At 54.2% G+C, this 69,835-nt stretch overlaps 1 protein-coding gene across 6 annotated transcripts; it reads left to right on the forward strand.

The window, feature by feature from the left end:
• The first annotated feature begins 10,858 nt into the window (after positions 1–10,858).
• On the forward strand, positions 10,859–60,287 carry VWA5B1 (von Willebrand factor A domain containing 5B1). Of its 6 annotated transcripts, none has more exons than XM_054691394.1 (23): positions 12,914–13,043; positions 13,482–14,048; positions 20,650–20,814; positions 22,516–22,668; positions 23,871–24,141; positions 26,093–26,238; positions 27,111–27,242; positions 27,781–27,905; positions 32,209–32,385; positions 36,920–37,030; positions 38,700–38,902; positions 39,289–39,403; positions 40,823–41,008; positions 42,217–42,406; positions 43,169–43,359; positions 45,610–45,811; positions 46,209–46,520; positions 48,520–48,657; positions 50,927–51,058; positions 52,473–52,535; positions 53,123–53,192; positions 53,721–53,838; positions 60,079–60,287. In XM_054691394.1, the coding sequence occupies exons 3-23, from the start codon at positions 20,676–20,678 to the stop codon at positions 60,133–60,135; spliced, it is 3,231 nt and encodes a 1,076-aa protein (XP_054547369.1). In that variant the 5' UTR covers positions 12,914–13,043; positions 13,482–14,048; positions 20,650–20,675; the 3' UTR covers positions 60,136–60,287. The 6 variants fall into 6 exon arrangements, with proteins under 6 accessions (XP_037356349.1, XP_054547369.1, XP_054547366.1 ...); XM_054691391.1 differs by lacking the exon at positions 60,079–60,287 and adding an exon at positions 55,327–55,843; XM_054691393.1 differs by lacking the exon at positions 60,079–60,287 and adding an exon at positions 55,327–55,843 and having other exon boundaries at positions 23,922–24,141.
• The last annotated feature ends 9,548 nt before the right edge of the window (positions 60,288–69,835 follow it).

The following is a 69,835-nucleotide window of genomic DNA, read 5'->3' on the forward strand; positions in this document are numbered from 1 at the left end:
TTCTCCCACTAAACTAGAAGCGCCATGAAGGTGTCCTCACACGCCCCTGAATGCCCACTTGTGTGCTCAGTTACGTGGGCCAAAGGCGTGAGTGACTAATCGTGTACTCAGCAGCAGACACAGAGGGAGACATCACAGGCAGGATCCTGAGGAGTGGGGGGCCAGCCCCGGGTACAGGGGGCGGCGTCCTCCCAAACCCCTGCCCCTGCCTCCTCCTGTCTCCTCTCCGGTACTCACAGCACCAGAGCATCTTGGAGGCCGGCGTCCCCCTGGCAACGCGGCCGCCAGCCTGGCGTGATCTGATGCTCATCTGGACTGAGCAGGCTGGGCCCAGACTCTGGAAGCTCAGGTGGAACCATGGCAACAGCCAAGCTCCTGGGAGGCCCCACATGCTCCTGGGGATGCCAAATCAGGTTTTTGCATTCTGTGGGGGCCCGATCTGGGTCCATCCCCTGAGGGACTGTCCACATATCTGCAGTGACTGTCACGGGGGGTAGGGGAGAGGTGAGGAGAAGAGGCTGAAGTTGCTCAGGGGGAGGGGGAGTCACAATTAAGCAAGCATGGAAAACTGCAGGGTGGAGGCAGCAGGTGCTGAGGAGAAAGGTAGGGGCCCCGAGTTCAGTTCAGGCTCTGCCTCCTCATCCCTCTACCCCTCTGCGTCCCAGCATTCCTCGCTGACATGGGTCGTAACAAGACTTTGCCTGGCAGAGCTGCAGTGAGCACTAGAGCTGTTCACAGGTGCGAATTCCCAGGAGTGGGGAAAGCGCACACCCACCTGTTCTCATCAGCGTCAACCTGGATGATGCTAAGATGCAGGGTGTCCTCTCCGACATGGGCACCTGGTCCACTGGGTGGGCAGCTTGCTGAGCGTGACCTGTCCATGCCAGGCGCTGGCCGAGCCTTTGGCCTACGTGCCCTCACAACAACCTTCAAGGACTTTCCAAGCCCAGATTGCTCACGGACTGGCCCTTGGTCTGCCGGGATGAGATTCCCTGTCTTCTGGGCCAGGCTGAGGAGCAGCAGCTGCCAACCCCGTGCTGGTGCCACCCGGGTCTTCTCCGGCCTGCAGCCCTGAGCCCCCGCCTCCCCAGTCCGTTCCCACCCAAACAGAAATGGTCCTGGTTAGGACGGTCACCTGAGTGCATCTGCCCAACCGTGGTCCTGGCTGGACTCTGAGCACCTCTGCCCGAGGATGCTTTTCCCTCTGATTTGCTGTGATGTGTTGATAGAAACTGGGGCGGACGAGCCCCCGTCTTGGGGTGTCTGGGCATCGGGAGTTAAGCAGATGAGTAGGCATCCTTGTTTCTTCAGCACCCTCCCCTCTTCCACCTTGAAAGAGGAGGTTCAGCACAGTCCAGACACTTCCTTCTAGAAGCCAGTTTAAGGTTATGCTTTTTCCCACGTTACCCTTCTATGTAATATCTGCAAAGGGAGGAGCAGAGGACAGGCTGGAGAGGTGACTACTCACGCACTTCCCAGAGCTGAGTCCTGTGGCTTCGCTTGGCCTCTGCCTTCTCAACACCGGGAAGCTGCTGGGGTCTGCCTGCCTGCGGACCCTGGAGGGAACTCAGGGTCCTACTAAATCCAAACCCACTTTTATTTTCCACTCACTGAGCAAAGGGCCTGATGCAGGAGAGCGAGCATCAGCAAGTGTCCTTAGCATCCACACACACAAGCCACCGGCGTGGAGCTCCCACAGACTGGGTAGGACCCCAGGACTCCATCACGCCCCTTTGTCTCTGGAAGTCCGGGGGAAGGGGCTGTCCTATACATTCCTGCAAACCTGTGCTAGGCAGCCTCGTGGCTGGCTGTGGAGGGCTGAGTGCATTGTTGGTGGGTGTTCATGTGACTGCCTAGGCTGGGGCGCTGTAATCTGGTGCTCCCCAAGGTGAAGTCTCAAGATGCCCAAATAGCTCATTCCTCTCTTTCATCCTCATTCTCTGTGTCGGAGCCGCGCCAGGGTCCATGCAGGAGGGGAGAATTGCTCGTGTTCCTCAGGCCTCTCCTGTGTGACAGGCACTCTGCTGGATCCTGGCTTCCCTGGAGAACATGTGGGACCTGGCACTTGTTCTTTGAGGAGTTGTGGTCTAGTGGGCAGAAGAGATGAAAAGCACATGAACGGAAATTTAAGGTGGTGAGAAGAGCTGCTAAGGAAATGAACAAGATGATGTTTGTTTACACAAACTGATAAGGAGAGTGTGCTTTGGCATAAGGAAATCAGGGAGGGCTTCCCCGAGGAGGTGCGGTGTATGCAGAGACCTAAGTGTCATCCTGCCAAAAGTGAAGGACGGAGCATTCCAAGGGGAAGAGAACAGTGCAGGGGCAGGAGGGCTTGAAAGACTAAGAAGGGGGCGAGGAACTGGTCAGGGGTTGTGGAGAGAGATGAGAGGTATAGCTGGAAGAGAAGCTGGGCCGAGTCATTCAAGATCAAGGTGAGGAGCTTGAATTTTGAGTGTGATGTCATTCCCCAAGTGTTTTAATCAGGGCAGGGATGTGATTTAATTTATGTTTGTAAAATGTCACTCTGTGGGGTGAAGCAAGAAGGGAAGCAGAGGGAGCAGTGGGGAGGGAGGCTGCTGTAGCCTGCGGGTGGGCAGGCAAGGGTGGGGTGTGAGAGGCGAGGCGGTGGATCTGAGAGGTGTCACAGGAAGAATTAACCTGCTGGATGATGGACAGGCGGGGGACATCTTGATTAGTTTTTATATAATAACAACGCCCACTCTTGGTTTCTATGCCTTTCTCCACCAGGCGCTTTATAGAATTTCCACCTTGGCTCCAGGTGTTGCCACCCAAAGCTTTCTGAACACAGTTCTCCCTCAAGCCGAGACTGACCTCAGTGGCCTTCATCAGCTTCAGCTCAGCCAGGCCAGGAGCACCAGGTCACCAAGTGACCATACCAGCTCATCCATGATACACATGGCAAGATCCCTGGCACAGTGGACCATGCCCAGGCTCTGCGTAGGAGAATCTGAAGCCCAGAGGGGTTGTGAGATTTACTCCAGCTCACACAGGGACCATGTGGTGCATATTTACAATCCCAAAGGTAGTCTTATTGCTATTGGACCCTATATGGTAGTTCTGAGAAACATTACCTAACAGAGATCTCCAGAGAATTCAATAAATAGCTAAGAATTCCTTCAACAAGCCACCAAGCTTACATTACCTGGTACGGGCATCTGGCATCATTATCTGTCACATGTCCAGCACCCAGCCATGCTCTGGAGTCAAGATAAATCAGACAAATTCCCCTGATCTCACAAGGATGGTAGTTTTGTGGATGGAGGGGGTGTATGAGGGGAGGATTGTATGGACGCCCCCAAGGTAAAAGGCTGCAGTGCAAGGTGACAAGTGTGGCGGCCCAGGCGATGCCATGCCTGCAGGGAGGCAGAGCCCGAATGCAAGCCCCCTCTGCGTGCCTGTGCCGGTGGGAGCACCACTCGGTAGTTCCCAAGGGCTGGGAGGGCTCAAGCCCCCTCACGGAGCCTGTTCATCAAGCCCACCCACCAGGGTGGATTCTGAGGCTCGGCAAAGTCAGCGCTGGCTCATCTGAACGGCCCCGGATTCCGTCTTTGAAACTGATTCCTTCTAGGCAACTTCACATAACATAAGCTGGGATCTAGCAGTTTCGTGCTGTTTGCTAGATGAGGTGCCGGGGGCATCTTGCAAACAAAAGGCTGGGTCTCTGCTCTCATGGAATGAATAACTGACTCACAACCAGCTCTTGATTCCCAGAGGGTCCTCTGGCTTACTAGTTACATCCTTGCTGTCTTCACTTCAGGGCCATCTGAGCTCCATATAGCCAACCACTGATTTTCCATAAATGTATTATACCAAAACCAGAGTTTTAGATTCCCCCCAATGCCATCACCTGCCTGTCCAGCCCCCAACCTTTCTACCTCTGTGAATGGCACCATCGCCCATGTAACTGCACAAACCCTAACCTACACATGCCCGGATCCTTCCCTTTCCCTCCAGCCCTTCCGCTTCACCACCACCACCGTCACCACCGCCGCCATCTGCTGTGTCTGTCACCACAACGGCTTCTCCCCGAACCTGCTCCCGGCCACCTCTCCCCTGACCCATCTGCCCACGGGGCGGTGATCTCACAACATGTAAACGAAAGCTCTCTTCGCCTTTGCTTACAGAGCCTTTCAGACACTGTCCGTCGCCCTCAGAGTAAAAGCCCGTCTCCATGGTGACCTGCACCAGACCCATCGCCCTCCCACCCCTCCCCTCTGCCCCGGGCTCTGCCCCTGCTGCAGCCAGTCTCTGCCCACTTCTCTTCCTTCTCTCCCCTGGTCACGGCTCCCGTTCCAGACTTTGCTGCTCTCTTGGCTTCTGAATGATCCTCCCTCGCTCCATTCTTTGAACAACTGGATTCTCCCCCATCCTCCATGCTTCCTATCAGATGCCTGCTCCTCAGAGAAGCCTCCCCTGACTTTTCCACCCAGTGTACCACCTTCGGCCCCAGTCAATGTGTCATTTCACTCAAGTCCCCCCTTTGGTAGCCTTTATCAGATCATAATGGCCTTGAGGCTGTAGAATGTAGGGCCCTTGATGGTAGGGCTGGTGTCCATCTCTGCGTGGCTGACAGCAGAGACACTCAGATAGTTATTGAAACAAAACAACTGCGGAAGCTTCCCAGGCTGTGATGGGGGTGGCATGCAGCAGTGTGTGCGAAAGCTCCCGGCACAGCGCCCACTTCCCGGGGGTCCTCCACACGCTCACAGCATCCCAGGCCGCCTGGAGGTCCAGGGACTAGAAGTGCATCATCCTTTCTCCAGGGAAGAGAGCGTGCGAGACCAGACGGCAAGAAACCTGTAGATGTGCCCCTGACCGCACTTGAAAGACTATGCAGGTTTCTTTGTTTTCTTCCTTCCCTCTCTATTCTTTGCAGGTGGCTCTTTTTAAATAGCTGGCAGGTACCAGATGGAGAGCCGCAGAGCTTCAGCCTGCCTTTGCCCCCAAGTAGCTCTCCCTGCCTCCTCCCAGCCCGTGTTTCTAAGATCCGCATCTGCCCTGGTCCCCACCTCTCCCTGAGCTGCGTGGTGCCCCCTCCCCCGCGTCTCCCCTCCCTACCCGGCCAGGTGAGCTGTGTTCCTGCCCCCAGGATGGCTTTGAATCCAGGAGCTGTCACTGTTTGTTTGCACCAAAGCTCCATGGATGGTAACAGATCATGAGGGAGAAGCAGGCACCTGGTGGCAGAGCAGCTGTCTCCGCCAGGCTTGACCCCTGCCAGCAGCCATCTGCAGACTCCAGGCAGCCCGCCTCCTGGGGGAGGCGGGGCAGTGGGGTACAGAGGGCAAGCGCTGGAGCTGGAGGCAGAACGTGAGCTCAGCAAGTAGGGGTCAAGTTCCCTAGTGAGCCAGCAACTAGGGCTCCAGCCTGGCCCTGCCACTAAGCAGGAGACTTGGGTAAGTTCTTTCATCTCTGACCATCAGTGTCTTCATCTGGGCTTGGACTGAGGACCCAGAATTTGCTGAGGATGGGCTGGTCAGCCTGGAGACTGTCCGGGTCACCTTTGGCAGCACAGTGGCAGCCTTGAGGACCTGTGTTCACTCAGCCACTCAAGCAACCCTCTAGTTAAGATGGTGAGGCTGATCCCTGGGGGATCCAGTCTCAGAGTGCAGTGATCAGCTATGGCCCTGAGCCATTGGCTGCTGATTGTGGGGTCTCTTCCTCCTTTCTGGGGTTTGATTCTCTCCTCTCAGCTATGAGTGGCCATTCCCAGCTCATTCTTGTGTCCATCCCTCTGTGAGAACAGCCACCTGGACATTCTCTCCATCATGGAGGCCACCCTGGTTACCAGACTGCCCCCTGCACCCCATGGTACGGCCGTAATAGCCTCCTCACCCTGTTTCTCCTCAGGACCCTTTAGTTCGTTCTCTACGTAGCAGCCACTGTGGAGCCTGCAAGATGTCACACCCAGTCTCACGACATCCTGACTAAGCCAGCAAACACTTCCCATGAGGACAGAGGCAGGGGAGAATGAGTTCAATGAGGCAGCTACTGTACAGACTTTTGGGATGTCGTGGCCACCAACAGGGCTGAGGTCATGGGGCTGACCCCAAGGCGAAGAGGCAGGAGCTCATCCCTTTCTTGAGGACAAACAGCCACGGGACCTGGCCCAGGGCTCGCGTGAAGGGACGAAGGGAGACTTGGGGCCATTCATGAAATTTCCTGCTCCGGGTGCGGGCTCGGAAGGAGAAGGTAAGAAAAGAGCAGGGAGTTCGCGCATTAGGTAGTTTTTGCCACGAATGTCTGTCCATCCAGCTGCCTCCAGAGCCCGGCCCTGTTCCCCTCCACCCCACAGCCATACTCGCTGCGTCCAGCCCTTCGGAAATTAAGCCTGAGCCAGGAGTGACCTCAGAGGCCATGTCTGTGCAGCCTGGTCATCCTGCTCAGGCTGTTCTGGGAAAAGAACCACCCCAGTCCGGTGGCCACGCAGGCCTTCCCTGACTCTGCCGGCCCTGCCCTGGGCCCCCAGCCTGCGCCCCGGAGGACTGGCCTCCCCCAATTCCGGCTGTGCTGACTGCGCGTTTCCAAACTTGTTTTCCCCTGTGTGGGCAGAAGCTGTTGCACAAAGGCTTCCAATCCTACAAACAGAGGGGCGGGTGGGAAAAGAAGTGGGGGAACAGGAGGAACCCAATGCTTCCATCCTGTGGGGATCCCCTCTTCCCTCTGCAAACACCTCCTCTCTTGCCTCCCCTCCAGATCATCGTCCTGATCCCTCCACCTAGAGAATTAATGGGAAGAAGATTTAATCTCCCCCTGGGGCAGCCCCAGAGGAAGGAAGCAGAGCAGCCTCGACCCTGGCTGCACAAATGGTGACCTGTCCTCACCCCGTTTCTGGATCTCAGTTTTCATCCCTATAAAGCAGCAGTGTGGGTCTAGGGGACAGTCAATGTTTATTTTAACAAATGCTCATGAGGCACAGTATGGGCCATGCTGTATTAACTGCTATGCAAACACTGATTAATTATCATAACACATCATCCCCATTCTACAGCAGGGAGGCAGAGGCACAGAGTGGTTAAGTAATTTCCCCAAGGGCACACAGCCAGGCAATGACAGAGTTGGGACTTGAACCCAGGCAGTCCAGCACTGGAGTCCACATTTATTCACCATAATATGCTGTCACTGACTTTCTTCTCCTCACTGAATTTCTATTTTTTTTTTAAAGATGTATTTATTTATGCAAGCACTGGGTACAGTCAGAAGCGCGGGAGGGTGAGAGGATTCACTAGAGACAGAGCGGGGAGCAGAACAGGCAGAAGGACCGAAGTACACTGCTGAGGGGAGCAGCGGGCGGCAGGAGAGGTCTGCGCGCCATGTGGGTCCCTCGCTGGTGGCCGGGAATCGAATCGGTGCTGCAGAGGCTGCGGGCAGCTTCGCAGCCCAGCGCTCAACCACTGCACCACCGGGGAGGCCCTACTGAATTTCTAGAAGTTCAAAGGATTGACCTCTTGGACTCATGTCCATGGATCTGTCCTTCCAGATAAGTTCTGGTGTTGAATTGTATCCCCCCAAAAAGTCCCACCCCTTGGTATATGAATGTGACCTTTGGAAATAAGGTCTTTGCAGATGTAATCAGGTTAAGATGAGGTCAGATTGATTAGACTGGCCCCTCGTCAGTGTCTTGGTAAGGGAAAGGAGAGGGGGATTTGGAGGCAGACACACCAAGACGCAGAGACACAAAGACATCTGAGCAAAATAGGAGGCGGAGACTGAATGAGGCAGCCACAAGCCAAGGATGGGGGCAACCAGCAGCGGCCGGAAGAGGGGAGGCCAGGAAAGAGTCCTCCCTAGGGCTTCAGAGGGAGCACGCCCTGGTAACACCTCGCTTGTGGACTTCCAGCCTCCAGCACTTGGAGATCATCAATGCCTGTTCTTTAAAGCCACCCAGGTTGTGGTCACCTGTCACGGCAGCCCTGGGAAGCTAATCGGTGGGGAAAGGAATCTCAACGGCCTCACGCAAAAGCAGCTTTGGAAAAGGCCTCCATTCCAGAACCTTCCCTTCCCACACAGGTTGTATCTCAGACCCAGTCGCCTGCCTCGCTCATGTCTCCTCCAGGACCTTGATTCCCAGCGAATGTTCATCCTGAAATACGAACCCTGGGCTTGGCATGCTGAGTAGAAATGGCGAGCAGTGGCCATGGCCCTGTATAAGGGGCTCACGAGGAGCAGAGACCTTGAACTTCATGGGGGCCGAGAATGGGCTTGGGAGCCTGGGAGAGGCTTGGGCTTCTCCGTACTCACGCCCCTCGAGCCCCAGTCCTCTCCCTGTGGGGAACCGGGCACCTGGAGCTGAAAGTGGCTCAAAGCCACCCCAGGTGCCCATCACTCTGGCTCTCAGCCTCATTCTCCCCCCTCCTCCAGAGCAGAGCTGCCTGCCCGCTGCACCAGGCGAGCATGAGGACCCGGTAAGGCTCTACCTGGAGAAGCTTTGGGAACCGATGCGTGGACCCCGAGCTGGTGCGTGCCTCCTTCTGCTTGGTCAAGCTTCTGGAATCTGTGTCTGGCTTATCATTTTCTGCAAGCCCTGCACCCAAAGCCGGGCTCATTGAGGGCAACTATAAGTACTGAACAGAAGTGAACTTGGCCTTGAACCTTGGTTAATCGCCATCGTGCAGCATTTCATTCCCCCAGAACATTTTCTATTCAATCTCTAGCTGATCCTGCGCTACAATAAGCCACCAGAGACGAGCCCAGCTGAACAACCAAAGCAGAGCATTTCTTTCACCCGCGGCCTCCCCCTCCCTGGCCCACAGCCCCCCACGTCCCTCCCTCAAGATTTTTCCAGAATCATCCTGCTGCATCTTCCCTCTCAGCTCTCACCTGCCGAGATGGGAAAGACCCAGGGTTGCAGGGAGATAATTAATGAAGGTCTCAGGGGACCGAAAACTCTTTGGAAACTGCATCTGAGACTCAGTGATGGTAGAAACATCAATTTGCTTAGACTCCTGGCTTAGATCACTGTCCTCAGTGACACTGGCAGGGAGGCCCTGGGCACCACCCCCCACCCCATATCATGTTTCCTTCACACCCTTCTTAGCCCACTGCATCCACCGCTGCCCCCATTCCATCCTCAGAACTCCAGGGAAGAGTCAGGTCACCTGTCCTGCTATAGCATCAGGAGCTGAGAGAGGCAGGAGGAGGGAGGACGTTGGACAGACCCGGACTCAAACTCTGTCTCGTCCACTTGCTGGGTGGCCCTGAGCAAGTTGTGTCACCTCTCTGAGCTCATTTTTGAAATGAAGAGCATGGCACCTGCGTCCTGGGTTTGGTGCAGAGCAGGTGAGCACGCACCTGTCCAGGCCTTGCAGGCAGCTTTCCAGGCCCCTGGGTATAATAGAAACTTCCCCAGATCTGATCCCTGTTCTGACACCTGAAACCTCGTTGTGTGACCCAGGCAAGTCACTCCACCCCTCTGAGCCAGTGTCAAAACCGGGATAGGGTCCCATTCCTAGGGGCATGTATAAGGGGTAAGTGAGGCTGTAGGCACGTGGCTATTGACTCTACCCGATGCTTCTGGGGCCTCTCTTTCAGCTTTAGACCCTTTAATTCTGGACTCCAAATTCAGCTTTCACAGTCACAGCTGGCACACCTCTCAGCTTATAGATCTACTTGTCTTTGGTCATAATAAGCCTCTAACAATCTGGGCTGTCCAGCCTTGTACCCCAGAGACCAGTCCTCCAGTCTGATGCCTCCTAGACATGTACCTAAAAACCTAGAAGTTTCCCTTGTGGCTCCGGCATGACCAGGGGCAGGAAGTGATTGCAGGGACTCTAGGGTTGGGTCTGCCCATGACCAGAGCCATCATGACCTGGGGGGGAGGTGGGGGAGCAGGGAGAGTGGGTCACCAACTTCATTACTTGACTCCAAAATGGACTGGGAGGTGGGGGGAAGTAGAGGCCGAGCTCCAGTCCCAAGGAGCTTGGCCCCAGAGCCAGAAGAACCTTGTTGAGAGCTGAGCTCCCCCAGGGGGGCTGCCTTAAGGCCTTTTACCACTGGCCTGGCCTTTTCCTGCAGCCTCCACAGGAATTAGCGGCAGCTGCTAAGTGGCCTCCTGCTTTCTCCTGTGCTTGGAGAGGGGGAGGGGCGGGGTGAGGGGGGCCAGCACCAGCGGTGTGCTGCGCATGGGGTGATTGTCATGGTTACGCTCTGACAAAACAAATGGCTCTGCTTCCTGCAGGCCACCTAAACAGCCTTCGCAATGTGGGCATCCATCAAGCCGGCTGCCGGGGCAGCGGGCACTGGGCTTGGGCACAGGGCTCGGGCACTGGAGCCTGGCCCCGGGCGCCCCTCCAGCAGCTCTCGGCGCAGGGAGGTGGCCAAGGGGCCCGTGGACAGAGGGAGTGTTTACTCAGACACGTGTTGCTTTCGGGGCAAGGTAAGGGCTGGTACAGCCTGGCTGTCCAGAGGGTGTGCATGCGCACGGAGAAGCTGTGCGCTCCTGTGCCCTGTGTGTGTGTGTGTGTGTGTGTGTGTGCGTGTGCACACTGAGTGCTCGTACTAGTGGGGAGGGGCGCTGGCCGGAGAGGGCTGGGATGCTCCAGCATGAGAAGTGGGAGACAGCACCACATGTTGCTGCTCACCAGCTCTCCACTCCTCTTCCCCCCTTTCTGAAGGCTCCCCCCTTTCACCCTTGTGCCATCCCCTCTGCCTCTCCTCCCCGTGCCTCTCTCCTCTCTGTCTCTGTCCCTCTCCTTCCCCCTCTGCCTCCCCCCATTCCTGCCACCTGTATCCCTTCCACCCCAGTCCCCCAGCAGCACCCGCAGGTCCCCCAGGGCCCAGGCAGCCCGGAGCTCTGCAGCGTCCACCCCTGGCTGCTGGAGTCTGGCCGCTGCCCCCGGGTGCCGGGCGTGCCGTCCACCGGCAGAGCGCGCGTGCCCTTCTCCGTACCCTGACCTCACTCCTGCCAGGTAAGCCAGGGCAGAGGGGTCCTGGGCGGTGGAGCTGGGGGGCGGGGAGCTCGGCACCTGTCTGTAGCAGGGGCGTCTGCTTCCATGCCAAGCCCCCACTGGGAGTCCTGTCATAACATCTCCTGCGGCAGCCCCAACAGTTCCTGCTGCGCTTCCTCTGCTCCCGCCGCACCAGCCTGCAGAGGGGAGGGGGGCGGGGTGGGGGAGCTAGACCTTCCCCCACCTCCTCCGCGAAGAGCAACAGGCATCTTCCTATCCTGATCCCGGGCCCTTCTTTTCTCTTGCTTGCTTCCCTTCTCTCTCTCTCTCTCTCTCTCTCTCTCTCTCTCTCTCTCTCTCTCTCTCTCTCTCTCTCCCCTCCCTCCCTCCCTCCTTCCTTCCCAGAAGCTTAAGAGCTGGTCATGGCTCTTCCTTTTCTGCTCTGCTGCCCTGAATGCCTGCTGTCCAGGCGCACCTCCCTGAACCCCGCCAGGTCCCAGGAACTGGGCTCTTCGGGGCCCTGGGTGAGCTCCCACCTCCGGCTCAGGCCTGGCAGGTGGAGGGCGTGGAGGTTCTATTGGTTACGTGGGACACATGGTGGGGGGCGCGCTGGAAAGGTGTGTGGGGCGTGTGTAGGGGCGTGTCCCCCCCAGGAGAGCCGTGTATGGAGCTGGCCCATGTGAAAATGTGCTTACATGTTTGCGGGACTGCCTGGGGTGCCCTGGGTCTCTGGTGTGCAGGGATTAAAGAGCGGGGGTGTGCTTATGTGGGGGTGATGTGCGCACCACACGTGCGCACACGGGGACTGAGCCCGACAGGTCGCCGGAGCATCGCCAAGGTCTCAGGTGGCGGCCTGCAGCGCCTTCATCATCCAGCCCTGGCTAACGTCTCTTGAGGGTGACCCAGGGCCTGTTGGGGTGCTGGGGAATATTGCAAGGAACAAAATAGCTTCAGTTTCCCCGGGGATGGGTCCCTCCAGGGGTGTTGGGCAAAGACAGACGCCAAGCCAGAAGCCCACCCGTCATGCCCCACCCACCAGCACAGCGGGGTCCTTTCTGAGTGACTCTCAGGGAGCTGAGCCTGCAAGACTGGAGCTCACTAGGCCCACGGCCCTGCACCAGCCCCCCAACTTCGCAGGCACCAGACCACCCCTGCTTCACATCACACCACAGTGACCCTTCACAAACCCCCACTTATCTGCCCCTTTCCAACTTGGGGAAGCTCCTTTTCCCTCCTGCAACAGCAGGTCCAGGCGCAGCCTCTTGCCTAGAAGCCCCAGCGGCCGCAGGAGACTGGGTCTCTGCCATATCTGGGCCGTCCTTGCTGGACATCGGGACAGGCCATGTGTCAGGGCACCCAGGCAGCGCGGGCACACCCAGCCTGGAACCCACATTTCTGATCATCCGCCCCACACCCCGCCAAAAGGAGACGGCAGCTCTCACAGGCATGGAATCTTACGGACTTTGGGCTAAAATAGAGGGAGTCCCCCTTTTTTGATTCTTTAAATAAACCTATTGCCAAGGCCTATTCCTGTCCCCTTCACATCCGTACTATTCATTCAGCCAACACGCAGAGCGCGCGCCAGCCAGCCCAGCTCGGCTCAGTGTCAGCGTTGGGTCTGACTCCAGGAGGAGACAGAGTTCTTGTTCAAGTTCTAGGAGCTGACAGACTCCTGGGTGGGGTGGTTGGGGACCTCAGGGCAGGGTCCTTGTCCCTCTTGTTCACTTCCTTGGCCCAGGCCTAAGCACTGTGGCACAGAGTAGGTACGCTACTGCATTTGCTGAGTGGACACACACCACGTGGCTAATGAGAGAGGTGCCTACTATGCTAGTGGGGGTTAAGCTTATCCAGCAAAGAATTCCAAGAAGGCTTCCTGGAGGCAGTGGCAGTGAAGTAAACCCAAGACAAGGAGGTTTAGAGGAAGACCAGAATGTGAGAACTCCAGAATTCTAGAAGCTTAGAACAATCAGACCAGATCCAGATGATTTATAATTCTGCCCTCACTTTGATAAGAATGTTGGTGTCAATCTGTAGGAGGGCGATAGTCTATAGGAGGGGGACTGGCTCCCAATGGGGGCAGGAGAGCATGGACTTCCTAGAGGGGGTGAGGGGGAAAAGGATGAGGACCCCCAGCCCAAGGTAAGTGGGCAGGGTGGCAAGCCTAGGCTTGCTTGGCGGGCTCACAGCCTGCGTCTGATCTAGGCTGAGCTGAGCCCGTTTGGCTGGAGCCCCCAACTCTGCACACTCTCTGGGGAAACCTGACCAGGGAGAGGTTCGAGGCCTCTGGGATGGCTTTCCAGGAGGAGGGAGGAGGCCTGCCGCGCTGTCTCCGGGACAAGTACGAGCTGGGGGTGAAAGAGATGGGGCAGGCTTCACCTCCAAGGTAGAATCAGAGACTGACTGAGACGGGCGCTTGGCAGAGACCCCAGGATCTCGGCAGCCCGCGTGGGGGCTCAACCAGGCCAGGAAACAGCCCTTTCGGGGAGGTCCTGGGGGAGAAGGCAGAGCAGAGAAGCCCCACGCCACCAGGCCCCACCTGTGTCCTGCCACTCACCTACCAGGCATTCTCTCCTTCAGGCTCCCAGCTTCCTAGGAGGCGGGCACGGCCACAGGCCCACTTTCCAGACGCAGAAGCTGAGGCATGAAAACGTTGAGTAAATGCCCAACACACACAGCGTGTAAATGGCGGCGCCCAGCTGAGGAATGCGCTGAGATCACCCAAGAAGTGGCCCCATTGGCGGGCCCCTGAGCCAGGCAGGCCCCTGGACACCGGGACCTGGCCACTCCCCTCAAGCCAGTTCCCCCTTTGCACACTCTCTCTGAAAAGCAAATAGCCCCCGGCCAGAGAGGCATGAGGACCCTCTCCTTGACCGCTGGACCCCTGGGGCAGGCTCCCCACCCTTGCCCGAGGACTGGAGACAAGCAGGGCCCCAGCACTCCTCTTACCCCGTCCCCTGCATGCCCTTCTCATGTGGCATCTAAATCAAGTCACGCTGTGCCTGACCTGTCTGTCGGCCAGTCTCTGTCTTCAGCCAAGAACACTGCACCCCAGGATGTTCCAGGACAAACCGGGGCCCAGCCAGGAGGCCTCTTCAGAGGCCTCTCTGGGGCTGAGGGCAGGCAGGACCTGGCTGAGCTCACAAGGTGAGGGGGAGGCTGTGTTCCAAAGGCCACAGCCCCAGTGCACCAGCCTCCTGGCCCTCCCTCTGGCCCTCCCTTGTCACACTTCTGGGCTCAGCATGGGCAGGGAAGGTGCTGGAGACAAGAAAGGACAGGCTCTGAAAGAACAGTTGCTTCCTACCCCATCCAGCCTGGCCCCTCACTAGCTGTGTGATGCTGGGCGCCAGACTTCCTCCTCTATGCCTCAGTTTCTCTGCCTGTAAAGTAAGGATGGGCATTAGCAACAACTACAAAGCTCTAGAACCTAGTATATATACCCCCAACTTGAATTTCTCATGTGCCCTGAGCCCTAGGCAGGAAGCTAGGACCCAACCAGAGAAGGGGGGAAGCCCCACAGAAGGTGTTCCTGCACAATTCACAGCCCTGATGGAAGCAAGCTGTGTAGACAAGCTTTGTGGTGTGGAGTGGGACAGACAGTACCCAAAGGCTATGGGATCTGATGCACTGGGTGTCAGGGAGGCTTCCTGGAGGAGGTGACTGGAAACGGGTCTTGAATGGTGAACAGGTTTTGGAAGGCAGAGAAGAGAGGAAAAGTGGGAACAAACCTGATCTGTTCAGAGCAGGTGAGCAGCTCAGTGTGTTTGGAGCAAAGTGAACATACAGGACATGGCCGGAACGACACTGGGCAGAGATGGGGGTTGGATGGGGAGGGCCTTGTAAGCCAGGCGAGGGATTTAACCTGCCTCGTTGGGCAAAAAAAGCAAGAAGCACTAGAAAGGAGGCAGCGTGGAGGTTGAAGAACCAGGTAGAAGATGGTGGAGATGGCCCAGAATAAGCACCTGCATGGGTTGGAGAGGAGTTTCTCAGCAGCTCTTCATGCAGGGGGCAGTGCAGTCACATGGCTAAGCAGACAGATTCAGTGGTCTTTCGCCCTGGGTTCAACTCCCAGCCCTACTACCCACTGGCTGTGGGCCTTAGACAAGTTTCCGCACCTCTCTGAGTTTTGATGTTGTCATCCATAAAACAGAGATCATAGGAGTGTTACCAGCTTGGGTATGTAAAGCACTGGAAATGATGTTTCATCCATTCGATATTTATTGAGAATCTACTATCCCCTGGCATTATTCTGTGGGTAATGAACATAGTGGTGAGCAAACTAACACAAAATCCTTGTCCTCACTGCAGGTGCGCTCTAGGGATCTGGGAGGATGATTTCAAAAGGATAGAAAAGCAGACTATATGTACGTCTGAGGGTGATACATGCTAAAGAATTAGCAAGCAAGAGCGCAGGAAGGAGCAGGAGGCCGTGAGGTTAAAGCGTGACCTCATGTGCCTAAGGGGGGAGTTTGGGAGAAGGCCCGAAGACGTGGGCATTTCAAGGTCAAGGCATGCGAGTGGAACTGGGATGCTGAGTTGGGGGAAACAAAGGTCATTGAGGTGGGGGTCAAAGGGAAGACAAGATGATTCCCATGGATGCTGGAGTTGCGGGAGAGGCAGGGCTGGGTTGCAGAGGAAGCCAGGATCCAGGCACGGAGCACCTGCCCAACAGAGAGTGTGATCAGGACCTTGGAGTTGGCAAGTGGTGGGGGCAGGGCGCTCAGCCAATAGGCACCAGACCCCCAGGAGAAGGGCTCTTGGGGGAGGACAGAAGGGTGATGCCCTTGGAGAGGTTTTGATGCCCACAGGGAGCTCACCTTTGGACTCTGAGACAGGAGCAAGCAGCCAATCCTGGGGATGAAGCCCCTCCTGCAGTGGGCATAGGTCACAGCAAAGACGCGGGGCACCATGGGAGAGGAAGGCACCGAGTGAAGTTTGTGTTGATGGGAGAAGCCAGGGGCTGGCTCGGGGGGCAGAATAACAGAACACCCCCTAGGCACAGATGGTCTATCAGAGATGGGTGAAACCGAAGCACTGGCAGGGAGGGCAGAGGGGGTATATTTGGGGCCCTGACTGATAAACACCAGGATGAGTGCCTAAGCCATGGATTTAGCGTCAACATCTCTGAGGAGCTGCCCTGTGCCTGGTGTCCAGAGGGCCTCTCTCCCTCTGCTGGACCAAAGAGAAATCCAGAAATGGCAACTCTGCATTGTGCTTACATATTGGTTGATTCATTCACCAAATATTTACTCACCACCTATGCTAATAGCACAAGCACAATTCAAGGCTCTGGGGACATGTCCCTGAGAAAAACAGTCTCCAAATCCTTGCCCCGCCGAGGGGAGGCACAAGATAAGCTTCAGCATCATAAATGTTTCATGCAGATGTCACGTCAATGGTGCATGCTTCGGGGAAGCAGAGCAGCGGGAGGGATGGCGGTGAAGACGTGGAACAACTTGCAAGTTTTTATTCGGTGTCAGGGGGGCCTCCATGAGAAGGTGCCATTTGAGCAAAGACCTGCAGGAGGAAAGCGCGAGCCTTGTGACTCCCTAAGGGAAAAGCATCCCTGGAGCTGGAACAGCCCGAGCAAAAGATCTAAGGCAGAAGAAGGGTTGGAATAGAGTCACCACAGGAAAGACCAGAGAGGAAGCAGGCACGGGCCCAAGTCAGGGAGGTCTTTGAGGAATGTGGGGAACCATTGAGGGTTTTGAGCCTCAGAGTCACGTGACTGGAGCTGCCTCTACAAAGGATGGCTCTGGCCCCACTGCGAGAGGGGGCAGCAGTGGAGGCAACAAGAAGGGGTCAGAATTGAATCTCTAGGTATGCAGTCTCATTTGATACCTGCCTCTTCCATTCGTTTATACTCACCTGCACCTGGGTGAGCACTAAAGGTGAGTGTCCTTGGCAAGTGGCTGACATTCATTCATTTCACTAGATGAGTCCTTTTTTTTTTTTTTTGAAGATTTATTTATTTATACAAGCACTGGGTACAGTCAGAAGCGAGGGAGGGTGAGAGAATTCACCAGAGCCAGAGCAGGGAACAGAACAGGCAGACTGACGCAGTACACTGCTGAGGGGAGCAGCGGGCGAGGCAGGAGAGGTCTGCGCGCCATGTGGGACCCTCGCCAGTGGCCGGGGATCAAACCGGCACTGCAGAGGCTGCAGGCAGCTTCGCAGCCCAGCTCAACCGCTGTGCCACCAGGGGAGGCCCTTGATGAGTCCTTTTTGAGCACCATGTGTGCCAGTCACTGTACTGGGCACTTTTATATATTACAGCCCCCTACAGTCAACCACGAGGCCTACGACAGTTTCATCCATACTGAGCAAGGACAGACTTCTTTTTCATGTCACCATTTCCCACTCAGTACAGGGTAACTGCTCGTTTCACAGCTTTTACACTCTATTCGGTGTGGTAAGTGACTAGAGAGGGTGTGACGTAGAGAGGGGGTGTGTACAGGTTATACTCAAATAAGGTGCCATTTTCTACAAGAGACTTGGGCATCCTGGATTTTGGTACGTGAAGGGTGCTGGAGCCAAGGATACCAAGAGGTGACTGTATCAATTTATCCTTCAAGCACCAGCAAGGAGCTACCATAGGTCTGTGCGCTCGGCCAGCTTCATATATGAGGGAACTAGCATTTGAGGATCAAGTGACTCACTTGGGGAGGGGAGTGAAGCCATAAGTTACCCAGTGGGATTCAAACCTAGATTATCTGGCTCCGAAGAAGACAGCAATCAGTTGGGACTTACAATTTCTAGATCAGCAAGAAACTGTCATGTCAGAACCTCCTAGAACCTGAGACTTGTCAGGGTTCAAGCTCAGCATGACATACTATTCCAACAAACAGCCTGACACCCCACACAACTCCCAGTTTGTTCGCGCCTCTGAAAGACTATCTAAGGGGACCCAGCGTGTAACTCAGGATACCCCCCTTTGTAAGATGCGCCCCCCCACCTCGAAATTCTCCCCGTGGTATCTTTAAGTTCTCTGTACAATCCTCACCCTGCTCCCAGCCCCAGACCATTCAATCCCCTTTCTGTTTTCCCCCACCATCCCAGCCCATTTTCCAGATTCAGCATCCCAAAAGTCAAGCAAAGACTGGGCAAAGACTGACAGATCAGGGAAGGAGGTGGGGAAGGGACATGCATTGTAGGTGGTGACCCCGGCATCCTAAATCAGCCTGAAAACTGCTGAGCCCTGCACCCTGATCCTGAGGCTGATCCCAGGAGCTCACCCTGTCCTGGAGCACTGTCAGGTCTCCTGGTGGCCCCCACCACCTGCTGCCTACCATGGCCCCATCTGGTGGGGGCACTCGGCATATCTTGCTCTGGCCCCATCTCTCCCAGGCCCCTCCCAGGAGAAAATCCTACACAAGTCCCCATTGTGTGTCCTTTGGGCACCCTAAACTCACCTGCAAAACATGTCTCTTGAGGCTTCATTGTCCTCACCTAATGCACCCCTGAAGGTTGCACTGAGGAGTAAATGGAATGACCTATGTGCCTGGCACAAGTTCAATGTCCCATAAGCCCCAGTGTGTCACTCTGATCTCCCACCGCCCACAGCCTTCTCTCTGCTAGATGGTAGGCTGGTGAGAATGGCCCTGGTAAGGATCACACCTACTGTGTGATAAGCACAGTAGGTGCTTATAAGTGCTGGGTAAATGGATGAAAAATATACATTCATTAGGGTCCCACAGAATTATTGAGTCTTCCTCAAAGGCTGACATTGTTCATGTTCTCAGTCACCTGTATATCAATATTGCTTGTCCAAGTCCATTCCCTGGGCAAAGGGCTTCTCCAAGAAGCCTGGGGTGGGCACCAGGGCCCGAGTGGAAGACTGGATTGGATGAGATGCCCTTGGCAAAGTTCCACCCCCAGATGGACTGGAGCTGAAGTTCAAGGTCACCACCAGTCCGGATGTGAGTCCTCTGAGGTTGCATTCTCCATCAGCGTTCTGTCTGGAGGGATGAGAAGGGGAGGCGGGAGGACCGTGGGTGGCAGGAGAAGTTCCGTCAGGAAATGAACGCCGCCATCTTGCTTTACTCCGCCTATCACCAGGGGCCTGGCTATGCTGGGGCCGCCAGGGCAGACTCCCCAGTGGAGGCAGCTGGGGTACAACATCTCCCTCCTGGCTCCTTATCTGCCTCCTGCTGTCAATCAGCCACCGAGATAAGCCTGGGATGATTGCTATCTGGGCCTGAGCCACAGGGAGAACCTAATTAAAAAGGCACTGCTGGCCGCCAGAGAGGTGGGCGCACCTGTCAGAACAGCCTGGCAAATAAATGGCCACAGGAGAAGCCCAGGGCAAATGGACCTCAATTTGCATGCCACACCCTCCTTTGGAGCTTCTTTCCCCAGTCCCACCCACGTCTCAAAGGCAGGTGATGACCTGGAGTGTCTTGGGGGAGCCACCGGGTCATGAATACATGGCTCTAAAAAGGCTGTGGATATTTGGGGGGATGGGGAGCTCACAGCAGGCTTCATTCTTAATTTAATCAGCACTGAGTATCCCATGGGAAGCAAAACCAGCCATGGGCCCTGCCTTCGGGAGCCAGCCCTCTAGAGGGGCTAGAGACAGTGACAAAATAACATCCCAGAAACTACAGATGGCTTCCCCAGCTGGCAGAAGTAGTAGAGGGCAGAGACGGGCTGGGTGAGAGGCTGAGGAAGGATTCTGGCCCAGGGCTAGGGAGGTTTGAGCTCTGCGGCAGCCTGGGGGAGCCTGAATTCACTGAAGGAACCGGCAGGCGGTGACCAGTGTAAGTGGCTTGTGGGTGGAGCCTTCCAGGTAGCAAAGGGCAAAGAAGGGAGAGAGCAGGACACATCTGAGGAATGGGGTGGGCCGTGGGGAGACTAGCCAGTGTGTTTGGGGGGATATGGAGATGACTGAGTTGGAGAGGCCGCCAGGGCCAGCCCACCCAGGGCCCAGGCCCTCTTAAGGGTTTGCGCTGCCTCCTGGGAGCAAAGAGACCCCCAGTGGCAGTGGTGGAATTGTGTCCACTTTGCATGTGGGCAGCTTGTTCCGGGCAGGGAGTGGGCCTGGTGGTGGAGGGAGGCCAGTTAGGGCTGTGGCAGGATGGTGGGCAGAGCTGACAACACCTTGGACGAGGATACTGGTGGTGTAAGGGGAAGGCAGGATGGATGCCAGGCCTTCTCCAGAGATTAGTCATAAACCTTGGCCATCAACTGGTGGGGGGTGGAGAAGGTGTGCCAGGAGTGACTCCCAGACATTTGGACTCCCAGAATTTTCAATAACCTGGAAGGAGGGTGACTCCCTTCACTTTGGCATCTTTGGGGTAGTTTGCATCACCTCTAGGAGCCCAGTGTTGAGTGGAGGGGCAGATTCACTATAGAAGGGACTCAGGCCTGTCACTTGGCAAGAGGCAAAGTGGCTGACCACGGGATCAAGCCAGATCCTATGTCTCTGCTCCCCTCCAGAGTTAAGGGAGAGAGCACCTTAGGTGGAGGAGAATTCCAGCCGGAAGTGACCCCACTTGGGCCCTGGCCCTGACTCTGCTTCCCACCACGGAGTGAATCCAGGCGGGCCACAGGTCTCTGGGTCTCAGTGTCACTACTGTGAAATGGAAAATATTCATCTTGGCGGGGTGAGGGCTATGCCAGGTGACTCCTGGGAACTGCTGCGGGAAATGGAGATCACGATGCTCTGATGCCCGCGGGGTCTGAGGTGGGGGCACTGGGCTGGGGAGGCAGGTGCTCTGCCCATATCCTGCCCTCTTGTCTCCTGCAGGCCCTGAAGACTGAGTAGCCAGCGGGATGCCAGGTTTGCTGAACCAGATCACGGGGGCCGCCCTGCCCCTCACCGCATCCGACGTCACCTCCTTTGTCAGTGGTTATGCCCTTGGTCTCACGGCCTCCCTGACCTATGGCAACCTAGAAGTCCAGCCCTTCCAGGGTAAGGACCCCGGTTGGGGCCGCTCAGGGCCACCCTCGCGTTCTCTACTTGAAAGCCTGTCCTGCCTTTACTAGCCGTTGACATTGGGCAAATCACCAGCCTCTCTGAGTCTCAGTTCCCTTATCTATAAAATAAGACCATTTCTGCCCAGCAGGCTCAAGTCAGGGAAGGATGGGACCCCAAGATGGGACCCCAGTTTTGGGCTAGCAGAGCCGGTTCGCCCAGCATTGGCCACAGGCACAGTCTGGGGTTTTCTCCAGGGAGCCTCACAGCAGGAGGGGTTTCAAGCTCAGGGGAAGTGAGGAGCTCCCAGTCTTGGGTGACTGTCCCCGTGACCTTGGGGAAACCACTGTTCTCAAAATCAGGATGCTCCGCTGTCTGTCTGGACGCCAGGGCTGCGAGAGGAGCAGATGAGCTAATGCGGGGAAGGACAGGGAGAGCGCAAACTAGTGCACGCATATGAATCATCAGGATGGGCCCGGGGGTGCAGGCACATTTGCGGGCAAGTCTTCGTAAACCAGACACCTCTTTCCCCTTAAGGAGGGGAGTTACAGGAAGGCTCCCCTGGTGGGAGAGGGGTCTGTGTAAAGGCCTGTTCTGATTAGGATTCCTCCCCCCCAACCCCAGGGATGAGGGCTCCTACCACCACCCCCATCAAAGCCTCGTGTATCTGGGTCCCTCCCTTCAGCCTGATCAGTTCCCGAAACCATTTCAGTTTCCAAAAGAAGCCTGTGGGGAAACTCTTCCCTTCAGAAACCTCCTGGGCAGAACAAATGACCTAGTTGCTCTGAGGGGGGCATCTTAAAACAGACTCATCAGGGAGTCCAGGAGTCCAAATTATGGGGTAACTACTGGTCAATCCTTTGACTTTTCACACACAGAAAGAGCCAGTCCCCCAACCCCATTTTACAGATGAGGCTGAGAAGGTGGGAAGCCAGGGCTTGTGGAGGGCTCCCCCGGGGCAGCCATCAAGCTCCCCACTGTTAGTGGGCAGGTTAAATGAGATATGACCCTGATCCTCCAAAGGTGACCCCTGAACTCTCAGCCTCACTCAGGAGCTGGGTGGAAATGCAGAGTCTCAGGCCCCACCCCAGAACTACTGAATCAGAAGCCACATCTTAACAAGATCCCCGGTGATATGTGTGCTCCTCAAGTTTGAGGAGCACCAGAGCATTAAAATGTGGGGCTCAGGGCTCACTGGCAGTGGCCATTTTTTCCATTTTCACGATGACATGTGACTTGGACTCTTGTTATTCCCCATCTTACAGACGGGCTTAGAGACATTGAATGATTTGTCTAGAATGATTTGACTGGGGAAGGTGGCAGAGGTGGGATTAGAAGCCTGGTCTACTTACTCCAGAGCCCCAGCTCCTGGGCACTGAGATACACTTGTCAGGCCCACACAGGTCAGATGAAAAATCCAGATTTCCAGTCTCCTGAAAAATCAGAAGCTCTGGCCACGTGGGCCTCGCAGAGTAAGAGTTGGCTGGGGCAGGGGCAGCTGCCCCCTCTATTGCGCCCCTGTTCTCATGGTGCCACCAAACACACCCCACCACCCCAAGCCAGGAGGTCCTCCTTGACTTCCTTTAGCTGGTCATGAGTACAGTCCCTCTAGCTGAAGGGCCCAAGGCTCAGTCCTTTCCCAGGGCAGGGGCATGCAGGGGGCTGGGCATCCCATAGATGCTGGGCCTGTTCTGGCAGGCCTCTTTGTGTACCCCCTGGATGAATACACCACGGTGATCGGCTTTGAGGCAGTCATTGCCAACCGAGTCGTGACGGTGCAGATCAAGGACAAAGCCAAGTTGGAGAGCGGTCACGCCAACACCAGCCGCGCTCGAGCCACCACTGTCACAGGTAAGGATGGTGGCGGGGCCTGGGCAGGCCAGGCAGACTGCAAGGGTGGCAATGGGATAGGGCAGAAGGAGCACTGAACGGGAGTCAGGAATCCCCAGGTGGAATGCTGTGTGACCTTGGGCCAATAATTAACCTCTCTGAACCTTGCCCTACAGTCTGCAAAATAAAAGAAATCACTTCTCATCTCAAAAGTGTAGTAAGGACCCAAGGAAGCAACAAAAGTGTTTTTACGCTATCTCTACGGAGCAGGGGAGCATGCCATTTAAACTCAGGGCCTGTGGAATCAGTAATACCAGGGTTTGGACTCCTTATCCTATTGTTTGCAAGTAGTTTAAGCTACGATAAGAAATTAAACCTCACCTATAAAATAGAATGAGAAGTTATATACATCCAAAACTCAACGGAGAGCATGCATGCCATCCCTGGTAAGTACAAGTACTTAAAATGTAGCTACTGATACCTGCTGTTGAGGCGACTGAGGCTCAGAGAAGGCAAGTGACTAGCCCAAAGTCACACAGCATGTGAGCGGCAGAGCCAGAGCTTGAATCCAGACCAAGTATCATGGGATGTAAGTGATTCTTACCACTGGCTCTAGGATCGAGGTGAAGTTTGTTCATCTGATCATTAAGATGTTTGAAAATCTTTCCATGTCTTACATGTTACAACTTACTAATATGTGAGATGCTAAGCTGCCCTTGAGTTTTAAGGAATTCTCATAGGCTGAAAGAATAGCCAGGACCTGCTTTGGAGTAACCATAATGAGTGGCCTGGATGATGTCAGAGGAAAGAAGGGGGTTCAGGCTGAGACCAGGGAGGTTTTCAGGGAAGGCGGCATGGTGGGTAAGAATGGCTCAGCAGGAAAGAGGGAACTGGCCTCTTGGACAGAAGGAGAGAGCATGACCCAAAGCATGATCCCAAGGGTGCGGAGGTTCTTGGTGAGAAGTAGTCTGGGGGTGGAAACATGACCCTCTGATGGGGTGTGGAGTGTCCAAGTCCACCGCTTTTATGAGAGTGCAATGAAAAGACAGACCGATGTGGGTTCAGATCCTAGTTCACCAAGTGGGTTATTTGCTGAGTCCCATGGACAAGGCACACCCCCATGCTGAGCCTGCTCTCCCATCAGCAAAACAGACTCCTTCCTCCCACCACTTGGAAGGACTAACGATGATGCAGGCACACCTGAGTGCAAGTTTGGTATTTAGGAAACGTTTTGCCAGAGGGGGCTGCCGTCGCCACTCACTCCTGCACCCCAGGAAAGGTGGCTTTGGACGAGGATCTGGAGCGGATCCTGTTCGTGGTCAACCTGGGGACCATCGCCCCCATGGAGAACGTCACCGTCTTCGTCAGCACCTCCTCGGAGCTGCCCACGCTGCCCAGCGGGGCTGTGCGGGTCCTGCTGCCTGCTGTCTGCACCCCGATTGTGCCCCACTTCCTTACCAAACATGCTGGCACCTCCAGTCAACAGACCCAAGGGTAAGAAGCCCCAGCCCAGGCGAGGGTCAGAGTCTTGGAAGGGAGCAGGAGTTGGGAGGGTGGAGTCAGGGAGAGGAGAGAAATGGGGAGCAAAGGTAAGCTGAGGCTCAGTAGTTGCCCCCCTGAGTCAGCCCTCCTCCCTGCTCACGTACGGAACACTTAAGCACCTGCTGGCAGGCCTGCACCAGTCCTGGCCAGAAGTTCTGGGATCTGGGCAGCTTGCACCAGAATCCCCAGGCTTTGTTCTTAGGGCACTCCAGTGGGGCTTTCTGAGCAGGAGTTAGGGATCCCGGGGGCACAAGACCTACACAGTCCCTGCCTTTAGGGAGCTTGGTGGAAATCATCCTCCAACTAACCCCACCACTAATGTGGAACTCGTGGGCTATTTCCTTGCGTGCATAATTAATTATGTGAGAAGTGCAGTGAAGGAGAAGGTGTCCATGGACTGAGAGTGTGAAGAGGGAGCCAGCTGGGGGTCCTGGGGCCAGGCTGCTCTGACTCGTCATCTGAGAGCTAATCGGTGAGAGGGACGGAGGCACAGACAAGAGCAGTCCTGTAGTGAGCACAGCAGGGGCAAAGGTCCTGGGGTAGTAAGGACAGGGTGCCAGAGAAGAACTGAAACATGGGTGGCATGAGATGAGGCTGCAGAGAGGGGACACGTGTGACTCTGGTCACCTTTGAACTTCTTCCCAAAGCAAGCAAGAATGATCACCACGGGGTCTCAGCAGGGTGGGGGTGGGGCATGATACACCCCACACCAGGACAGCTTCTCTGTACTCCCTTGGTTGGTAGGAGGGGAAAGGAGGTGGGGGGCAGCCTATCACACCTGCACCTGAGGTCAGGGCTCCTCCTATGCATCCCCAGGACTGAGGAGGAAGAGCATTTTCTCTGCAAGGAGAGAGAACCCCATTTTTAAGTAGCCTGCTAAGCAGAGATGACTTTTGAAATACTTCATGTGATTCAATTCCATATGAATTTTAAAAACGTATTCTACACTATTTTAACACCATTTAGTATAAAAATAACACTTGAAATGCATTACCAGTTAAACTATTTAACGCCCCCCACCCCAAATCTTTGAGCCAGCTTGGAATCTGGGAGGATGTGTTATTTATACCCAGGAGCTTCACATGCACCCTGGAAGGCCTCTGGAACAGCTGGGAGCGTGTCCCCACAAGGAGGAAGAGCTAGGGACACACAGGACAGTGTCAGCAAACTCCAGACACCACCTGTCCAGGTGCTGACTTCAGGCCCCGTTGAAGGGGACTGTAGCCCACGAATAGTAATTAAACGCCTACTGTATGCCAGGTGTTTTCTGCGTGCTGGTAGTACAGAGCAAACTGGTACACAGGTCCCTTCCCTCACGGGCTGACATTTTAATCGGGGAGACTGACAAAAAGAAATAGCCCATAGACATGAAGATAATGTGGTTGGGTGTCATTTTAGCTGGACTAGACAGGGCTCGGGCAATGTTTGAAGCTTGGATGAGGGACACAAGTCATATTCTGAAGGAAGAACATTCTGGACAAAAGGAGCAGTAAGTGCAAAGGCCCTGAGGCAGCAACGGGCTGGGTGTGCGTAGGAGTAGTTAGGCTATAACATGTTAGGAGAGCGAAGGAGAGAGTTGACAAGTGGAGGGAGTCAGTGCTACAGGATCTGAAAGCCTTGGGTAAGGACCCTGATGCCCTCTTCCGGGGGTGGTGGCGCGGCCATGTGAGTTCATGCTTTGCCTCCCAGAGGCCCTCATTTGTCTATGGCTGTGCCTCGCGTCTGCATTCAGGCTCTCCCTGGGTCAGGTGGGTGGGCCTGGGGTGGGAGGAGCTCCTTAGTATGCTTTCTGGGGGCAGAAGAGGTGCCAGGGCTGCCTGGCACTCCTTGTCCTCTCCATGTCTTCACGCCGGCCCCCTGCCTTGTCCCTGGCTGCCTGCCTCCTGCTCGGCCCCCTTCCCAGCAAAGACAAGCACTGCTTTGGCCCCCGGGCCCTGGACTCCTGGAACAAGTTGTGCCTGGCGACCTTCCTGGACACGGATGTGTCCAACCCCATGGAATACGAGTTCAACTTCCAGCTGGAAATCCGTGGGCCTTGCCTGCTGGCAGGTGAGAGGGTAGGGCCCGGAGAAAGGCCCCAGGTAGGGAAGGGCTTCGGGCCTGAAGTTGTCAGAGGTGGAGGGGCAGGGGAGGGCAGAGGCCCACTATCCCCATGGAAGACAACCTGAGCACACAGATTTCTAGGGTCCCCCACTTCTGTTCCCCCACATGCAGCCCCAAGATGAGCCCATGCTCAGTGACTTCCTTGGAGAATACCCTTGGGGGCAAGGTAGTTCCTGAGGCTCTCCCTAAGGTCACGGCCGCACCCTGCTTCCTGGTTTTCACCCAGGATTTCAAAACCCTGCTGGGTCCCACCCCAGAGCATCTGATGAAGGTGGCCTGGGGTGGCCTGGGGACGGGTGTGTGCTGGGGACTGGTGTGTCCTAGAGAATGGTGTGTCCTGGGGACAGGGAGTGTCCTGGGGTTGGAATATTTCAAGCTCACTGTCTACTCTAACAGGCAGCCCAGTAGAGAACTGCTATCCTGCTGCTTCACCTCCCCAGCTCAGTCAGGGCCTTAGAGGGGCATAGGGCCTGGCTTCTTGTCAATGAGTGTTCTCCCAGAGCACCTCACCATTCTGTTGCAAGAGGCGTTCACGGGGTACCCACCCAAGCTCTGAATTCATCTGCTGGGTGCTGCTTTGCCCTGTGAGGAAGCAGCTCCTTTGAGCCCCTCTGGAGTCTGAGGTTAGAGCAGGGGGGGCTCCTTAGCACCAGCTGTCAAGCTCCCATCTTGCAGAGGGGGATATTGAGGAGGCCTGGCCGCAGTTAGACAGCAGGTTGGCAGCTCTGGGGGCTGGAGTGCCAGTCATCTCCAGTCTGGGTCTCCAGCCCCTGACTGTCTGGCCCCCTAAGCCTATCCTGCCTTCCTGTGCCACCCAGGGGTGGAGAGTCCCACTCACGAGATCCGAGCTGACGCCTCCCCCTCGGCGCCCTCAGCCAAGAGCATCATCATCACTTTGGCCAACAAGCACACCTTCGACCGACCAGTGGAAATCCTCATCCACCCCAGCGGTACAGCAGGGGCCCTGGAGGCCTGTGGGAGGGAGGAGGCGTCAATCCTGTGGGACACAGATGCCCTCAGCCAGTGTTTAGACAGGGCAGGTGTCATAGAGAGGTGAGGAATCCAATGACTGGCCACCTGGATAGCTGGGTTCTTGCTGGTGGCATCAAGTGGTTCCTGTCTCCATTTTAGCTCCAGAGGCCCTGAGGCCTCATCCACCCTGTGGGGCACTTTGCCGCCAGTAGGGGATCCTTGAAGCCCTAAGCTCAGTGAGACTCTGGCAGCTCAGAACCCTCGGGAACAACTCTTGTTTCTTTAAGAATTCAGAGAGTCAGAATCTGAAAAGATCAGAGAGCCCAGTTCCATTCACAGATGGGTAAACTGAGGCCCAGAGCCACTTGGCTCTCCTGCCTCTGGGCTAAGGAGCCTGCCCATGGCCCACGCAGCCTCAGGCAGCCAGAGGTTCCACCCCCCCACCCCCAGAGTCCACCAACCCCCAAGGACCCTGGCATCACCCTCACATAAGTCAAGAATTGCTCTTCTCTGCAGAGCCCCACATGCCACACGTGCTGATGGAGAAGGGGGACATGACCTTGGGAGAGTTTGAGCAACACTTGAAGGGAAGAGCAGATTTCATTAAAGGGATGAGGAAGGACAGCAGTGCGGAGCGAAAGGTGAGGAGCTGGTGTTGGCAGCCCTGAGTGGCCCTGGGGACTTGGTCTTCACCGCCCAGTTAGGACACTGAGCCCGAGGCAGGGCAGTGATTTGCCTGAGGTCACACAGTGAGCTGACAGCAGATCTTTATTTCTTTAATGAATAGCATGGATTCTCTATTTCTTTTAAATGCTTTCAATTCATTCAAATAAAGTTTTAGTGATTTACCATTCATTTACAAAATGATATCATTTCAAGAACACAGCTTCCCACCTCAATCACTCACTCGTCACCAAAGTTCTAGTGTCACACTATCACAGGGACTCCCTCTAGCCTCTTCCTTCCTGCCCCTTCCCCGTGCCTGCTTGGACCCACCGCCATCTTCACAGAGTCCCAAAGTTATTTTTGTTGTGTTTTACCAGTTTGTTTTCTATGGTTATTTATGTTCCACAAAAAGTAAGACCATCCAGTAACTGTCTTTCCCTCTCTGACATTTCATGGAGCATAATCCTCTCATGTTTCATCCACATTGTCACAGAAGGCACACGTTCATCATTTTTCATAGCTGAGTAATATTCCATTGAGTACAAATTCCACAACTTTTTTATTCAGTCACCGATTGATGGTCATTTAGGTTGTTTCTGGGTCTTGGCTTTGGTGAATAATGCTGCCCTATCTTTTAGTATTAGTGTTTCCATGCTCTTTAAATAAATACCTCACGTAGTTTTGCTGGTCCTATGGTATTGCCATCTTTTGTTATTGAAGGAATCTCCATACCATTTTCCACAGATACTGCACCATTTACATTCCCACCAAGTGAATAAGAGTTACTTTTTCTCCATACTTTCACCGGCACAGTTGTTTTCTGCCTCTTGGATAGAGCAAAAGCAGATCCTTGACATGAAGTGCTGCTTGTCCTTGCTTCCCATGGGCCAGGGCACTCTGGGGCAGAGGGGAAATGAACCACCAAATGCTGCAGCACCTGCCAGCCCTCCTGCCAGCCTCCTCCTAGTGCCTCAAGGTGCCTGAGCCAGGCAAAATCTAGGCTGGTGGCAGAAATAATCTTGACCTTTGCCAGGCTACTCCGCCCTCCCTGACCCCCAGGACCCTAGATGGGTGCCCTTCCAGCTCCTTCTTTACCTCCTGGGCTTTTCCCTCAGCTGAGTGGGGTCTCTTGGTCTTCCTCCTACGATGGCTTTTCCTTGCTTGTTATTTTATAAAGACCCTTTCCTTTGCCCTCCACCTCTCCCATGACCCTAAAGGAAAAGGAGGTCCTGGCAGAGGGACGGGGGTGTGGGGAGGGACTGGTGGGAGGCTGAGCTGACAGCAGCCTCTCCTATTTACGGCCTGCACACCAAGCCGTGTCCTGATGCCAAGATAGTTTGAAGAATGATGGTGCCCTTCTTTTTACCTTCCCACCCCCTCCATAGATGGGAAAACTGAGGTTAGAATGGCGAGCGGATGTACAGAGAAGACTGTAATCTTGGGAGTCAGTTTTCATGACAATGAGTCCAAGGAGTTGGACTCAGTCACGCAGGACAGTTAAGTTAGATTTAATAGCTCGACCCCCCCATTTCCTGCTGGACTGATTGGCAGAGGGTGATGATGAGAGGCAGGGGGAGGAGGGTGTAGGGGAACATGTACATGGCTTATCGCTCACATCATCCTCATTGTTAAAGTACCCACTGGAAGCACCTGCTTGCGAGGAGGGTGCCGGGAAAGGTAGATGGCTCAATGCCCATCACATCAACCCCATGTTAGAAACCCCACGGGAAACACCTGCTATCCCAGAGGGGCTCCCCACCCTGATGAGTCAGTTGGGAGAAGAGGCTGAGTTGGGGGTGTCAGCACCAAGGGTGCCACTGAGGTCTGAGAACTGCAAGCATGCAGGCAAGGGGAGGGCACAAGGGGTGTCCCGGACATGCGGCTGGCTCCCCTCCTGCCAAGCCTTAAATCCATTAACTCTAGGACCGCTAAAGTAAATGAGAATTAACTTGTCACCTTGTGCTGGTTATGCAAAATGCTGCATTCTCACGAGCTCCAAGGATGACAGCCGTCAGCCCCAAGCTGCTAAGCAGAGATGAGTTCATTGTAATCGGATAATGGCAGCTCCAGGAGACTTTGAAGAATCCTGAGCCATCCATCCTTCTGAGAGAAGAGAATCCAGGCTCCCAGAAGTGGCTCCTCTCACTGGCAGATGCAGGTGTTGCTGCTTGGGTTGGCCGTCAAGAGAGCAGGCTGGGCAGCGGCTGTTGGCAAGGAGCTCCATGTGGGAAGGAGAGGCCAATTCCTTTTCAGGGAGGGAGGCGGGCATCCCGAGGGCGAACATCAATCAGGAAGAGTGGGTAGGACAAGCTGTCAAAAACTGTGATTTAGCAAAGAGGGGGCAAGTGACACCAAGGGAGACACTATGTACAAGAGAAAAGAATGCAGAGAGAAGCAGAGACAAAGAGAGGCAGGAAGAGAGAAAAAACGCCCCAAAAGTTACAACAGCCATCAGCGATAGACAAAAGGACCCACACAGATTCATTGTTTATTCGTTCAATAAACACTAAGTGCCCAACAGATGTCAGTGCCTGGGGAGACAGCACTGGAAATAACACATTCTTGTCCTCATAGTTTACATCCTAACACAGGGAGAGAGCCAAGAAGTGAACCAATGATCCGGATCAGTTTGGAGAGGGCTGAGAACTGGAAAGAAAAAAGGAGGAGGATATGGTGACGGGCGGTGAGCCCTGGGTGCTGGGGAACCAGATGTTCATAGAATGTCTGAGAATGCGACTTGGTGGATGATGACGAAGTAAGTGGCAGAACGTGCAGAGACCGGGAAGCAGGATGATGGTGACATGTCTGGAAATAGAAAGGTGGGCAGTGTGGCTGAAATGTGGGGAGCAGAGTGGGAAAAGGTGAGATGAACAGGTAGGTGGGGGCCAGGCCACCGGGGGCTTCATAAAACCATGGTGTTGTTATGAGAGGAGGCTACTGGGTAGGGGAGCGTGACCAGAACCACCCTCTAGCTGCTCTGTGTAGGATGGAGCACAGGGAGATGCAGGAGACAGACAGAGGCCAACAAGAGGTGATGGCAAAGCTCTAGGAGGCAAGAGACCATAGCAGCCTGAGCCTGGTGGTAGCTGTGAAGGTAGAGAAGAGGACAAGTTCAGGGTGTATTTTAGTTGCAGAGTTGCTAATCCTCTGCTGAAAGAGTAGATATGTGGGCGGGGGTAGGGTGGGGAAGAGGAAGCAAGAACACCTCGTAGGTCTTTAGGCACCTGGGCAGGTGATAATGTCACCTACTGAGTTGGGGAACCGCCCAAACGGACAGACTCAAATAGAGAGACAAATAACCCGGGTAGAGACCCAGAGACAAGTGCATGCAAAGGCAGTCAGGCAAAGAGACAGAAAACATCGGGGTGGAGAGAGAGAAAGGCAGAGTGACAAGGAGAAGGGAGGTGGTGCAGAGTGGGTGGGAGCGCCGGGAAGCTCAGCTGCAGCCTGTGGGGCGAGGGAACGGGAGGTCACATGAAAAGGTAAAGAAAGATCTATAGCGCTGGCCTGCTTCATGCGTGCCAGTCCATGTCTGTGCCAGGCACTAGGTTAAGTCCTAGAGATGCAAAGACACTCAGGCAGCTCTTGCCCTCGGGCAGCATGCAAGCTAGAGGGGAAGCAGAGAAGGCCTGGAACCTCACCCCAAACACCCATGACAGCTGCCTTTGGAGACGACCACTCTCTGCAGGGGCTGCGTTTAATCCATCCGACCGCGAGGTGTGTACCCTCGTCCTCGCTTCCGGGGGAGGAAGTGAAGTCATGAAGTCCCGCTGGAAGATGGGGCAGGCTTTCCAAAGAGGAACCATTTGAAGACTGAGTAGGGAAACCAAGCTCACAGCCAAGAGGGGCCAGAGAGTGTCTTAGACACAGTGTGAGCAAAAGCCCACCGAGGACTGGCACAGACGCAGGCTAGGGCTCCCGTCCACGTGCCCGCTCAGCTCATCCTATACCCACCCTAAGAAGCCGGGGACACTTGCCCACTTTACAAATGAGGAAGTAGACCTGAAGAAGAGAGACTTGCCCAAGAGGACACAGCTGGATGGTGAGAGCTGGGACGCAAGCCCAGGTCTTTCTGCCTCCAAAGTCTACGCTTGCTCTTCCCCTGCGAAAACCTGGCAAGCGGAGGAGCTGGGCACAGCCATGCAGGGGGTCTTTCATGCGGGGTGTAAGTGGGATTGGGCAGTGCTTGGTAAGTAGAGGAGGGGACAGTGTAGACCCCCAGGAGTAGCTTTGGAGCCCTTGAATGCCCAAATGAGAGTGTGATCCTTTCTCCTCCAGACAGAAATCATCCGGAAGCGCCTGCACAAGGACATCCCCCACCACTCTGTCATCATGCTCAACTTCTGCCCCGACCTTCAGTCACTGCAACCAAACCTGAGGAAGACCCAGGGGGAGTTCATCTTCCTCATCGACAGGAGCAGCAGCATGAACGGGACCAACATCCACCATGTCAAGGTACCTATACGGGGACCCCTCCTCCAGGACCAGAGCTCCGGGGTGGATCAGCTGTGCTCCCCAATCTGACCTCTTCAGCACTTCTGTTCCAAGCAGCCCTCCTTCCACACCTGAAGCCCTTTCCTAAATCACTGCCCGTGGCTAAGAGAAACAACGACCACTTTTTTAAAATCAGTTTGCGCAGAGACCCCCAAACTCAACTCGCTCTCAAAAGAAGCCCCTGCGATGAGCCGCGATAGAACTGCGGCCTATTTACGAGGGACGTAGGCATGCAGTGTTCCCTGGGATTCTACAAAGCTCTGTGACGTGGCTGTTCTGGCTAAAACACCTCGCTAGTGGAGGAAGAGAGAGGGACAGAGAGGAGAGGAAGGAGACAGATCTGCTGAGGGACTATTGTGGGTCAGATCCTGTGCAAACCGCCAGGATGTTTAATCCAGACAGCAATCCTATGAGGGCGTCACCATTTCCCAGTGGGAAACCTGATCCTGAGAGTTTGAGTAATCCACCCAAGGTCAGGCAGCTAGTGTGGTCTAAGAGTAAACCTTTGTCGACTGTTCCTAATACCTGGCATCAGACATTCGTTAGACGTGGCCCCTGCCATCAGAATAGAACTCGACACCTCTCTGCAGGGGCCGCGTTTAATCCATCCGACCGACTGCGAGGTGTGTACCCTTGTCCTCGCTTCCCGGGGGAGGAAGTGAAGTCATGAAGTCCCGCTGGAAGATGGGGCAGGCTTTCCAAAGAGGAACCATTTGAAGACTGAGTAGGGAAACCAAGCTCACAGCCAAGAGGGGCCAGAGAGTGTCTTACACAGTGTGAGCAGAGGTGTAGAATTCAGAAGAAAAGATTTGATTCATCTTTTCTTTGAATGCCTAATATTTTTAAAACCCTGTCTTGGGGCCTCCCTGGTGGCACAGGGGTTAAAGTCTCAGTGCTATCAAGCTATCACCAGCCACTGTGGCCTGAGTTCAATCCCCAGCCAGGGAGCTGACCCACATGGCGCAGCAGACCTCTCCTGTCTCGCCCGCTGCTCCCCTCTGCAGTGCACTTCACTGGATCCACCTGTTCTGCTCCCCTCTCTGTCTCTGGTGGAATCCTCTCACCCCCTGCACCTCTGGCCTACACCCCACTTCTTGTATCATAAATAAATAAAAATAAATCTTTAAAAAAAACACACCCTGTCTCGGCCAGCTACGAAGACAACAGATTGTAAACACAGTTCCTGCCCTCAAGGAGTTCACGTTCAAGTTCAGCAGACAGCCCCGCTGACCAATCACGCCTGGGACCTGGTGTCACTGACACTTCTGAAGGAGGGCAGAGAAAGTGTGACGATGCCCTCCCCCCCATATCCAGAAGCGTCTCATCTCCTTCAGGAGATTATTCACCCCGATTATAGCATTATCCAACCCTCCCTCGTATTTTTAGTTGTGCAGCTGTCTGTTCCCCCTCTGAAGTTCTGAACTCATTAAGGACAGGACCCGATCTTTCTCATCTATGTCTCCCCGTGGGGCCTAGCTCTGTATTTGTGCATAAAAGGCCTTCAGTTGCTGTTTATTGTGCTGGGTAAAGGACCAGAGTTCAGAAGCACAAGGGACGAGGGAACAAGGTTCTGCTGTCACCTGAAATTTCCTCTCTCCCCCCAGTTTGTCCCTGGAGCAAACTCTTGTTTCCAGGACAACAGGAGCAGCAAGGAGAGGGAGGGGCAAGGTGGGATCTGTGATACCAGCTAAACCCTCACGCTTGTTAAAGACTGAGCTTTGTTGTGAAGTTTGACAGAGCAATGGTCCATGAAACCCTGTTTGAGTGACACGGACTGGCTGATACCTTCTCCCAGCCCTGCCCACCATCCAAAGTAAGCCCTGGCGTGGGGAGCTGTCCACAGTGCTGGAGGGCTGAAGCAGAGGTCCAGGCCTGTGTGGCCATGTGGACTCCCTTCCCCAGCTGCACCAATTTGTACAATGTCTGTTGAGTTATTCTAAGGTATCATGGGACCGCACACCTAAGATATCTATTAGAGGACATTTACTCTCCTTTTCCTGCCACTTGCTAGCTAAGAAAACTGCATCCCTTAGAGGCTCAATGTTTTTCCAGCATCACAGGGCTCGTAAAGAGGCTTGAGTTTTCCTTATCTTGGTTCAGTGTGTAGTGCTCCTTTCCACTATGCTTCCGCGAGGGAACCATAACACTCTCCCACTAATAAAAGTTCTCTTGTCTGAGTATGTCATTTCTGACGTGTGGCTTCATGGAATGAGCACTGCCTTGTTCCAGGATCAGTTCTGCCACCGATTTGCTATCTGACTTTGGATGAATTGATTCTCAACTCTGGGCTTCATTTGTCCTTTTTGTAAAGTGAGAAGGAGGATTAATTGAGGGCGGGAACGCCTATGTCACACACTCCTCTGTTCCCCCCTCCCAAGGCCGGGCAGCCATCAATAATTCACCGTCACGGTTTCTTTTCATGCTGAATCTGACTCAGAGTCTATATCTTCCTAATCTTGGGATGCTGAGCAGTTGCTACCAGTGGAAATACATTTCCTGAACTAAAAGTCTTTCCTACCTTTAGGTTCCAGATTCTCTGACAATAAATTTCTCTGCTCTCCATCCCTTTCCTCTTGGAGACTCTCACTGGCTTTTCCAGTTCAGCCCCCTGAACTGAGCTCAAGGTCATCTCTTCACAAATGCCTTTTCATTGGCATAAGCCATCCTGCTAAACACACACACACCTTTTAGAGAAAGACACCGAAATTACTCAGGCCACACACTCCTTTCCCTACTGACGATGAGGCCATTAGGGGATTGCTTGGGTCATTAATTGTGGCCCATTAGGTTGATATTTTAGGAAAAACTAGGCATGGGGAGGTAGGGGAGAATAGAAACCCAAACAGTCATACCAAACAGGAAAGTTCAGCCAATTTAATTTCCTGCAGCTGGTCTCATTCTTGAGCTGCCACCAGCGGCCAAAGCCATGGTTCTAAAAATTCTAATAGGTGTAAGCAGAGGCAATCTGTACGGATAAGCAGCATCTGCCAGCAGAATATACATTAGCGGCTAATGAAAAATACCAGATATTGACTTGTTTTGTAGAGAAACAACATGTATTGACACAAGCAACAAAGAGACTGAGAACATTCATGCTTAGTGTTGACCGAGGGGGTTGGGAGGGGGCTGCAGGTGGGAGACTGGTAGTCCATATGGTGTGAAAGTTATCAGGATCCATTTGCAGCTGTGTTCTTCTAGATTCTGGAGTTTAGCAGTTTGTTTCCCTGAAGGCATGCTGAGATCCCCGGGGTGCCATCAGTAAATGGGGTGCAGGGAGAGATCTTCATTTCCGAGCTCAGATCTTCATTTCCGAGGTAGAATCAATGTGGACAGGTCTCAGAGCAATATTTTGAAAGCCTCCTATTCTTGGGTTTTGTGATCCAGTGTAACTGCTTAACAGGCTGACCTCAGTCTCCTTGTCTGTAAAGCAGAGGTGTTAATATTACTGATCTCACTGGATTGGTAATGATAACCTCTCACTGGATGTTTACTACGTGCCAAGCTGAGCCTCAGAGGGGTGATCTAAGTAGCCCAAGGTTAAGTTAGTCATACCAAGGTGAGATTTCAACCCAGGTATGTTCAAATTCCAAGTGTATCTTCTTAACCACTATGCAATAATATGTTACAGAGCCAAAATGAGATAATTAATATAACATGCTTAGCGCAACATCTGGCACATAGTAATTGCTTGATATTTATCATTGCATTATGTCCCTCTCCTCCTCATCAATATCATCCCTCCTGTCATCTCCTCTACCTTCTCTCCCTCTGATTTTTTTCAGTAGACCTTTTCCAAGGTCTCCTCTTGTTGACAGTAAAGCGGTTAAGGCTCTTTGATGTTCACAGACTCTGGAGGCAAAGCAAAATGTGTCTGAGCCCCGGCTCCTCCATTCACTACCTGGATGCCCATCACAGGCCTGTGCTCACCCCCTGGGCCTCCATTTTCTCTGGTATAAAACGGGATCTTATGATGCCCACCTCAGAGGGCTATTGTGACGATCACGTGAGGTCAAGGGAGCAGAGCTCATCCTGGGCATTCAACAGACACGAGCTCTCTGGTCCTGAGAGATCTGCCCCTAGTTCGTAACAGTTGTGTCGAGTCTGACGCAGAAGCCCCTGGATGAGAGCCAGGAGCCCGTTCAACCCCGCGTGACTGGGGCCAGGCCGCCTGTCTCCCTTAGACGTCAATCCTGTCTCGGCAGAAGGGAGTGGGTGCTCCCTGCTCTCCCTACCCCCCGGGGTCGGTGGGAGGTGAGGCGGAACCGGCAGCCTTGCCACACAGATGAGATTTATGCCCATGGCTTTGGTCCAGCTTCTGATCAGCATCAGCGAGTTACTTGGTCCTGGGGGGCAGTTACTTGGTCCTGGGGGGCAAGGCGATGTTGGGTGCAGACAGAGGGGTGAAAGCCCTGCCTGGAGGCTGCTCGAGCAAGCACACGGGCACAGGGGAGTCCCAGCTCCTCCCGAGTCCTGGACGCCCCTTTCCTGCCTTTAGGATGCCATGTTGGTAGCTCTCAAGAGCCTCATGCCAGTCTGTCTCTTCAACATCATCGGGTTTGGATCCACGTTCAAGGCCCTCTTCCCTTCCAGTCAGACCTACAGTGAGGTAAGAAGGGACCAGCTCTGGGGCAAGGAGTGGGTGGGGCAACAGCAAAGGAAAGCAGGGGAAATAAAAAGGAGGCCACCCAAAGGCCTGCGTCAGAAGCTGTCCTCCCGTGGAGACCTAGAGGATGCCGGGAGCGGAGAACGAAGCGAGCCTGTGTCTGCCCAGGCAGCCGTGTGACATCTCAGCCTATTGATTTCCCTCCCTTTTAAATTATGTTGGGCAAAATATGGGTGTGCACAGAGAAAGGGGGTACAACGAAGGGATAGAGGGAGGGTAGACCCAGACCCGCCATTTGGTCCCTGTGCTGTAAGGATGATAAATAGGTGCAAGGCTGAGCTAAAGGGGTGGCAGAGTGGGCATGGGGAGAGGGCAAGAGGGAAACTCTCAAGGCTCAAGCTACAATTTGGAACAAGGAGACTGTCACCTGAGCAGCGTGTTCAAAAGCAGGTCTCCTGCCCCAGCCTAGGAATGGGGAGGAGCGGGCGAGGGAGGGCAGCAAAGGTGAGGGGCAGTGAGGAGAGGACCTAGGAACACTGCATTAAAAATAACTCTATGGGGCTTTTTAAAACACAAAAACCAAATATACTGATTGTCCCACAATTTTTAAATCCAGTAATCGAAAAGAATTTAAAAAAAATTCTCCCTTGATCACATTATTTGAAAGGCAAGAGAAGAAAAACCACTGTTAGGAGCTTAGCATAAATCCATCTAGACCTTATTCTAAGCATTTACACACATTTTCAATAAAGGTAGGATTAGATCTCCCGGGCTCTGCTGTGACCTATTTTTCTTGCACAACAGTCTGTCGTGAATGTATGTGCGTGCTAGTGAGTATTTATCTATGACACGATGTTAATAGCAGCCCAGTGCTTTATATACAGATGGGCTGCAACTTATTCAACTCAACCCCCACAGCCGGCTATTTCTGTTGTTTCCATTTTTTCTCTAGTCATCTTTGTAGCAAAGACTTTGCTTCTAGCCTTAATGATTCCCTGGGGAGAAATTCCTCGTCTTGTGGCTCTAAGGGGGCATTACATTTTAAGACTTTTGATCTATGCTGTTCCTCCAAGCGTGGGGTTGGAAGAGCACCTTCCTGAGACAGGCCCAAGCAGACAGCTGACGTCCAGTGAGAATCTGTCCTGGCCTCGAGACATCCATCCAGGGCCAGAAATCCTGGCTGGTGGGCTCCACCATACTGGTCCAGGAGGGAGAGACCTGATGCCCAGACAGGGGGTGATTTCCTCCAAGCATCCTAGGGAATCAGTGCCCCAGTCAGGCCGAGATTTCCAGACTAGTGGTCTAGTGTTTTCCACCACACCACCTGCCTCCCTCATCAGAAAGAGAAACCGCATTTGTGCAGGTGATTAGGAGCGGAGTGGGTTACTTTTTCCAGGCCTTTTATGTAGGAACCAGGAAGGACAACGGTGATTTAATGCACCACGGATGGTGGCGTTTCAGGCATTGGTAGGGGGAGTTCATGGGCACGCGACAAAATGGCCACCTGTTCTTCCTGTGCCTGGGGAAGAGATGAGGTGGGGAACATGAGTAGATTCCAGCGAGGCCAGACTAAGACCTGGGGAAAGGGAGGACTCGTCTTCCAGGGGACTTGAGCCTGCGCCCTCTGGTGACCAGGGGGACTGTGTTCCCTCCCCGTGGACCTTCTCTGCAGGAGAGCTTGGCGCTGGCCTGTGATAACATCCAGAGGATGCGAGCTGACATGGGTGGCACCAACATCCTCTCCCCACTCAAGTGGATCATCCGGCAGCCAGTGCACCCGGGCCACCCGCGGCTTCTGTTTCTGATCACCGACGGCGCCGTCAACAACACGGGGAAGGTGCTGGAGCTGGTGCGGAACCACGCCTTCTCCACCAGGTGGGCACAGGCTGGAGGTCTCGGACTCAGCTCTCCAGGCTGCCCTCCGCTGGCGCTGCCAGAGCCGTGGAAGCCTGGGAAAAAAGGACCCTCCAGTGCTTTGCTCCTGGACCGTGTGGCCGACTTCAAAGTTGGCCTTTTCCTCCCCAAATTCAGAGATTCTAGAGAGTAGCCCAGAGAGAGGAAGTCCTTCTGCCCCTTTGACTCCACGCTGGGTGGGAGTTTAGGGGCTGTCGATGTGTGAGTGTGAGCGCCCCTGGGCCCCCTTCCTTCTCCCTTGCCCCTGCCTCAAGCTAGGGCTGGCTCTGAGATAGCCCAGCTGGATCACGCTCCGTCCCTTTTCCTGTTAGGGCAAGGATGGCAGCCTCTCTCCTCCCCTCCCACAGGTGCTATAGCTTTGGAATCGGACCCAGCGTCTGCCGCAGACTGGTGAAAGGGCTGGCCACTGTGTCCAAGGGCAGCGCTGAGTTCCTTGTGGAGGGGGAGCGGCTGCAACCCAAGGTAGGCCAAGGGCCCGCTTCCCTACTGGTGCTGGGACCTCTGAAGCCCAGACCACTTGTACAGCAACTCAGTGGTGGATCTGGCAATTCACCCCAAATCTGGCAATTCACCCCAAATCAGTGTGGCCAGCTGTCCACTGGCCACACTGCATCCCAGAGAGGACCAGTGAGCAGAAAGTCACAAAGCAGGCAGCTCCTGGATCTGGGGTTCACCCACTGGCAGGCAACACCGAGACCCTAAAGGCCTCTGTGGATGTGGGTTTGTGTTTGGGGCCATTTCTGGCCACATTACTCGTGAGGTCAAATGGTGATGGCTCAGGAGAATGTAAAGGACCCCCCAAATCAAAGAGGCTACAGTCCTCTCTATTTCCTGCACAATTACTGCAGCTCTTAGAAAACTTGTATGTCCATCCAGGTCCTCCAACGACCAGAAGCAGAGCTGGGGTGAAGAGGACAGGAGGTTTATTGGGGGGTAATGATTTATGAAAAAGTAAAGAGGAAGCAGGAGTAAAAACTCTTCAGTTTGCGGTATAGATGCCATCACCTTGTGAGCAGAGGAGGAAAGCGAGGTTGGTCAGACAGGCCTCAGACTGCAGTGCAAGTCTGCAAGCTCTTGGCCCATCCCCTGGGGTTTCTGGAGCAAAGGCCGCCTCTCGGCAGGCCATTTGGAGCTGGGGTAGTGCTGTCTCCACCAGGCCCAGTCACAGCCTGCGGGCATCCAGGGAGAGGTGTGGCTTTGGCTCAAAAGCTGAGGCATTGCGTCTGGAGTCTTATCACCCAAATGTATTCCTTGCTGCAAACAGTGACAAGTCTAGAGACTTCTAGACACAGGGCCCAGCTTTTGTGTCTTCCTTGAAAGCGATTTGAGAGGACACCTCCATGACTGTCACAATTCCCAAATCATTTTTCTCCAGCTTCAGAGTCCATCAAAGGGTATCAGCCTCGGTGACACTAGTTTAGACACTAAACTAGCGCTGATTTTTACCGAACACCCATTACACAGTAGATACTTCAAATCCAGTATTTCAGATAATCCTCCCAACTACATCAAAAGCCAAGGATGACTAATTCACTTTAATAGAAGGGGAAGCTGACCCAGGAAACAAAGTTACTTGCACAAGATCACTATCCAGTCCATGCTTCGACAAAAACTTTCTGCGTGCCCCAGGTAGTCACAGCCCCACCTTGAGTCTTGAATTTTCCATTATGAAAGACTAAACTTAGAGAAGATCTGGTCCAAATCTGACATTCTAGGAATCTAAGCAGCTCACAGTTCACTGCTCGGCAAGTCACCCCAGGGCCTGTGGTCCCTTCTCTGCTCACACCCTCTCATGCTCATACCCACAAATGTGCACCTCATCTGTATATACCCCCTGCTCACACATCCCCCCAGCCTGTGTTCTGGCCTCCCCTCCAACAGATGGTGAAGTCCCTAAAGAAAGCCATGGCGCCGGTCCTAAGTGATGTGACTGTGGATTGGATCTTCCCAGAGACCACCGAGGTCCTGATCTCACCCGTGAGCACCAGTTCCCTCTTTCCTGGAGAGCGACTGGTGGGGTACGGCATTGTGTGTGATGCCTCCTTATACATCTCCAACTCCAAATCTGTAAGTACTTTGGAAATTCCAGGTCAACGGAGCTCATAACCCATGTGCAGCTTTCTTAAGCTGGAAAGACTCTTCATGGCAGCTGAGAATGAGTTGGATCTGGATTCACAGTTGTGGGGTACAGTTGCAGGCCATGGGTGTTTGTGACACTACTTGGGTGGTGCTACTATCTCAATATGTGGTTCTCAAGATCCTCCGGAGCACAGAAGAGTTTGGGGAACACGCTTAAAATGCAGACTCCTAGCTCCAACTCAGGTCTACTGAATAAAAATCTCTGAGGGTGAGGTTCAGGAGCCTGCAATTTACATCATCTGCCCCCACAATGAATTTGATGAGTGATTCCATTCAGAACAACTGCACTCAGGTTTCTTTTCTCATAAACTCTAGTTCGATGAGTTTTTTTGTTGTTTATGGGGATAATTCTCTTGTATGTGATAGCAGAAGTGGGATAAAAGTGAGAACTTATTCAAAGGGAAATGGAATTCTTGCTAAAATGTGAGAGATTGCCTACAAAATTGCTTATGCACCTATTTTCCCTCTTCACTCCCCCTTATAGGCTTTTTTTCATCTTGTTTTGTTTTTAAGCAAGAGCCAATGTCTAGAGGGCTTGGGTGTGTATAAAATGAGTGAAATGGACTTGCAAAAGTAGAAGGGGGAACTAGAAGTGAGGTATGTCATCATCACTGGGTTCAGTGTTAAAGAGGCAGTAGAAGTGGCGAAGAACATGGCAAACTGGATGGAACATAGCCTCCTACTCAGCCCCACCCAGGCCTGGTGTCTATGTGTTTCCAATCTTTCAAGAGAAGTGAGAATTTTACGTGAAATTTCTAGATTAGCTAATGTTATAACAGCAAAATATCCTTATGCTGTGTGTGTGTGTGTGTGTGTGTGTGTTTTCATATCCTGAATAATGGTACAAAAGGAACAGGTGATTAACTTTGTTTATTTATTTAGAGGCAGGAGTGACCTATAGAATTACATTTTTAAATGTTTAAATATAAGTAAAAATATAAACAACATAAGTGATATGAAAGTCAATTCTATTACCGTCTCTTACACAGAAATCTAAATTTATTTTTCCTGTTATTGCGGTTCTTCAAAGATGGACCTTCTACCACTTCTTTCCACCCCCCTTGCTGCCCTGGGCCCTCCTTCCTGACATGCCTGACTCCTGGCCTCTTTTCTTTCCTCTCTCTCCCTCCCTCCAGGACAAGAAGCACCGATACCGCATGCTGCACTCCCAGGAGTCCAGCAGCTCTGTGTTCTACCATTCACAAGATGAGGGGCCCAGCCCAGACAGTGGAGACTGTGCTGGAGAAGGGCGCTTGGGGGCTCCCTTAAGCCTGAAGCACGCCAAAGGTGCCAGGACATCCAGTGGAGACTCTACCTCGAATTGCGGTTAGTCTGCTGCCCTCTGTGCCCCACGCGCTCCTCCAGGGAGACATAATTGCTACATTTTATTGATAGACTTAATATGTGGTGAGCTCTTTCTATTTCAAAATCTCATTAAATAGCAACTGCAGAAATGAGAACTGTTAAGCCTATTTGACAGATGAGAAAACAGATTTGAAGAATTTAAGCAATTTGACGAAGTCCATGAAAGAGGTGGTGTGCAGATAAAGGGTCCAGACCTAGCTGCCTCCCAAGCCTCTTTACAGTGTTAGTTGCCATTTGGAGAGTAGTTACCAATCATCTACTAAGACTAAGTACCAAGAACCAGCATAAGAGAAGATGGGGGGGGGGGCTGTTAATAAACTGCCCAGGTATCCTGGGCAAAGTAACATCTGGTAAAAGATCTCCACAAAGACATAACAAAGGGCATTGTTCTTCCAGCTGCAAAGTTAGGGAAGATCTCAGGCAAGAGAAATTGCCAAATTGCCTGAGCAAAGATTCAGAGATGTGAGGCCTAGAAACACATACACAATTGTTTACTCATCAAAAGTGTGCTTAAACCGTGTGGTCCCTTGGAAAAGGTGCAGAAAGGAGTAGCTGGGAAGACTACTGAGGGCCAGACTTGACAAGGCTTTGAGGCATCTGCACCTGTTCTGGTAGGCAAGCAGCGGAAAACTCAAGAAGTCTCCAAGCAGGAGGGATACATGCAAGGCCCACGTTCCCTGCTGGCGCCTCCCCTGACAGATCCATGTCCCCATCCCTGCCCAGGTCTGGAACTTTCCCAGCGACGGCGGGCATATAGCACCAACCAGATCACCAACCACAAGCCCTTCCCAAGGGCCCCCACGACCAGTGACCCCACAATGGCTGCCAGGAGATACCCGCTAAGAAAAGCCAAGCTGCAGGACCTCACCAACCAGCCCAGCCCGGATTCCCGTCGGTGGCAGATTGACTTGCAGGTACCCTCAGGGCAGGTTGGAGTGGGGACAGGCCATGGGCAAGGAAGAGCTGTATCTCCTTTAACCACAGACTGCTCATCTCTCCCCCTCCCCCTGCTTGGCTTCTTTCCCAAGCAAATCTTTCACCAACACACTTGTGCAGATGCACAGGCACTCCTGAGCTCGTGTGCACACACACCGTGCACACACTCGCTGCAGACTCTGGCTGGGTGAAGGACTCCATCTTAGACTTATCTGTTGCCATGGAAACTCAGTAGCGTCTGTATCTCAGTGTGGTGGTGATGGTGAGGCAGGGGCAGTGGGAATTCCCATCTGAGGAGCCAGGGGTCTCAGGGATTCCCTGGGAGCCCACAGCCCTGGCTGGACAACAGCTCGCACTGGTCATCCTGAAAGTGGCTAGTCCCTTTTATTTCCCACACCCTTGTTCCATCCCCAGGACCTTAGGCCCCAAGGAAATAGGAAAGAAGTCCCCAGCCCCTGGCCCAAAGAGCCCCCATCTAATGGGGAGGCACAGTCCCCTTCCCAAAAAATACTCGACAGAGATGATAAAGCCCCTATAGTTAACTGTTGGCCTAAAAGACTGTTACCCCTATTAAGTACCTTTGCTCCCCTATCTCCTCCCCTTTTCAGGCAGAGCTACATGTTCCCAGAGGCATACACTCATTTTAAATTAACTCAGTATTCTTTAATTACAAAAAGCAATGCACACGCAGAGAACAGAACAGTTGCAATTTACTTTCTTAAAATGTTTTATCTTGGCCATCTTCCATATTCGTATGAAGAAATCTGCTTTTCATTTCAATGCTCTGCTGTGCACCATTGCATGGACGTACCCACACTGTCTTGGCAACCCCTGAGGATGGGCATCTAGGTAGTTTCCAGACTTTCACTTTTATAATCAGTACTGCAACAAATACCCAGTACTCACACACAGTTGCTTCCTCTGTCTTTCCACGGCATGGCACTGAGTTCCTAAAAGAGCAACTGCTGGGTCAAAGGCGCTTGCATGCTTTCAGTGTTGACAGTGCATTGCTAAGTTGTTCTCCTGCAAGCATGTATCAGTGCACAGGCCCCCCAACACTCCATGAGCAGCTTTGCCCCCCTCCCACATGACTACACTAGGTACCACCAAACATTTAAATATTTGCCAGTCTGGAAGATTAAAAAAAATCATAACTTATTTTAATTTAAATTGCTCTAATTTTTCACTGGGCTGAGCAATTTTTCATGGGTTTATTCGATACTCTTCATGAACTGCCTTCAACCCACGAGTCTATTGAGTTCATCCACCACCTCTCTGCAGTGATTTATAAGAACATTTTCTTTTTTTTTTTTTTTAAAGATTTATTTTTATTTGTTTATACAAGCACTGGGTACAGTCAGAAGCGCGGGAGGGTGAGAGAATCCACCAGAGCCAGAGCGGGGAGCAGAGCAGGCAGAAGGACCGAAGGACACTGCTGAGGGGAGCAGCGGGCGGCAGGAGAGGTCTGCGCGCCATGCGGGACCCTCCTCCGGTGGCCGGGGAGCAGCCGGGGATCGAACCGGCGCTGCAGAAGCTGCGGGCAGCTTAGCAACCCAGCGCTCAACCGCTGCGCCACCGGGGAGGCCCTAAGAACATTTTCTTGAAAATGATCTTTGTTGTGCCTATTATAAATACATTTCCCAGTTTATTCCTTGCTTTCTGATGTTTTTTGTACCAGCCCAAGAATAGACAGATGAGATCCATAAAATAGAACAGAAAGTTCAGAAATGAAGCCAGATGTACCCGAGAGCTTTGTAGAAAGAGAGGTAGTGAATTGATAAGCTCAATGAATGAGTTGTATTTAAAAAATGAGATTTGTGGGGTATTCAGAAAAATCCAGGAAGAGACTGGTTCCTATTTCCTTACACCAACATAAATTTCATATGAATCAAAGATTTAAACAATCAAAAATAAAATCACAAAAATTCTAACTCTTTTTGAGCGAGAGAGGCTTTTTAAGCAAAGCTTATGAGAAGACATAAGGATAAAGGATTGATCATTTCATCACATGCAAAGTTTTAAACTATAACAAAAAAAATGAGTTCACAAGTATTCATCATAGTGCTTTCCCGTGGTTTGTCTTCCCCCCTGGCTTCAGATTATCCGTGGGGGTGTTTGCTGGGGTTCTGCAGGAACAGTGGGCCCCAAGGACAGCTATGCTGGGGGGTGGAGGCTGGGGGGCCAACACCCCAGGAGCTCAGCTGCCCCTCTTCCTCTTACATTTCTAGCCTTTGCTGGACAGCGGCCATGACCTGAGCCAGGGCCCCAAGCTCCGAGGTCCAGGGGCTCGCAGGCCCTCTCTGCTGCCCCAAGGCTGCCAGCCCATCCCACCCTCAAGCCAGGAGCCACAGGCCTTGAACACCACGAAAGAACAGACTCTGGGGTCCCAAGGGAAGCCTGCCTCAGACAGCCACAGCCCTGGGGATGCTGGTAAATGTGGGAGAGGTGCAGGATCCTGCTGGGGACTTGGGGGAATGCCGGGCTACCAGGCGGCAGATGCCTGTGTCTGTGCCCCTGGGTGGGGGCTGCTGGGACTCATCCCTCCCTGAAGACTTCACTAGTCTCACTCTTTCCAGGCAACCTGGCCTTGGGCTGCCCCTTTGGCTCCCAGAGGTCCTCTCCCAGCTGCATTCTTGCTCTGAGAGTCCCCACCCCACCCTATGTGCCCCCCACCAGCACTGCCTCCTGGGAGGTGGCTCCGCCCCACGCTGGTGACAAGCCCTCGCCACTCCCCACCTGACCTAGGCAAGGTGCTGTCTGTCCCTTGGGGGTGACCGAGACTGTACTGGCTGAGGTGTCTGCTCCGTTGCTGTTCCTCCGCCCGCAGAGCCACCCCATCACCCCTCCTCGCTGGAGAAGGTGATAGCAGACTGGGAGCCCCCAGCAGAGTGCGCCCCGCAGGGCAGCCCCAGCCGGCCCTCCACCCCAAGCCCGGTGCTGGGCAAGGCCGTGGTCACGGGCCTGCGCGACAGCCAACGCCTGCAGTGGGAGGTGAGCTTTGAGCTGGGGCTCCCTGGCCCCGAGCCCGGGGGCGCGCGCCCCTTGGACCTGTGGAGCGAGACCTTCCACCACCTGGCGGCCCGCGCCATCATCCGCGACTTCGAGCAGCTGGCCGAGCGCCAGGGCGAGATCGAGCAAGGTGAATGCCAGGGGCCGGCAGCCCTCCTGGGCCCGGGGCGCTGTCCTCCCGCACCCCGCGCCCCACGATCCGCCCTCCTGCCCCACCCCGCCCAGCCCCGCCTCGCAGCGCCCCCACCCCGCGCCCCACGCCTTATCCCGCAGGAAGGATGGATGGGTGGTCAGCTTGGCCCCCCGCTTCTCCAGCCCCCTCCCCAGGCGGGCTCCAGCCCCCACCGTCTCCCACGGCCCCCAGGGCCAACTCCCCTTCCCCACCGTGCCTCCCGACCCCACCCCTTGGCTCTGGGCCCTTCTCTCCTGCTCCCCAAACTCCGCCCCTGCCTGGAGAGCTTTCCCCGCCCTTTGCTTCCCCCCTCGCTACCAGTCCCCTCTCCTCACTGCCCCCCACTTCTCCCGGCAGACTTCGGGTAGGGCTGGGAGCGGGCGGTGTGGACGCGCCCGTTGCACCTGCCCCACTCCCCTGGGCCGCCCCATCCCGCGCAAGGCCCGGACCCCGACCCCACTGCCTCAGTCCATCGATAGCGGAGCAGCTGAGCGCCCCGCAGAGATGCCACAGCCCCCCAGGCTTTACTCGCCGGGAGCGCTTGACACAGGCTAGCAGGAAGCAGCTATTAATCAAATAATTATACGCGTAATTAATTGAGTGCATTTGTCCTAAGTGCTAGTTAGAAGAAATGTAGGGATTCAGAGATTGTTTAACAGCCACGGCGAGACAGCTAATTTAGTTCAGGAATCGGGACAAACTTTGCAAAAAAAAAAATAAAGTGACTCCTGGGATCTTGATGGAGCACATTGGGAGACAGATACCAATCAAAATAGAGAATATTTGTATTATTAGGTATAGGGTTATATATTGTACTTTGTAGTATTTTTGTGCAATATGTGGGTTTTTTCCTTCCCATGAGCACACCTCATTTGAGTTCACCTCCACCTGTCACTCCCTTGCTGATCAGGTGAAGGCCACAGGTTCTGTTCTGTTTCAGGTTCTGTTCACCTGCTCTGTGGAGGGAGCCTGGGCTCTTGCACCCCTGGGACCTGATCTCAGGCCTTTACTAACTCACTGTGTGACCCTGTGCTCATCACTCCCCTCCTCTGGTTTTCAATTTTCTCTGCAAGATTGTCCCAATGGACAACCATGCAAAAAAACAGCTAAAGAGAGTTCCTAGCCTTGTTCTGGATCCCCATCTATTAAAGTATTTTAATAAGCAAAAAACCTACTTTGCTCACGACGCTCTTCAGCAGTGCACAATTGGGGATATTGTGCTTCTCAAGGCTTTGCCTGTTCCACGCACGAAGCATATGAAACATGAACTGGCTGAGGTCATTTTCAAAGTTGGACAAGTCATAGACCCAGCAGCTGGAAAGCCCTGTGCAGGTACCACCTAGCTGAGGAGTCCAGCCTGTGAGGAAACCACCCACCTACCCGAAAATCTGAAAGAACTTGATAGCTCTCCAACACCCCGAAGGTGGATTAGAAGGAGCAAATTTACAAATTTCCTTTATGGAAAAATACATTTTTTAAGTTTCATCACCAACTGTCCAGTTCTCTTCCAATGTTTATGAAATAGCTAAAGTAAATGCAGAAAGTGCTTGTTATAATTTTTCATTAAAAAAAAAAAAAGATTGTTCCAATGAGTCAGGTGGATGGTCCCCAAGCACCAGCCAGGAGACTGAAATTAACTCTGCAGCAAGGTTCTCATCAGACACCTACCTACCACATGAAAGTAGAAAATACTGAGGGTTTGTGCTTATTTTAAATAACACTAAAGTTATTTAAAGGAAGGAACTGTTTTATTCGTAGGTGTCTTACCTCTTTTACATGAAAATGTCCTGATGAAATGATGATAGAAGTTAATAATGTAGGATTTTTTTAATGTCCTTAATTAGCAAATTGGCGTTGTTAATCCCAGAGGTGCCACGCCCTCCTTTTAGCTCCCAGAGCCTCCACATCTGGGCAGCCTCAGGAGCCACACAGTGACCCCCACCTTCTCACTCCACAGGCTCCAGCCGCCGCTACCAGGTGAGCGCTATGCACACCAGCAAGGCCTGCAACATCATCAGCAAGTACACGGCCTTTGTGCCTGTGGACGTGAGCAAGCGCAGATACCTGCCGACTGTGGTGGGGTTCCCCAGCTCTGGTAAGATAGTGGGGAGCCCAGCACCAAACAGCCCCAGTGAACTGGAGAAGGGGCTGGCATTCAAAGCAGCACAGACCTGCAGGGAGGAGTACAGGGAAGGGTTGGGGAGCAGAAAGACACCCCCCAAATATTCTGGCTGCTGCAGGAGTGGGGTACCTATGAGCCCCCACCCGCTGCTCTGCAGAAAGTTGTGGAACTATCCTATGCCCTTTCCCCACCAGATGAATATGGCTGTGTTGTACTCCAATTAGAACAACGATATGAGCTCACTATAGAAAAATTCCAAAATATAGAAAGATAGAAGAAACTGGAACTGACAGTCTTCGGGAAATGAGCACTAATTACCTCCTGGTGTGATCATCCTTCCAGACTTTGGATATCTACATGTACAGAAGCCAAAAGAGAGATAATTTTGCATGAATTGGGTCATACCGATATGTGCTATATTTAAAATATAGGAGTAAAAAATATGTTTCTTTGAAGATGAATCTATATCATCATTTTAATAGCTGCAGTATACTTCACTGCAGAAAACTGTCATCGTCACCATCATCATAGCCAATGAGATGGTGTTCCAAAGCTCTATATATACATACACATACGGGTAATCATTTCATCCTCAAGACAGTTCTGCAAAGTAGATGCCATCAGTCCCATTTTACAGAGGGAGAAACAGAGGCAGAGGGGTTAAGTGACTTGCCCAGGGTGTCACAGCAGCGACAGGCAGAGCCAGGTTTGAAATCCCAGTGGGTCCAGAGTCTGTGTCTTTCCCAACCCTCTCCACTACCTCTGAAGGTTTCTCAGAACCTAGTTAACCAGCCCCCTAGAACTGAGTCCTCCACTAGTTCCCCTCTGGATCATTGCAAGTGACACTGCAGAGAACATCTTGCTGCACAGAACCTCTTTGTGCACCAGACAACATCTGGTTGTCTCCTCTGTGTTATTTAACTCTCAAAAGTAGGATTGCATGGATATGGGGCCGCCTATTTAAAATTGTGATGTGTGTTACCAAACCTGCCCTCCCGAGGGTCACTGCCATGTAGACCCTCACTAACACGTGCTGTTCCATAGATTTCTGAACCTGACAATCTGATAGGTGAAGAATCTCTCTTTGGAGGAACTTCTTTAGCTTTCCTTAGGAAACCTCTTTCATCATGTGTTATAAACCTTATGTGCTTTCTCTTTCCAGAATTCCATGTTCCTTCCTTTGCAATTCTGTTGTTTGTTTTTAGCAGACCTCCTTAAAGAATTGTATTTGGAAACAAAATGTTTTCCTCTTTTCCTTTCCTCATCCCTCTTGCTAGCTCCCTCCTCCTCTTTTTTTCCTAATCTGTCCTACCAAAATAATCAAGGATGCCTCCCCCCTCTCCCTGCCTGCCTCCCTCCATCGCTCTCATTTCAGACTCTGGCCAGCAGCCCGGACTGTGGCTCCACTGGGCATGCTCGCCTGCCCTGTGTCTGCCCCATGGGGCTCTGCCATCCTGAATGACATCCTCATTCAGGCCCTCTCCCGCCCACCTATCTTGAACCATCCTGCTGACCTCCCGCAGTGCAGTCTGGAGGTTCTGGAAACTGGTCCCTGTTTTAACCCGGTTCCCCAGGCCCCTAAGTCCTGGCTAGCACTTCCCAGCGTGTGCTCCAGGAAACTGGAACCCAGTTCCCTGTCTTGTCAGTGGCCATTCAGTATAAAACTAGAAAATATCAGATTAGGAAATACATTTCAGAACCACTAGGTTAAAAAAACTCAAAGCTTTCTTTACTGCAGAACTGCTAAGAATGGTTGGTAGGTGACTGTCCATCAAAAGGCCCAGAGAATGAACCACAGTCAGCAGGTCCTCCAGCGCACTCCGTTTTTAAAGAATAATTAATAGACTAGTAGGACCGTAGTGCGGGGCTCCCGGGACACACTTCAGGGTGCTGTGGCCTCAGCTCTGTCCCATGCATCCCCCATTGGTGATGTCCTGGGACTTCAGGGGGCTCTCCTGTCACTGCTTTCTGAATATTATCTCAGAATAGCAAATTAGGTGGTATTATGCCATTTTCCAGGTAAGGTAACTGAGGCTCAGAGTGCTTGGCACCCCACCAAGCTAGGAAGAGAGGGGGCTGGGCTCAAACCCAGGGCATCCCAACTGCAGAGCTCCTGGCCTCACCTGCGCATGCCCTCCTGCCTTTGGATGATGGACAGACTGAAGCCAGAATCGGTCTTGCCAGCCAAGGGAAGGACTGGCACATTGGTGCCCTCTGACCCCTTCTCCTTGCCCTGGTGCAGGCCCTGCGCTGCGGACGTTTGGCTGTCAAGGCCTGACCCGAGGGTGGCGGAGCACCTGCGCTGGCTTCGGACGGTCACAGACCTTGCTCGGGGAAGACTCGGCAGCAGGAGATGACAAATGTCAGAACCTAAGTAAGAGCCTCCTCGGGCATGTTCTGAAGTCTGGGCCCCTGAGTGACAGCACCTCCTGTCTGAGCCTCCCCACCCCCCAGGCCTCTCTGAATCTGCACTCTGAGCCTGGCAGGGCCAGGGCATGGCCAGGACTCCAGGGCTTTCTGAGGCCTGAGATGCACAGAGGCGCTCAGCTGACCGGGCATGCCACTGTTAACCCAGCTTTGCAGGAGCCAGATAGCAGCGTGCCCGTGTGCCTGACCACCCCCCACCTCTCCCCTCTCAAGGTCCGTCAGCCCCCGTGGCTGTTCCTTGCTCCGACCTCTGAGTCCTCCCAGGCCTGAATGCCAGGAAACCTAATAAGCGAGGAGAGAAGCTAAGAGGCAGTTCCATCTGTCTGGTTCCCACCATCTGCTTCTTTCAGAATTCCCAACATCTTCCTTTCAGCCTGATTTCCTTGTGCCTACTGCTTGGGTCCTTGAAGAGCCACGTGTGAGATTGTTGTGACCTTGCACTAGTTCACAGGATGGCTTTATTTATTTTTTTATTTTTTAATTTTTTTGGAATGTTCTTTATTTTTTTTATTTTTTTTAAATAAATTTTATTTTTATATTCCCCATACAATTGCAACCCCCTTTAACCCTCTGAGTCCTGAATGTCAGCCTGTCTTTCTGCCCTAAAGACAGCCTAATTGCTCTACTAGTCCCAACCCCTTCCCTCGTGCCCTCGGCGTACAATGAGGATCTCCTGCTTTCTTCCACGCATGGGCCACTAGCCCAGTCACCAGACATGGGAATTGCTTCTTACCTGGGGGATGAGAAGTGCTCACAGATTATGACGGACCAAGAAGGAAAAGGGGTTCAAGCAGGAGGAAGCCCAGAGGATCCCTTCAAATTAAGTTCTGCCAACACCTTGGTCCCTCAGCCTCTGAAACTGGGGGAAAGCTTCTCCCCCAGCCTGGGCCAAGCTGGGCATCCAGTCTGGAGATCTCTGATCTTCCCTTTCGTGTTCCATAGCTCAGCAAGCGTCCTTGTCACAGACCCCTTCCTTCCCACTGTCCCCTGGTTCACATCCTGTCTGCGACTTCTAAACTCTTACTGAACCCCAGGTCATTCCTGCCCCCAAGGATGACACTGACAGACACGCACTGAGAGACTCTTAGGTGCTGGGGCCCAGCTCCTCAACCCATTGAGAGAGTTGACTTTCCCCGTCAAGAGGTACAGAATCCGAGGCTCAGGGAGGTGACGTGACCTCCCGTGGCGGAGCAGCGGCGACACTGTTGGAAGACGAGGCCCATCTGAGCAGGCCTGGAGACCCTGGCTTGCTCCCCCGGCCCACCCCCAGGAACTGATTTCAGACCTTCTCTCTCATGGGGGTCTGGGAGGAGAGAGGGGGGGTCCAGAAGCTCAGACCTCACTGGCTTCCTCTGTTGTAGATGTGGAGCAAAGCCCCAGCGAGCCCACAGCCCTGGGCCGCGAGAAGTACTCCACCACCGAAGGTGAGCGGGCAGTCGGCGCTTTCCCCTAAGTAAGATGAAGGGAGTGGTTGCCCGGTGGGCAGGAGAGCGTGCTAGTCCCGCAAGTCTTCAGCGGTTCATCATTCCTAAAAACATCCCTGGGGGACATAAGCAGGGTACCCGCGATTTAAAGATAAGGGAGCTGAGACTCAGAAGGGTGAGGGGATTGACCCGAGGTCTTACAGAGCTAAGCCGGGATCAGATCTCTCATTTCCTGCTGAGGACCAGCCATTCTGCCACCTCGCTCTGCTAGAATTCTCTGGCATGTGCCAGAAACTCAGTGAGAGGGGTTGGTGGGAAGCTGTCACTGTCCCCAAGGTAACCTTCCCGAGGAGCTCAGGACCCCTCCAAGGAAACTTGGAGGCCAGACTCTTACACGTGGCCCCCCACATTGCAGCCCACCCATACCCACTGGGTCAGGAATGGCACAAAGCCTAATGATTAGCTTGGATCCCCAGAGACATAGGGGAGTCCCTGTCCCTCTCTGGGCCTCTGTTTCCCCAGTTGTGCCGGGAGCAGTTGGACAGGGTCACCCCGCAGACCCCAGCTGTCATTCTGTGGCTCCCCAGGTCCCCTGCGCAGTCTGGCCACCAATACCCTTTCTTCACTGAAGGCCGCAGACTCGCTCTTTGGATCCAGGTAGGTGGGATTTGCCTTGGGGGACAGTCTACCAGGCCTGCTTCCCTGGGGCTAAGCCTGACCTGAAGGCCAAAGCCAGGCCTGGTCTGCCATTTAGACAAGATGAACAACGTGAAAGGTGCCCAGAAACCCCACCCCCTTCACCCAGAAATTCCACTGTCTTCCAGTATCACAAGTGGCAATTCCCCTTGGCATGTTCATGTCCACCCTGTTCTTAGTGTTCTACATCCCTCACGTCCATGGTCCTTGCAAATGCCAGGCCTCCTGGGACAGACCATCGCCCTCTGGCCTGGACCAGGACATGCCATCCAAAGAACACAGCATGTTCCGTGTCCAAGCCACTGCTAACTCACTGAGTGACCCCCCCCAGCCTCAGTTTCCCCAGCTGTCAAATGAAGAGGTTGGTGGAGGCCATGTGTCAGATCCCTTGGCCCTGACTTTCAGAGGCTGCTGAGTGGGCCCTGGGGGTGGGATGACCAGGGACTACTGGGGCAGACGTGACCACTCTGTCCCCCTCCAACCACACAGGCTGAACGTCAAAACATCGAGGTTGCTGACGCGAGCAACCAAGGGCTTCCTGGGCAAGCCACCCGCCAAGGCCCCCGAGTCCACCCAGGGGAGTCAGAGCTTTGACTACATCCCATTGGTGAGTGCCCCAGACCCCAGAGCTCAGTCCGCTACCCTGGGCAGGGGAGCCTTCCAGGCAGCCCCCACCTGCCCCTCCTCCTCCACAAAGGGGGACGGACTAGCCCTTCCCACACAAGCAGCCAGCGGCCCACCTGCTCCCCTTCCCCACCCACCCGGGCCTGGGGGTGGCTAGATGCCAGCGCCAGCACCACGAAAATTCTTTGCAATCTGCTGTCTTCACTTCAAAAATTCACGGGACTTGCCTTGTACTCATGTGTGTGTCATTTCAAGACAAAAATAAGCCTTGAAGTGACTCACACGAGTAGAACTGACACCCCAGGGACGTGCACCTTGTCTAGTAAAAGGCTCTGCAGACACCCCAGCGTGCAGGGCAGGGCAGAAGCCCAGGTCTGCAACGGATGTCTCTGAATGCAGGCGCCCAGGGGCCTCGCCCTGCTGCGTGTGTCTGGGGCCCAGTAGGACCGGGGGTTCAGAGGGCACAGGGAGGGGGCACATTTGAGCGCCCCTGCTCAGCTGCAGGCCCAGCACACCCACGTGAGTAGTGTGCTTTGAACTCCCACCTGCCCTGGGCACTGAGCACTGTCCGCGAGCTCACTCGGCGTGTGCTGAGCCAGGCGGTGCCAGCCCTGGGAGACCGCCTTGAGCTGAACAGACATGGTGCCTGAGTTCACGGCACTAAAGTGTCCACCTGGAACACAAACAGGCCTTCTGGCCCTTGGGAGCTGTGATGGGAGAAGCTGGCTTGTTACAGACAATGGGAGGTGGGGGGGGGGGACATCAGTCCCAGTGGAGGTCAGTGAGGAGTCCGCGTGGCCTCCTGAACCAGGTCTTGGTTAAGTCCAGACCAGAAGGCTGCGGGAAACAGGCAGGAGCCGGGCGCCTGGAGAATGGGGTTTGATGGGGGAGCGTCCAGAACAAACCAGCGCCCTGAAAAGCATAGTTTAGACCATTGCGAGAGGAAATTGAAGCCACAGCACAGATGACCTCCGAAGAGTGACCGTGTTCTGGGCTTTAAAAGGTCCCTGGGGTGCGGGAATGTGGAGAGGGTGGGGGAGGGGACTAAAGTGGGGACTGAAATGGGGCAGGAAATGGTGGGTGACAGAGCTGTTTGGAAAATAGACCTGTTGGGACTGGGGAGCTGGTGTGGGAGGGAGGGAGGCCAAGGTGAGTGGCCCAGGGTCTGCTGCAAAGCCGTGGCCCGTCCCCGTGGCTGAGCTGGGCCCCGTGGCTGAGCTGGGCCCCGTGGCCAGGACCCCAGGGAGGCAGGGAGTGAAGTCGTGGAGCTGGCTTAGACAGCGGTGAGCTTGCAGCTGTGGGCCGCAGCACGGAGGCGCTCAGTGAGCCTGGGTGTCCCGGAAGTGCTCCCCCGTAGCAAGGCAAGCCAAGCTGGGGGAGGCGAATGGTGGGTTCAGTGGGGCCTGACTTCGGGATGGCCTGGGGCTCCACAGGCTAAAGTTGAGGGCCACTGAGGGGCTCCCCCACACAGGTGTGTCTGCAGCTGGCCTCTGGAGCCTTCCAGCTCAACCAAGCCTTCTGCGAGGCCATCCAGATCCCCATGGAGAAACTCAAATGGACCTCGCCCTTCACCTGCCACCGAGTGTCCCTCACCACCCGCCAGGCTGAGCCCAAGACGGCGAGTCCCCAGCTGTACAGCAGCCACTCACCTCGGCACCCCTTCTATGACAGCTACTCTTCAGAGCCTCTGGCTGAGGGCAGGCCAGACTGGGAGGCCAGGGCCGCCGCAGAGCACACGGGGAAGCTGTGGGCCACCGTGGTGGCCCTAGCCTGGCTGGAGCACAGCTCAGCGCCCTACTTCGTCGAGTGGGAGCTGGTAGCCGCCAAGGCCAACTCGTGGCTGGAGCAGCAGGAGGTGCCCGAGGGCCGCTCGCAGGCCACACTCAAGTCATCCGCCCGCCAGCTCTTTGTGCTCCTGCGGCACTGGGATGAGACCCTGGAGTTCAATATGCTCTGTTATAACCCAAATTATATGTAGTGGGGCGGGAAGGGAGGCAGGGCCGGGGAGGGTGGGGCGGAGGGGGCCATTTGGACCTGGTGGGGAACTTTTGAAGCTGCAGCCAATATAGTGGCCTGGACTGGCAATCAGGAAGTCTGAGCTGAGTTCCAACTTGGCTGCCACCTCGCTGTGCAACTTTAGGCCAGCCCTGCCCCTGTCTGGGGTTCAGTTTCCCCATCTGTGAAATAAGTGGGTGAGGTGAGGAAGTTGTACTGAATCCTTAGCCGGTTCTGAGGTTCCTTTCTGCCCAGGCATCTGTGGTTTACTCCCACTGTGAGGTGCAGAGCGAGAACTCAAGCCTCAGTTCTCTCTGGAGAAGGGCAGTGCTCCCCGCAAGGGTGGATGGACCAACCCACATATGCAAAATGCAAAAGCCCAGACCCGCAGGCAGGCATCTACTTGTGAGGAGCCCACTTCTGCCTGAGGCATTGCGGACAGGCCCTGTCCCCATGCTGATAGGTCAGAACCCCTAAACCCCCATATGAGCCGATTGGAGAACCGCCCTTCCCCACGCTCCACAGCAGTCGCTCAGATCTATTCTTTGGACTTGGAAGCTCTCTGAGTGTATTTTAGCATCAGTGGGGAGGTTATTAGTGACCTCCAATCTGGGGAGAGGAGGCAGTCATGGCAAGGGAGACACCCCAGGAGCCAAAGTTCAGTTCAGTGTGTGCAAAAAAGATAGTCCCAAAAGAAGACACGGCTGCAGGAGTCAGAGAAACCAGAGGACACTTGCAGGGATTCACACGTGCTGAGGGGCTAGAGAGGCTTCCGTGTCAGCTGCATTCTGGGATAGTGAGGGTCCTCTCTAGCCATCATGGGAGAGGGGCTTTCTTTGCAACAGAGAAGGAGGGCATCTGGAGATGGCGAGTCAGCCAGGAGGCAGAATTTGAAGCTTCAAAACAGGGAGAACCTGGAGGCTTCTCCCCAGCTCTGCCCACCCCACCCTGCGACATGTAGTGGCCCCTATGTTGCACCCAGAGTCCCTTGTGGCTGCTGCCCAGTCACCTCTGCCTTGAGGACCCCTCTGGAGGTGGGCCTGGACATCACTGAGGAACCCCACCAGCCTGGAACACCAGGCCGAATTCACACACCCCGAACACCCCTCTATGGACGTCTCATAGGACTTCATCTCTCCCAACCGAACGATCCCTTCCAAGCCCTGACTCTGGCATGAGGGCCCCATAGGGGGTGCCCCAGAGACTTCCCTTTTCAGGGACATTTGAAGGACCCCATGGATCAAACCTTCCTGAGGGGCTCTGTGGGATCTGGCACAAGTCCCGGCTTCATGAAAACTCAAGAAATGCCTCCAGCAGTGGCAAGAGGGAGGGGGTGCTCCAGCTGAACACCCACCAGGTACCCAGAAAGGCAGCCCAGTGAGGCATGGTGCCCCATCCCCACACCTGGCCCTCCATACAGAGCCCTGCCCTCCACTCTGCTGCCACCTCTCTCACGATGGGGGCTCCCCTCATAAGCTGTCTGAGGCCCTCCCCAAACGGCCACAGGGGCAGGGGGCGGGGGGAGAAGGGCTGGAGACTTCAGACAACATCCCCTCTGCTGTTCTGCTGACTGCTGGCTCCAGACTACCCCTGGGTGGGGACTCGGCTGCACAGTCATCGGCACCGTGGCCACCCCAGCCCCAGTTGGGGCCACATGCCATGCTGACTCTAAGGCAGTGCTGCTGAGAGAGAGAAGGGCTTCAGGCTCTCTCGCTCGAGATCTCAAGCAACCTTGCCATCTCCCTGCAGGCTGCCTCCCCCAGATAACACCTCTGTAGCTTTGCAGCGAGCAGCCCAGCATCAGGATGAAAATGGAGGTGTGGCATCCCCATCTTGGCCCCCCATTAATATAAACACTGTCAGAGTTGGAACACCCCACACTAGTTTGGGAAATTGGCTTCCCCGCTCAGAATGCCCTGGAGCTGGTGGCTCTCTCTCCTCTGACATCATTCCCGGGTCCTCTGCCTCTGAGATGTCTCCCTCTTAACGAGCATGGACCGGCTCGAATTGCCTGTGTGACCTTGAACAAGTGGCCTTGTCTCCTGGCCCCTCTCCTTCACCAAGAAGATGCGACCGGGCTATCCAGACTCCTGAAGGTGTGCTTCTGGGCCTCCAAGCTCAGTGCGGGACCCAGGGTAGCCCAGTACCTACCGGATATGGAACTAGCGCTGCATGCCCGGAAGGAGTAGCCCAGAAACCCAGCACCCTCTTCTCCAGGAAACCCCCCCAGGCCTTGCCCCAGCAGCAGCTGCCGAAGCCCTGTGACAACGTGGATGCTCAAACAAATAGCCCACCTCATCCCTTCCCGGCTCCCCTCGCCCGGCCCCAGAGGCACAGAGGGACAAATCCCCATGGATTTCAAATAACTCAAGGCTTTGGGGAAACTGGATAAGAGATTTTTTTAAAGAGCTGCGGGGTATTGAGAGGACAGGCGATTTCAGGAGTGTGTTCTCAGGATCACTGAATGGGACCGAGGAGAATCGCTTTAAAGAAATCGTAAGAACCTTCTGTAATTAGCACATGCCTTGAAAATAACTTGGACCCAAATGTTCTCAAGTAGGTGAATCGTTGCCCCTGCAATCGGGTTTAATTTGGATTAACCTGAATGCATTTACCGAGCAGCCTGGCTTGCTAGGTCACGCGAAGGGATGTCTCCGCTCGGCCTGTCTGAAGAATTGGCAGAGTATGGCTGCCCAGTGACTCCACAGAGCTCAGCTTTTAGTGGGGAGAACACTTTGCTGAAAGCTGGGGGATTTAAGTGTCGGTCTAACCACCACCACCAATGTGCTGAGTGACCTCTGGCAAGTGACTTACTCTCTCTGGGCTCCTGTTTATCTTTTGTAGAATAAGGTTACACCAGACCATCCTTTCCACAGCTTCCTTAGACGAGATAGGAATAAGCAATTCATAAGAAACTCTCCTGTGGGCAAATGTGCTGAGGAAACACCAGGAAAACACATTTCTTTAGGTCAGGACCACTCAGTCCCATTAATAGGTCCATGTGCATTGCCATTCTCCAATGAGGTGATTCAGCAGTGCTGGCCCTGGTTTTTGTTGTTGTTGTTGTTGGGGAAATGCTAGTCTAGACATCTAGCCAATGGGCTTGTGGGCATTGACATTCAAAAAGCCTTTATTGAGAGCCTAGTGTGTGCCAGGCATGCCGGGGTACCTGAGTGAACATGTCAGTTGGTGGTCCTGTCCTTCTTGGAGCTTGGTGAGACATACTTGAAGAATGAATATATGCGCCAGGAACCATTTCCCTGGCCCCCTGGCCTTCCAGGTGGGTGTGTCTTGACTGGCCAATCCCCATCTGCTGTCCTGCCATCTGTGGGTGTAGCCTGCGGCCTGTCCAGGTCCTCGTCCCGAGTGTTTTGACATCACTTGTGGCATGGCCTGGGGAAAGCTAACCCCATGGTAAGGTGCTGCCAGAGTGGAGGCAGCAGGGGGCACTCCTGGCAGGCGCTCCTGCTGTAAAGGCACAGGGGCGTCCCTGCCCCCCAGGGCCCAGGAGAGTCAAACAGCCACTGTGCACAGAGGCAGAGCCCCTCTCGGCCCCTCAGCTGCGGACACCAGCTCCAGATGCCAGGAAAACTAGCCCCAATCTCAGGCAGACCGACCTTGGACTTGTGACTCAGCAGCATGGGTTTCCAGCTGCACCTGTGTTTTCCCAAGCTGTCCCCTGCCCCCTAGAACAAGGGACAGACACCCTGTCCTCCATGTCCTGACTGGATGATGGACTAGCTGCTTCCAAGATGAGCTGCAGGTGGCATTTGAGAAAGCAAGCTTACCTCCCCCGCCTCCCCCAGAAGCTGGTCCACATGGAACAGCTGTCAGAAAAGGCTTCTAGAAGTTTCCTCTAAATCCTGACTTACCCCCAGGGCTCCCTATCTACCCTTATTATAAGCTGTTTCTCCCTTTCTTGCCACTGTGCCCCTTCTCTTTCCCGTGGTAGGAAGTGCCCGTGAGAGGGAAGTAAGAAAGCAGGTCTCCCACCTGTGTACAGTTTGCCCCCCATTCATCTGCCTGGGTGACACTCAGCCTAAGGCCTATCCAGGTGGGGACCTGCTGTGGGGGATGTGGGGTCTAAATGCTGCCTCCCACTGCCTGGGCATTGGAACACCCCACGTGGTTCCCAGACACTTCCCCAGCGCCCTGGGAAGGGGGAGAGAGGGCCTTGCTACCTCTGGATGGACCATAGCGGACCTTTCTTCCCCCACCAATTTAACAGGAACCAGAGAAATCAACAGGAAACAAACAAAAACTCCAGCACATTCCTCAGCTGTGACATAGCACACTCCGCAGTGTGGGGTAAAAATAACCAGGGCAGGGGCGTGTGTGGCATTTTGCAGCTGGATGATCTGATCCACAGAGATCTGTCCTCAGGTCGGGGGCTCAGCAGCATCTCCTGGCCAGGCCACAGCCCCCCACAGCGGAGCTCCTGACCCACGTGTTCGCGCGGCCCCAGCCCAGCCCAGCCGTGTGTGGACTTCCTCCTCTCGAGGGCGCCGCTGCCCAGGGTCCCTGACAGCATGGGATTTCTCCTGTCGATGCTGCACATCTCCTGGCTGGGACCAGCCGCCCTGAGCTTACAGCCGCTTCCAAGGCAAAGCACCTCGGCTCAGTGTGGCCCAATGTGGCGACCTGCACGTGGTGTCTTTCCACTGTTCGCCCAAGTGGCTTTGACTCAAGTGGCATGGCTGGTGCTTGTCCCCCGAGCCGCAAGTGCCTGCAGTGTGCCCCCCACCTCCGCCCTGGCTGCTCCCCCGTCATGTCCCCACAGCGCCGGCGGCGACACGTCCTGTTCTCAGAACACACATCACCAGCTGTGCGGCTGTCGTGAAAGTCCGTCTTTGGCCACCTGATCGCCACCAACAGTGAGCAAATCCTACGCTGGCCTCTGTCGGGTGTCTGTTCCGAAAGAAACGGCTTCTTTGTCCATGTGGACTCTGTTCTAGGCTTTAGCTCATAAAAGCTGTCTAACCTGGACGCTGGGACAAAATTACACCCCTGTCTGCGCTTTTGTTCTCAAAGCCAATACCTGACTTTCAAGCTGGTGGCGGGTCATCTGCTTGCCTCCCTAGTGTGGGCACGTCTGTCTTGGCATGTGGCCCCTCAAGGGGCACCCACTGGCCCAGTTTGCCTTGGACTGAGGAGGTGGGATTATGGGGCTTTCAGTTTGAAAAGTGAAAGTTTTACCCCTGGGCAATGAGGATGAGGTGGTCACGGTATTTCCCCTAGAAGCAGAGCCTGAGATAAGGATTCGGTGCAAATAGCGCATATAGGGGGACCCAGGAAACATCCTCAGGTAAGTGAGGAAGTGAATCAGGACACCTATGAAGGGACGGTCAGCTGGCAGTTTACCGTATTGGGTGAGGACCTTGGTCCGGGGTGGGGGGGACCCTGGAGTCAGAGCAAGCACACACCTGCAGGCTTGCTGGAGCAATGAGGTATGTCGGCTCCACTCGGTCACAGGAGGAGGGCCACCACTCCCAGGAAGTCCTTGGTGGTTGTGGCCTGCCACTGTGCACCAGCCCAGGCCACCGTGCACTGGCCCGGCTGAGCCAGTGCTGAGAGCCAAGCTCTGGGCCGGGACGTGTGGGCACCTGCAGATGTGCAGTCCATGTCCACAGACCTGACACGGGCTGAGGGGGACAGTGAGGCACCCCAGCACCTCCTCCCACCCTAGCACCTGCTCTGACATCTCTCCAGAATTGCTTTCCACATTTCAGGTTTTACTCAGAAGCACTCCGTCATCGTGAAATGCTCTTACATGAAAATTGTCACCAGCCACCATGCTGTCTCGGAACCCTCACACACCGACCCCAAAGTCTAACAGGGCTCCTGTGAAAAGCTTGCCTTGTACCCTCAAAATCAATCGCCCCTTTACAATTCTCAAGGAGAGCTGTAGGAATTCCCAAGAGGCCAGAGACATTGTCAGGAGGTGCTAACAGCCCCCATAGGGACAATTCAAGGAGCCCGCAGGCTGAGACGTAAAGGTCCACGGAAACTGTTCACAGGCGTGATTTCCCCTGCATGAGGGGCTGCCCCTGGGCTACACAATCCCTTTCTCTGACAGCCCTTTGCCCCAGATACAGCTCTGGGCAGCCGGGGGCCCTGAAGTCCCTCTAATACCTCGCTGACTTACATGAGCTCGGAGCTCCCTCCACCTTCGTAAGGAAGTTGCTTCTCTGTTCCCTTCGCCTGCTGGGCACTCTGTAAAAGTCTGTGCGTGTGTCCTCCGGATGGCAGTAAGGCCCCCCAGCCCCCCACTGAGAAGAACATGTTCAGGAAAACAGCGACTATAGAAGGAGAAAATGACGTGAGCCCGATGTCTATTTCTTTGGGTCTCCTGGATGCTCTGACCCATGATTGTTGGGTCCCCTACGAGGCACTGCTGGCTCCTGGGAAACCGGAGCTCCCCTGGGCCCCCTTAATCTTTATCCTGGTGTGAAACGGGGAAAGAATATTGAGTCCCAGTCAAGTTATTTTATTCTCCCATCTAACAGCAGCTGCCTCAGCCCCATTTGAGCATCACCTAGAGTCTTCCAATCCTGAATTCCTTCTGGACCCTTCCAGATCACTTACCCAAAGTGCAACAACCCCTGATGCAGGTCCTTGGAGGAAGAAAGGAACAGTTTTTCTATGATATAAGGAAACGTAGGTAATATGCCGGAGGGGGTCCTACTAGGCTGGGGGGAAGCGGCCCTGGATACTCAGGCTGTTGGTCACCCCAGCTCCTAAGCCACTGAGAAGAATTGGGGGCTGGGGGTTGTCTATGATGGTGGCCTCAGCCATTCCAAGCAGAACTAACCACTCCCTACACTACTCCCAAGTTCCAAGATCCTCCAGGTTGAAACATGGATGCTCCCAGGCACTGACTCAGCTCTGTCTTTCCTTTCCTGGCTTATAAATCTGTGGCTTCCCCAAAGCAGGATATGAGGGGCTGATGGCACGAATTGCCTTGGCACTGACTTGCAGTGCTGTCCTGGCACTGCCCAGCAGAGGGCGCGGTGGGTATGCACTGCCTACCAGGCCCAGGGCCAGCTGATACAACATTTGGGAAGAGAGGAGCAGTAGGGATGAAAGGAGGCTTTAGAAGCTATTCCTGTCCCCTGTCAACAGCCTTTTTCTCTGCTAAAAATGGGAGATTCGTGATGACAAGGAAGCCCACTGAAAGACTGCTGGTCACGGATTCAACCGTGTGTCCAGACACCAGGCTAGCTCACCTGGAACTAGAAAGGTAACAACTCAGCCCCTCCCTGCTCTGCTCCCTCCTGCTCCTCTCCACCATATTCATATCTCCACCATATTCATATCTCCTCCTCTTCCAAATGCTGTGCAAGAACCACTTCTTCCAGGAAGCCCTCCCAGGTGTCCTCTCAGCAACAGCTTTCTATGGCATATTTCATAAGTATAATGCATGTGTGTTCTGTCTCCTCTCTCAGATCCGCAGCTCACGGTCATATTTGGAGGGTTCCCCAGGCGAGGGCCTTCATACCCTCATCAAACCAGAGGCTCTTTAAGGGCTCAGATTATACTCCTCCACCAGATAAGGGGTTTTCTCTGCACTTTTTCAGACAGCCCCATGCAGCCCCAGTAGCCCTGTTTTAAGACTCTGTCTACAGACAGTGATCAGTTGAGAACAGGTCTCTCCTCCACTCCCCAAGGGGCTACCTGACAAGACCCAAGTCCGTGAGTTTTGCTCATGGGGCAAGAGAGAGATGGATTTGGTCAGGCAAAAATAAATAAATACATAAATAAATAATCACCACTTTGGGAAGAAAGCATAGGAAAAGGGCAAATGAGACTTTTAAGAGGTTGGGGACAGCAGGACCCCCACCCCGTATGCAGCTTGCCTTTGCCCTGACTCTGTGGATCCTCCTGTCTGTCTCCACTGTCACCCAAGAAGCGGCCATCATCACTGCTTGCTTGTACTGTTTATCACCACCATGCCCTATTCTCCTGCCTCAGTGTGGTCCCTTGAAGTCCAGCTTCTACAATAAAATCAGGGGAAACACCCAAAATATCCTTGGTGGCTCCCATTACTTCTGGAAGCAGAGTCCACGCACTTGACCTGACCTTCAAGGCCCCTCATTTTTGGTCTCATTTCTTTTGCTGCCTGTTATAAGCCAGGTCCATTCACTCAAGAACTATGGACTGGTTTACCCACTCGATGGCAGGCCCCATTCTAGATGAAGGAGAAAGCAATGTCTCTGCCCATATCCACTTGCTAAGCTACAATAACAAAGTAGCACCATCCAAGAGTTTAAGCGACAGAAAGCTATCATCTCACAGCCCCAGCGATTCGAAGGCCAAGGCCGTGGTGTTGCGAGGGTTGGCTCCTTCTGCGGGTTCATGAGGGAAGGCTCTGCTCCAGCCTGTCTCCCAGCTTCAGGTGGTCCTGTGGCCTGTAGTCTTCACATGCCTACTCCCTGCGTGTCTACAAACTCCCCTTTTTTGTAAAGACGCCGGCCCCATAAGGACTTCATGTGAACTTGAGGTAAAGAGCTCTCCAAACATGGTCACATTCTGAAGCGGTAGAGGTTAGAACTTCAACTTAAGGATTTTGGGGGACAAAATTTAACACAATACTATTCTCATGGGGCTGATGGTCTAGAAGAGACTGACAAAAAATGCAAAGTCAATAAATATCTTTTAGAGCAAAAGGCAACAGGGCAGAGCAGTGAAGCAGTGCTGGGGACAGAAGTCACAGTGGAAAAGAAACGCCAAAAGGACATAGGAGCAGAGACCGGGTTCCCAGTGCTCCCTAAGCAAGCTGTTCATGTCTCTGTCATGTTTTCTCTGCCCATGCTGGATGTTTACCAAAGGCAAATTCCTCCCAAGTTCAGTGGGAAACCCTCCTCTTCCAGGAAGCCTTCCCTGACCTGCATCCCCAGGTCAGTGGCCCTCTCCCACAGCCCTTTGTCTGTCCTCCAGGTACAGCTGTTACAAGCACTTCTCAATGGTATTACCAGGCTCTGTGGCCACGCGTGTCCCCATCAGACTATAAGCAAGGTCAGAACAGACACCGGGGCTCAGCTGTCTCCAGGCCTTCTGCAGTGTCCAGAACGTTGGAAGCCCAGTAATGAGCAAGGTTAGAGAGGGGACCCAACCAGTCTGTTTCTGGTGAAAATAATCAGAAGCTATAATTTGGAGAGTCCTAAATCTCAGACATGCATCTAGATCTTTCCATTGATTCACTGTATTTGCTCCTTATCACTCCATGCAGTGTCATTTTAGTTTTAGGTTAGTTTAGGTGAGGAAACCAAAGTTCAGAGACATTAAGTAATCTGCCCAAGGTTGCTCAGCTAAAAACTGGTGGGGGCAGGATTTGAACCCAGGTCTACCCATCTCTAGGGTCAGGTCTCTTTACTGAGCAAGACAATCATTCACTCATTCATTCATTCATTCATTCACTCATTCACTCCACCTGTGTGTTCCCCACTACCCTCACCCCAGTGGTCCTGCACCCCTGCCTTGTCTTGTCTCCTCTCTCCAGGGTCTATCAGTCTCCCTCCCCAATGCCCCATGGGGCCTCCCCCCTCCCCTGCTAGCCCTGCCTCCAAACCCAGCAAAGGCACATCTGTCCTTAACCCAAAATCCTGCCAATTAAACCGCTCCCTCAGGCTCCAGCAGCTGCTGCTGACGTCAGGAAAACCAGGAGAGAGGCAGGCCTCAGCCTACGTGGGTGGCGGTTGGGGGAGGCACCAGCCCCCTTGAGGGCCCTAGCCCCCTCCCGTTCATGCATCTGTCCCCCTACAGGCAGGCAAGCAAGGGGTACAGGAGTCAAGACCTGTGGGTCTGAACCTCACTCCTACATGGCCTTGCGGCCTGGTGCCCTGCCTGCCCCAAGACCCGCAGCTCCTGTACCCCCCTGCACCACCTCCTCCGTCCTGAGGTCCCTCACAGGCTCCAAGACCTTCGCCAGGCTTCCCTGCACCTCCCCTTACGCTCAGGGGCCCCATCCAGCCCAAGCCTCCAAATGGCGCTCCAGCCACTGCCCGGCTGGCCCCAGCTCAGCCACCTCCACCTGGGCTCTGGCCTCCCCAGCTCTCCCGCGCTCCCAGCAGCCTCGGGGCCTGCACCGGCCCCTCCAGGGCTCCCGCCCGCGTGGTCACCGCGCACCCCCTCGCGCTGGGCTCCCGCTCCCCACTCCCAGCAGTATTTTCTCCGCTGCCTCAAGCATCGCGTGGGAACGGGAGGGGGCACATTAAAAGCAATTAGCCCGCGCGCAGTTGGCAGCGATACCTTAATAAATAATAGCCTGAAAGGCATGTAAATAAATATTAGAGCGCATTACGCGGGCAGGAGGCGCGGCACGGGGCCGAGAGCTGGTTCCCAGAGAAGCCAGAGATTGGCATGTGCCCGCGGCTGCCAGGAGATCCCCACGCCCCAGGGGCCTCCACTCCTGCCAGGGGCTGAGCAGACAGGGGTGGAGAGCGCTCCCAAAAAGGAGCCCAAGGGGGGTTCAGAGACGTAGAGACAGACCAGAACACGCAGGCAAAGGAGGGGTGGGTGGAGGAGGAGGCCGGGAGGGGAAAGGAGGTGCTCCTGCCCCGCCTCTTCGCCAGCCCCCCCGGGATGGCCTCTCCTGCATCTTCACTCCACAGCCGCAGCCAGCGTGGCGCTGCAGTCATCACGCAAGATGGGGTCCCCACACGCAGCCCTTCGGTCACACCTGTCTCCTCGAAGGCAGACGCCCACCCCTCTTGGACATCTAGGACCCTAACATGCTCCAATCAAACCCCGGCTCCCCCCCTGCACCCTGTTTACCGCCAGTCTCCCCCAGGTCAGTAAGTGACGGCTCCTCCTTCCAGCTGCTGAGGCCCAAGCCTTAGAATCATTCTTGAGGCCTCCCTTACACCTCCTGTCTAGCCCCCCAGGGAATCATCTCCACCTTGAAAATGTTTTCAGAATCCTGTCCTCCCAGTTCCGTGACCACCACAGTAACTCCAGACCCCGTCGTTTCTCACAGGCGGGCGCTATGGCCCCAGCTCCTCCTCGTTGGGCTCCCCATGCCGCAAAGACTCTCTGTGGCCAGTGGAGCTATAAAACACGAGCTGCGGGCCTTCCCGGTGGCGCAGCGGGCGGAGCACAGCGCCTTGAAGCTGTCCGCAGCCTCTGCAGCGCGGATTCGATTCCTGGCCAGCCAGGGAGATACCCACATGGCGCGGCAGACCTCTCCTGCCTCTCACCCTCCCGCACCTCTGGCCTGTACCCCAGTGCTTGTATAAATAAATAAATAAATAAATAAATAAATAAATAAATAAATAAATAAATAAATAAATAAATAAATAAGCAAATAAGCAAATAAGCAAATAAGCAAATAAATAATCTTTAAAAAAATAAAAAATACAAGTTGGATTAGGCCGCTCCTCTGCTCAAAACATGTCACTCAGCGGGAGAGTGGACATCCTCAATGGCCCACCAAGCTCCTGGCTCTTTACTCCCCACCCTCCCCTGGCCCTGACCGCCTCCCCTTCTCTCCCCTGGCTCCCTGCGCCCCGGCCATCCTGGCTCCTCACTGTACTTCAAACCCCCCAAGTCTGTTTCCGCCTTAAGGTGTTGGCACCAGCCGTTCCCTCCCTCTCTGCTCAGATGCCGCCATGGTTCAGCCCATCACTCCTTCTAGTCTTTGTTCCGTGTCCCGCTCCGCCCCAGGCTCGCCAGGACTATCCTGTTAAAATTGTGAGTTTGTCTCCCCTGAGAAGCAAAGCTCTCCCCACCACCCTGCTGTCCATTCACCCAGTGCCCTCAGCCCCCCGCCCCCCACCGGCCACGGGACACCTGCTTTGTGCTCAGCCCTCCCTTCCAAATAGACAGTGTGTTCCAGGAAAGAACAGGCCATGTCCTCCCTCCTCCCCCTGCCTGTGTCTTCAGTACCTAGAACAGTGCCAGGAACATAAAAGAGACTCAAAAATACGTGAAGGGAGGGTAGGAGGTTGGAGAGAAGGTGGGGGCGGAGAAAGGAAAGTGTCCAGGAGGAAGAAACAACAGGGGCAAAGGCAGGGGCCATGGGCAGTGTCACCAGGGGGGAGTCCTTGGAAGCCCCAACGGTAGAAACCTGGGGCAACCCTGCGAGCCGTGTGTCGGGGCGACTCCTTCCCCAGCCTGCCGCCAGGCTGAAGGGGAGGCTGCAGTCCCAACTCCCCTGAGTGTCCCCCCAGCCCCGAGGCAGGAAAGACCAGCTCCACCTCTGGCCCCAGCGGGGTGTTGGACCCCAGCTCTGCAGGCGGCACCGCATGGGCAGGCCCCTGGTAACAGCCATGGTAATTACTGGTTGTGTGTGATTAGGGGATAATTATGCTTAATAAGTCCAAAAGTAATTACCATGCAGGCTGCTTGCTGCTTTGGAAAACAGAGGCCCCTGGTGAGCAGGAACCAGGGAGTTGAGAAGGGGCACAGTGGGCATGGCGGAGCATCGGGGAGGCTGGTCCTTTTCTCCAGCAGAAGCCCGAATGCTCTTGGAGGCACCCCAAGCGGGGGCTGGCTTGCCTCCGGCGAGGGGGAGCTAGCACACAGGGGACTCCTGCCGTTGTTGCAAGTCTGCGCTGCACTTGAGCAGACACGGACAGTTTTGGCTCTTCCCGTTCCTGCTGTCAACTCTTCATCCTCTCGCCCAACGTCTTAGAGTGTGAACACACACAGAACCAGAACTAAAAGGTCCTTTGGAAAAGGACTATAGCAGGTCACCGTCTGGACTGCCTCACTGACCCCAACATCTGTGCCCTGTTAGCCCCACCGTCCAGACCCGGCGCTGCGGCCCCGGAGGCCGTGCTCAGGGCAGCGGGGATTAATGTTCAGAGTTCGTGTTTCAGTCTCTGATGCCAAAAGCCATGTTAGCTTTACTGCCTCCCCCTGGGATCACGCACCAGCCAGCTTCCAGAAAGGAGCCCACGTCCCCTCGAAATCTTTTCTTTTTCACTCTGCATCACGCCCAGGGGGCCTTGTGGTACAATAGAAAGGACACCTGGTTCTTTCACTGCTTCTGCTGCCAACTTCCCCTAAGACCCTGAGCAAGTCACTTGACCCCCTATAGCCTCTGTGTTCCCATCTGTGCAAAGGGAGCGAAGAGGCCCCCAGGTCCACCCTAAGACCTGAGCAGCTCCAGGCCTGCCCTGGCCCAGGTCTCCCCACCCCCCAGGCCCCTGGGAAGACTCAGTGACCTTCTACAGCCTCTAGGGTGGTTTCCTTTCTCCCTCTGGCTTGGACGGCCCGTTCTGCCTTAATGTGGGCAGTGACCAACACCCTGCTGTGGACACAAAGCCTGCCTTGCTTGCCTTTCTGTCTAGCCTATCTTTGTTCTTAGAGTTTAACTTGTAGAGACTGGGGAGAAGAGCAGAAATTTGCAGGGCACCAAAAATATCATATTGAAATGCAAATACCCCCTGTAATGTGCACCATCCTCTGGGTGGAGTTTCTTTCGTATGATTGTAACTTGTGGTGGCTAATAGGATGATATGTTGATGTCTATTTTCTCACACGACCCCTCTATCGACCCTGTTAGGCATGGAGAGCGCCATCCACATTTTACACATTAGACAACTAAGGTCCTAGAAGGGTAATCACCTTGTGCAGAATCACACAGCTAGCAAAAGGTCCGACCAGCCTTTGAGCTCAGGTCTGGCCCCGAAACCTGAGCTCATGATCCCTACTCGACACATCCTCACAGCATCAAGCCAGCTGTGCTGGCATCTGGGAAACCAGATAACAGGATGATGCAGAATGAGGGTAAAGCCCAGCCTCCCCCAAAAGCACTAGGGTGCAAAGGAGTTGGTAGGGGCTAGTGAAGGTCTCCAGTCCAGTCCCAGTGGCATCTTTCTTGGCGAGTGTCCCATGCAACGGTTTCCTCACTGATGATTTTCCTTGGGGTCCCAGAGGGAAAGAGAAATATCTGGAAGAGCAAATGCCACAACAGGAACTTCTCATCTAGGCCTGGAGCAGAGCAACTTGGGGACAGAGTGCACATGAAATTAATTAAAACT

The sequence above is a fragment of the Talpa occidentalis genome, unplaced genomic scaffold, assembly GCF_014898055.3.
Source record: "Talpa occidentalis isolate TD23 unplaced genomic scaffold, MPIMG_talOcc4v2.1 talOcc4.9, whole genome shotgun sequence".
Classification (NCBI taxonomy): Eukaryota; Metazoa; Chordata; class Mammalia; order Eulipotyphla; family Talpidae; genus Talpa; species Talpa occidentalis.

Coding starts and splice junctions, on each gene's coding strand:
- VWA5B1 (XM_037500452.2), top strand. CDS start 20,676: ATGCCAGGTTTGCTGAACCAGATCACGGGGGCCGCCCTGCCCCTCACC. Junction 37,031..38,699: donor CCAGTCAGACCTACAGTGAG/GTAAGAAGGGAC, acceptor CCTTCTCTGCAG/GAGAGCTTGGCGCTGGCCTG. Junction 45,812..46,208: donor CCACAGCCCTGGGGATGCTG/GTAAATGTGGGA, acceptor CTCCGCCCGCAG/AGCCACCCCATCACCCCTCC.